Source organism: Daucus carota, chromosome 2, assembly GCF_001625215.2.
Source record: "Daucus carota subsp. sativus chromosome 2, DH1 v3.0, whole genome shotgun sequence".
In the NCBI taxonomy this organism is placed as follows: domain Eukaryota; kingdom Viridiplantae; phylum Streptophyta; class Magnoliopsida; order Apiales; family Apiaceae; genus Daucus; species Daucus carota.
In genome coordinates, this window is record NC_030382.2 from 46,736,262 (window position 1) to 46,806,609 (window position 70,348).

Sequence of the window (70,348 nt, forward strand, 5' to 3'; positions counted from 1 at the left end):
AAATAAATCAAATATTGATATAAATTGGTTGAGTACTTTTTCTAATCCTATTATTCAACAAGTTAAATTCCAATCAGATTATTCCGCCGCGATTATTTTGTAACGATTGTCTTCAACCCTCCTTCTATAATCGTTCCATGACCTAACAAACAACAAACATGTCCGATACAAAATAAATATTATAAAAGAATAACCAACAAACATATATCACTAAAATATAATTTATTGACATTTTCATTCATCAATATCATGTTAAGACTATATTCTTCTCCCGTAATTGGATTTGTCGACTCCCAAATTCGTCAAACTCTTACTCTTATCAGTCAATCATCTCCACCGCCATGGAAAGCATCTAGCATAGCGTGACTCATTCTTCTATTAGATGGGGAAGATAAATAGGCACAAAAAAATTATTTTTGTTAAATTTTATGATGTCTGAACTCAATTTATAGAGGTTGATTTGAGAAAATACCGGCTTATCAAAAATATTTCTTATTTTTATATACATTTTTCGAAAATATGGTCATAGTCTTTGATTTCGGTATCAAAATAATTGAAAAAAAATTCTAATTTTTGATTTGATATTTATTAAGGTAGGTGGTTTTTTTTTTTTGATATATTGAAAAATGTAGTTTTGAAACTTTTTTCTGATATATCCGAAACTACAAAAGGTAATTTATATTTATGATATTTTTAAAATAAAAACATAATTTGAGATTTTCCTCCGATAATTTTGATACTAAAAAAGGTAAGTAGATTTTATTTTTGATATTTTAAAAAAAGTAGTTCTAAAACTTGCTTTGAATATATCCGAAACTAAAAAAAGTAGTTTTTATTTTTGATATTTTTCATTCAAAAATTTCAAATTTTGATAATGGCAGTCTTGAAACTTGCTTTCAATATATCCGAAACTAAAAAAGGTAGTTTTTATTTTTTATATTTTTCATCCAAAAATTCTAGAAAATTAGAAAAATAGAACGGAGCTATGTGAGAGGCGCCACCTACAATCCCCTCGCTTCTCCTTTATATAAGTATATTAGGGTTGTTGCAAGCAAAGGTAGTTATAGACCGCTATATTGGAGTCGACAAATCCAAACACGGAAAAAGAATATAGTCTTGACATGATATTGATGGTTGATATCAATAAATTAACTATTAGTGTTGTATGTTTGTTGGTTATTCTTTTATACTATTTGTTATGTTAATCGGACATGTTTGTTGTTGTTAATTTTTATATGATTTACTTTGTATACAATAAAAAATTATACATGCATTATCTGTTTGCTCCGTTCAAGTAACTTTTATGTAAAGGTTATTTATACAGTATTAAAAAATAAATATTGTTACAAGCAAGGGTTGTTATAGACCGCCATCTCACAGATTTAAGTTAGATGTTTTTTGCGCACAATCAATCCAAAAAAATTGGAGGAAAATGACAATGTAAGAACATGATCACTTTTCAAAAAAAATATATTTAAGATTCGTCATGCTTTAAATTGTTAATTACGTGTATAAATTTATTTTCATTTTTCACTATGAATTATAGTCTAATTTTGCAATTTTATATATTAGTATTGGTATTACATCAAGATTTTTATAATATAAATTTATTTTATCCTACAAATATTAATTTTGAAACATTAATATATACTTTTTATAAACACCCACAAAATTATTTTATTCTACAAATATTAATATTGAATCATTAATGTAATTGTTATAGGCCGCCGCAACGCGCGATTTCTCAACTAGTTACTCTAAAATTTGGATCAAAAATTGGATAGACAATAAATCTAAATTTAAATTATTTGATCACAACTACACGAAATAACCCCACCACCATTACCCTTCACCTAAAGTTCGATATTTTATTTATTTCACACACACCTAAACTTGATTGAGTTTTAAAGAAAATGTCAAAAGTCTGTGAAAGTGAAAGGACATTGTTATATACCAAGTCCAGGGTTTGGTTGAGATTGTTATAATTAGGCTGCTTCTTGCGACTTTATAATGTTTTTCTCAATATACAAATGGGAAATTAGCATCGCCGATTATATCACATTGACACAACTCGGCCCCAATGGTTTAACAGCTTCGAAATTTATCACTATCATATTTCATCGCTGCCGCTAATTTATTTTCTTTTCCTTTTTAAGTTAAATTTCTAGATGTATATATGTAATCCCCTCCTTCTCCACAAAGTGCGGTCACACTCAGACGTACTCCCTCCTTTCCCCGGGGTTTATACATCCGAGAAGGGGCACATCACACATTTATAATACTCTTATACTCTTATGCATTATATAATTTTATAATTTGTTTTTAGAATTTATTAAAATACTAAAAAATTAAAAAACTGTGTTATAACATTAAAATATGTGTCGGGCAATTAAAAATATATATATAATTAAATGGGACATAAGGTAGGAATCATATTGTTTACTTTTTTAAAATTAAAAAGTACTTTCACTGAACAGCTGATTTTAAGAAAAGTAAGTTTTTTTATCCTTTTACAAAAAACTATTTTTCAGTTTTTCGAATAGAGTCATAAGATTTCATCACTAAATCTCATCAAAAACATTTTTTATATTATAACTCAAAACTTACAAATGTTAATAAAAAATTACTAAACAACTATCTAATTTCTAAAACATCACCTTTTGCGTCACATTTTTACTGCAATGCAATACAGTGATTTTTAACATACTCTCAAATAAATCATAGGCCATTTATTATGTTTTTACTGTAAAAGCAAGAGTAAGTAATTATTTTTTATGTACTTTGTTTGGATGTGGAAACCATAAAGTACCCACAAATTTGATATTGGTCATAATCATATAAATGGATAATAATTTTAAAATATATTTTTTCTAAAGAGTGAATGAAAGTATTTTAGGGCAAAGAAAAAACATGCAAATCATATAGTTTAGAATACATATTTAGGTGCAAGAACATCTTCTATCACAGAAGAGTTATTGACTAAAAATCGAGTTGGTATAATAAATATAAAAAATTTCATCAATTTTTTCAAAACGTTGTACTCTAATCTAACTAACATCTTCACTATAATTTTAACGAACCTCTATGACTACATTTGTGGAACCTCTGTAAACACGTAAAAACACGTAGAAAAATTACCCATCAATAATTATCATATTAAACTGATTTATTCTATTTATAACAATATAAATATTAATAATATATTATTTTTATATTATAGCCAATCAATATATACACACAATGTTTTACCAGTTAAATAATTTTACATAATATGTTACATATCCAATTTAATCAACAATTATAAATTTAATTTAGCCAACAATTATAACCAATCTTGAAAGGTGCTATCGATACCAAAACACATGGTAATTTTTATATATTTCGAAGACTTCAATAATCTTTTTTTTTTAAGACAAAGACTTCAATAATGCCTGGACAGCAATATCAAAATAAAACTTTAATTTATATAAAAAGTGACTCTTTATATAAGAAGAACACTGAAATCCCGATTAATCAGAACACCGAAGAGTGCTTCAAATGTACCCAGATGAGCAGTGAGCCCCACTGGGCACTTGCAAAAGACTCGACCGAGTAGACTCAGTCCGAGTCAGCCTCTAGAAACCGCCAATTTTCCAATCTCATGGCTCTGTTCAAATCATCCACACTCACTTGACCACAAGTATACACATTCCTATACAATTTCCTCCGATCATTCGCCGCCGCATTCCGTTTACTCCGCCACCTACAACCGCCGTCAACGACTTCGCAAACAAACACTTCTCCCACCTCACCAGGATTGTATATGTACATATAATTTCCCGCCGTACAAACTCCAATCGATGTGATCTCGAAAACTTCGCGCTTCATTTTCTCGATTAAACACGCAGGCATCTCTGCGATTAATTCGCAATTAAATGATTGTGTATTCACCTCGTATATTTTCAATCCGACGACGTTTTCCGGTTGACCTAGAAGTCCTGTCACGATAAGACGATTGTTTGAGTATCCGATTACGGAGTAGAACATCTTCGGGTCGGGTCGGATCTCGAACGGTCCGAACCAATTCGTTGTCACCGGATCGAATGCATAAGTTGTGCCGGAGTGTTTTTCGCTGACGAAGAGCTTGTGATTGTCCACAGCGACGGAGAGCCACGTCGATGCGGCGGAGTCTCTGAGCAAGGACGGCATGAAGTCGCAAGCAGTCCACGCGCCGGAATCGATGTCGTAGATTTCAACCGCGTGCAAGTCGTCCTCTAATCCGCACGCGCCGCCTGAGACTACAACGTGGCGACCGACGACTGCGACGATCGGATCGGTTCTCCAGACTGACGGCGGAGGCGCGTGCTGCCACGTTAAGTGCAGCGAGTCTACAGAAAATGCGAAGCTCCACGGAGAGAGCATGTAGAGAAGATCGGAATACGATGAACGGAGAACATTAACGTACTTAATTGACGGCATTTCGAAACGTATCCAAACGTCGGAGCGTGGATCATACGCGTGCGTGGTAGTGGCGTACGGTGGGCGTGAAGTTTGCGTGTGGTAGAGTAGCCACGGCTTTGGATGGTTGTAGTAGCGAAGCGATGACGACACGGCGCCGTTCCATGAATGGGACACGTGGGAGGCGAGAACAAGGTCAGTGAGTGGCACGTGCGATAGCACAACTTCTAATATATCTCCATGAATTGGGGCTTCTTCTTCTTTCTCAACATGTTTAATCACCATTTCTTCTATGTATGATATAGTTACTGTTTTTGAGCTTGTGTTTGGTGTATAGCGAGTACCACAGCAGCAATGGCGAAAGCTGGTTCTAGACACATTTATTTATAGTGTCTGCATAATTATTGACGTTGAATTTGGTGACCAGATTTTCCTGACTTTCGGATCTGGTTCGGGCTTTTCTGCTTAAAAAGGAAATGATTACAAAAACTCGTCTTTTTTAGCTGTAAAATTTTTTGACCAAATAATATGTAAAAGTTTTTCATTATTTTAAAAAGGTGAAAATAACATTTTAAAATAAATTGCATGTACTATACAATGATATAATTTTTAAATATTTTTTCAAGTATAAAATATATACATATAATTCAGTTAAAATTTGATCAATTTAACTGTTAAAAATTAAAACGGGACAATTTAAAAAGGACGGAGGGAGTATATATTATATAATCAGTGACTACTCACTGCCTTTGGCAAAATTAAAATAAACACTAAAGTTACACGTGAATATATAGCCTGATATAGGCAAGCTATCCCCGGACCCCCAATGTTGTTAGCCGGTGTGAATAAATTCGGAACGAATAAATTGAAATTCATATTCTATTATAAATAATTATTTATACATTTCATTTCTTTTTATGTTTCCTTCATGTCTTACTGGCGCATCTCTTGTGGGATTGTCTATCATGGTTGACTTAATTGGAATTGCAAAATACTATGTAAAATTTGTTTAAACCGTAAGATATTGTGCTTCAGTTAGCTGTATTGATTGGATATTATTTAAAAATAATAAGTTATTAATATTTTAGACGGTTAAAAGAGAATATATCAGTTCAATATGATAATAAATGATATGCAATCTTCTTATAAATTTCTTACACACCTATAGAGGTTAGAGGTCTAACAAATATAGTCATCCGTAGCACGTCCCATTCAATTGTATAATTTTCAAAATTAGTAAAGATTGTACAATATAAAGTGGGTGTTTGAGGAGCTTTTAAGCTCAGTTTTTGGAGTTATAAGTTAGAAGCACTTATTTGTACCGTTTGTGTAAAAAATCGAGAAGCACTTATAAAAAGTTAAGAATCCTAACTTTTGTTTCATGACTTCTATTTTTCTCTCAAACACTTTAATCACTTATACTCCCTCAGTCCCAGTCAATTGTATATGTTTCTTTCTCACTGCTCGACACGCTTTTTAATGCGCTTATAAAACATACTTCTATAACTTATTTTTAAGATTTTCTTTTTTTGTATAAAAGTATAAATGTTATACTTTTATACAGAAAAAGAAAATCTTAAAAATAATTTACAGAACTATACTATATTGAAGCATTAAAGTCCGTGTCGCGCCCCCGTCCCCCAATGTATACTATTGACTGGGACGGAGGGAGTAAGCCTTAACTAACTTCTAATTTTACTTTTTTATTTCAAGTAAGAAACACTTATTTGAATCTCACCCAAACAGCCCTAAAAATTTAACTACACCGACTACCTTCATCATTCTCTTTTTATTTCTCTTCACGGAATACGCTTTTTTCTTAATGTATCATAGTTCACGTGTGTATATAACTCTGTGGGACGGATGTGATACTGATTTCAGTCGATTATAATCCCACGTGCCCTTTGTTTTTTTTTCCTTTTTGATATGTCGGAAATGTTCATAACATGAGACAAATTACTAATTTATACTTTTTGTTAAATTCGTATTTATGAGCATTTTAATATGGTTAAGTCTTTTTATATTTAATACTAATACAAAATTAAAAATTTTGACGATCAAAAGTGTGTGTTAACATACGTGATAAAACACAAATATGGTTAAGTCTTTTCATATTTAATACTAATACAAAATTAAAAATTTTGACGATCAAAAGTGTGTGTTAAATACATGATAAAACACAAATATGAAAGTATTAAGAGACCGAACAAGTACTAGTTTCAGGGAACTAGTACTAGTTTACAGTCTACAGATGGACACATTTATGATCGACCTCCGTGCGGCCGAGCCTTATCCAGTATGCATTGATTAGCTGATATGGTTTGCATTTTGCGCTCTTTCGTACTCCTTCCATCCCAAATTAGTTGACCTTTTTGAGAAATTTTTTTATCCCAAAATAGTTGAACCTCTCACTATTGAATGCATATTTATCAACAATGTTTCATCCTACCCTCTCTTATTTATCATTTCCAATGTACCACTAGCTCATATACTCCCTCCGTCCCCACATGTCACTTTGACATTTTGCACGTAATTTGATGTGCAAATAAAACATACTTCTATACATTATTTTTCAAATTTATTTTTTCTGAATAAAAGTATAACATCCATATTTTTATTCAGAAAAAGAAAATTTGAAAAATAATATATAGACATATGTTTTATTTGCACCTCAAATTACATGAAAAAAGTCAAAGTGACATGTATTGTGGGACGGATGGAGTATAAAAGAAGTCAACATAATAAATATGGTAAAGATGGAAAAAGAAACAACCATTTAATACTACTTAATATGTGTGAAATGAGCAAAAGGCTCATCTAATTTGGGATGGAGGGAGTATTATAGGAACGATCTTTCTAACATGTGCCCAAAAGCACACAATAAGCACCAACTCTTATGAAAATGTTTATTGGTGAAATTAATGTGAATGTAGAGGGCCATTAACATTTATTAACCACCCACCAATCAAAAACTGAGAGTTAGTGACAATTGTGTGCACGCCATAAAAAAATCGTTATAGGAATATATCACACGTCTACGTAAATTTAAATACATGACAGAAGTATGCCTTTAAATGTAAAATAGTCAAATTTAATATAAATTTAGTATTTTCTTTATATCAATTTAAAGTTCGAGTTCTGTTTGTTTACTGTAGACTTAATGAGGAAATTATTCTGTTTAAATTCATTTTTAACAGCATAAAGTACTTATGAGAAAGTTAAAATGAAATGGAACATATGAACTATAGTATAAAATCTTCACTATAAAAACTTTAAGTTTACCATCTTCTTTATATTAAAATGAAAATCACAACAAATAAATAAAAATAATAACAATTATTATTTTAGATAATTTCGAGGATAATGCAGATTGCAGAATAAGGAATAAATGTTGAAAGGTGAGGCAAGCTAGTCCATGAAGAGAACGGAGATAAGGAGAAAAACAAATACCACATGTTTAAAATCTTGGATAACCCAAGTCGCTCTCATCTATAAATGATGAAAATATCTTTGTTTCTTCACTCTTATAATTAGCTGAATCAGCTTCCTGCCATACATCTGTCAACGGCAGTTAATTTGATTATCAAGTATCAACCACTGTGTTTATTGTTGAATAAATATTATCCACTAAATCTGTAATCTATATGCATGATGGTACGGCAAGAATCCTGTGTTTGTTACCGTCGTATTCAATGTCATGACAGTATAAACATTTCATTTTTATCAACCTGCAAATTAGGGATGAGCTGAAACCGAACCGAGAACCGAAACCGAATCGAAAACCGCAAAAACCGCATGAAACCGCACCGAATAAAACCGCACCGAATAAAAACCGAACCGAATAAAAACCGCACCGATACTTTGGTTTTGGTTTTGGTTTTGGAATTTTTTAAAACCGAATACAAACCGAACCAAACCGCAATAATATTTATATTTATTTAATTATTTATTTTATATATTTAAAATAATATATAAATTATATGTATAATTATAATATATAATTAGCTATGTGAGTTTTGGTAAACTGCCCTGTCCACTGTCCAGTGCCCAGTGATTCTATTTGGGCCAGTGTCTCCTAGTGCCTAATTAGCTATGTATAAGACACTGAGCAGAGACCAGAAAGCTAGACCAGTGTCTCCTGACTCCTCCTAATGTGCACACAATGTTTCAGCATGGAACCTGCATCCTAAGGTTTGCTTGTTGCAGTTAGTGTCACAGTAATTTGTAAATAACCATGTCATAAAATCTTCTTGTGATGCATGCTATTTTCTAACACAAACTAATATCTCTTGGCCTACAACATAAAAAGTTCATGGTTTGAGAACCGAACTGCATATATTTAAAACCGAACCGCACCAATGATACTTGGTTTGGTTTCGGTTTTAAATTTTAGAAACCGCACTTATGTGGTTCCGGTTGCGGTTTTAGGTGCAAACCGCACCAAACCGCACCACGCACATCCCTACTGCAAATTGCCAGTGGCGGAACCAGGACTGTGAGTTAGGGGGGCTGAAATACAAAGGGTAAAATGAGAGCTAACTCAACCAGCAGATAAACTAAATGATAAACAGTGTGTCTTAACCATCATGACTATAAAGATTTCATATACTTTGAAGTCCAGATTAATCTTTATCCGCTCTCACATCATAAATAAAATTGTCTAACTGATTTGACAACAATTTCAGGTTTAGTATAGAGAAATTTTTTAGATAAAATTGTGCAAAGGCAGACAAGTTTTGAGTTATTCAAACTTGAAAGTTAATTCCTAAGATCCAAAGAGCCAATACAAAGTACTAGTTCTATGTTTCCTTCTGTGAAACGGTTATGCATGTCTTCGAAAATAGGATTAGTAACCTGTTAAATAAACTCCAACAAGCTCCTAGCACCTCTTCAAAAATTTAGGAGCTCTATTTGAGGAAGCGGACTCTCCCTCTTAACTATATTTTACATTATTTTTGTTATGTACAAAGTACTCAACATGCATGATACAGTTTGTAGGTGTGCATATTTTAATAACAGATATAGATAGAGAGTATATGTAGGGAATACTGTTGTAGATATTGTGTAATTTTACCTCTTGAATAGTTAAGAGTTGATTGTTTATATTATTTTTGGAGAAAACTTAAGGAGTTTGTTGGAGTTGCTTTGAGTGTATCTGTTTGAATGTATTTGTTAATTAGACTCCCTTCGGACTAAGTGCCTTCTCTTTTCTTTTTTTACAATAAGTCCCTCTCCATGACATTTATAATTCAGCGGGGGCTAAAAAACACTATATTGAAATCACTAATTCAGCGGGGGCTCAAAAAAAAATTTACACTGTTTTCTCGAGGTTAGGGGGGCTCTAGCATCCCCTAGCCCCCCTCTCATTCCGCCACCGCAAATTGCATGTCGAATCTCCGCATCATATCTGCAACAGATTGCTCACTTGATCAAAACACAGACAATGCAATGCAAATGAAAGCAAAAGGACTGATTCTAGATATGCCACATTTAGTGGCGGACCACGATCTGCAATCCCGGGACACTTCAATATACGTGTCACAAAGTCAAACATAAATTAAAATGAGACATTGAGAGTGCTTAAAAAAAATCATGGTCCATGGATGAGGAAAAAAAAGTTAACACACAATTTGGAACTGATTTCTGCAAAGACAAGTAGCTGAAGCAATTTGAGTTCAGTGAACTGATTGCATTTTAAGAAACATTTTACTCAGACTCAGTCTGTAGTAACGCAATTCAGACATTTTTAACAGAGTCCTTATCAGTCACAAGTCAGAGTATACGCAGAATCTCCTCTTGCTGGGTTCCCCGCTACAATCTGCATGCTTTTTATGATATTCGACCTTAGTAAATGATATATTGAGAAGGCTCGCTAATTTGTTAGGCACTTTTGCGCACCAAATCTTAGAAACTTACACTATGTTAAATTTAAAACATAATTGGATAGGAATCAACTGAAACACTCTGAACTAGTAAGGAGATGCAAGAAACAGGAAATTAAAAGAGTGAATGCAAAATTTCAGACGAGAATATTGTGAAGGACATGGAGTAGCAACTTAGCGTGAAACTTCAATTTTGGATGGGGGCGATTGAGATCTAATTAAATTCTTTTATAAATGTAATGAAGGAAGAAACAAATTTATATTCACAAAACACTACAAATTTTACTCCACTCTCAGGTGATTTCATTTCTTGTAACTAGAAAGAAGCCTAAATCCAAATAGTGTCACAGATGTAAAAAGATGACCCTGCTGAGATGCATCTAGCTGTAAGAAAGTCATTTTGGTTGCTATAAAGTTCTAAACTTAAACTGACATGTACAAATTTAAAATTCACAGGATCGACTAACTATAAATATCATGTTATTTAGAGCGCAAGTCAAGCGGCAGCAACAATTTTTTTCTTTACTTATAATGTGATTAAGACAGTAATAAATCATGCATCTGAACTCAGAAATGAAAATTTACAAGAAAGACAATCATATGAATCTTTAATTTATATGAACAAGTTGTAACACTGCCTTGTTAATTCAACAAGAACCCTTAATAAAGAAGCATATATAATTCCTGTTTACAATATCAACGATATAAAGATTCATTTTTATGGATACTGTACAGAATCTTAATGTACTATTTACTAGCACTCTCTATGATAATTGCAGAAATGTTGGTGAGAACTAAGCTTGTAAATGCTCAACTCTTGCTCAGCCTACAGTACTACACAGCTTCAACAAAAGGATAATCTTGACAAACAGACGTGCTTTGTCTGAACTATTAGAAAAATGATACTGTAGCCAGGTAGCTGAACCAAACCAGTGGCTAGATACCTGCAAAGGTTTGGTTGCAGCAAAGAACAGATAATGTTCATTAGTCATGTAAAAGTCTATAAATTCATATAAGCCTTTTAAAATAGTAACATGGCAATATAACTCTTGACACTTGACAGTACACCCATAGATCCGTAATTCACAACATTGGCCACAATTTTTGTAGGCAATTTAGCACATGAAATCTACCTGGATATCAGAATAAAGTTAAATACCAACACAACTGAAATTCACGTCATACATTTGTGCCAAAAGTATCTAAGAATCAGTCTGCCAATCCAGATTTCTTTTGATTTTATAACAACTGTCAGGTGGATAAGACCGTTCTTCTAGTATTGAAATTTTCTTTGGAAATAATACAATGATATGGACAACATTTGGCAAACAATTCAATAAAAAACTTATACACATAATACATACCATATGGGAGCATATGGAGATGACAAGTCTAGATATTGATATGGCCACCTGTGAAAATTTACACATTAGGCATTATTTGTTCTCAGAAAATATCATATGCTCGTGGCAAAGGAAGCGAAAAAGTAAGAAGTAAAAACTAACATACTTCATGGAAACACAGGCATGGATGGTCCATTGGAATATGACATATATACAAGTGAACTGGACAAAATATGCAATACGGAAGAAAGGAAACCTCTGTAAAGGAATAACAATTAGTTAGTTATTCAGATACAGGCAGGAGATCTCCACTCTCATAAAACATAATACTCCTAGTCCTCATTGACTACCTAAACTTACCAAGCGATTCAAAATGATGTCAGCAATCAGGAATACAAAATTGAGTGAGTGCATGCTCACCTCAAGCTGTAGTGAATAAAAAAGGGTAAATATTATGTACATTTATAAAAGGATGGTATCTCCTACAGTAGAATGTTCAACAAAATGAATGTAAGAGGACTAAAGAACAAATATGGAGCAAAAATTGCTCAAGTGTCTCTCCTTAAGACACTCTTTTGTATTGCAAGCAGAAATCCAATACAGATGCAGGGATATGTTACACAAACAGGTCAACAGAGCATCACCAAGTTTTTTTAAAGATAAGCATACCTCAGCAATATCATATATGTATGAAATATCGACATTCACTAATTTTACAGTCAGAATTCAACACTTCAAGTTTAAATACTTCTGAAAGGGATGGCAGTTAAGATAAAGATTATATTTTGAATATACTAGCATAAGCAAGAAAACAGCCAAGAAAATATAAGCTAAACAATTAAAAAAATATAAACCGACATTATATTTATTTCAATATCTATAAACGCCCAACAACAAGCCTACAACAAAAGAAATATCACAATCAGAAGCCAAAACTGGAAGGACACTGTTTTTTCTTGTGCTACAAAATTTTCATAACAACACTTGGAGCGAATAATTTTCTGCTAGAAGGTACAGTATAACCAACTTTTAATGCGGATTACCTATATACTACCCTCAGCAGCAAAAGAATGTATTTATGCAACATCACATCCTAAATTTATCCACAAAATATGTCTGTAACAAGGACAATAATTTCCCCTTTCTAGTTGAGTAATATCTATTATCCGAAACCTCCTAAAAATGAAAACAACTCTTCAGTGTGCTCAATGAAAAAATTACATAACATCAGATCAAAGATCAAAGTTGTGTGTATAATGGATTTAACTAGTCAAGTCATTGGTTTTAAATCAAGCAGATCACTATGGACTGAACAGCACAAAGTGACAAATATATACGCATGCCCATAAGATTATGGTGACATATTTCTACATATCTATGCAGGAATTTAAGATTAAATACTAATGCTTCTGGCACAATTGACTATCATGTATGAAAAGAAGCACAAACAAGTCAAAGGATTGGATTCTTGAAACTTACGAAATTTAATTCATGATCTTTGGGAGTAAAAAATGGATAAAGGACAAACCAATAGATGATGTCAGTAAGCATCACAGCTCCTGCACAAATCTATTCATGGAAGAAAGAAAAATATCAGTGGAAAATAAACTTAATGATTGCAACATGATACTATGGTAGGCAGAAATTTTAATGACATTCAGGAAAATTAAACATGTAGGCAGAACAATCTGCAGCTACCAAAATCCATTGACAAATACATTTATTCATTTAAAGCATTAAAATAAGTTTGTAAGGAATAAATTAACAAATATACTACGTCAGGTCCGCGTCACTTAGTCGGGAGACATCAAAAGATACCACAATGTTAAAGCTATTTATATACTAATTTAATGATGAAAGGTTAAAGGATTTAGATTACATGATCTTTTTCCCCTGCTGTAAGTAGATGCCTAGAGGCTTCTGTTTACCATTCTATTTGTCTGTGCTCTTCTTCTATTTTTCTACTAATTAGTTTTTGCATTCCAACAGTTAGGCAGAGGGAAAAAAAAAAAAGCAAAGCGGCTTTGTAATTGCTGCTTCATGTCTTTGTTTCAAGTTAAATTTTACTTTTATCAGCTTCAAGTAATCTCCACTAAACAAGATTTTAAATCACTGTAAAGGAGAGCTGAAATGTATTACATTTGAACAATTGAAAGGTTATGAACCCTAGTGATTTACAAAGTTTAGGTACAAGTAACCCTGGCTGCAAATTTTCATTTGATGATATTCACCACAAGTCAAACAATAAGATATAAAAAATAAATGAAAAAAAAGACTACCTTCGAGTTGGCAAAAGGGAAAGAGGAAAACTTGCCTGAAAGGTTACTTGAAAGATAAAGCCCCATATATCTGCACTTTTACCGACAGACAGTTCATCCCTGTTCACCAAGTTTTTGGTAATATCAGAGAGATCTGCATTTTCCGCAAATGTGGGAGTCATGTAAGTGCTTCGCTCCATGTCTGAATTTGCAATATCAACCCTATCACTATCAACTTCATTGCAACAGTAGAAGCATCCATAAATGGAGAACAACGACCCAATCTAGAATGCCATTTTGACATGAACAAATATTAAATGCCAACTATCTTGAGCTTATGAAGATACATATCATGTTTTTATGTGTGTACATGTATTTGAACATATCTAGTTATGAGGATCAAGAAAAATATTAACAATTTAGATACCCCAAAATAGAGTGTGACCAATGCAAATGTCCACCTGTCCAGCAGCAAGAAACATAACAAATGATTAGTAGTGTGTGCTAAATCAAATAACAAATGTTACGACTTACGAGAAAGAGACACCATTTCATGCACTACATTTATTAAGGAATAAACAGATGTGCAAAACCAAAAGCACTATATCAAAACAGAATTCCAAAATGCTTCATTTAACAAGCAAAGCGACAATAAACTAATTTTCCTGTCACTGCAAGTTAAAAGTTAGAGGTGCTGATATTGAACCCAATGAACTTACGAAGTGTAATAAAAGAATATTCCGCCCCCATCAATGAATATATCAAACGACAACAATGTGAGGAGCACGATAAAGGCAACCATCCGGATAGCAAGAAGCCAAGCAGGATCAATTGACTTTGAACATGTTCTCCAAGCTTCATCCCTATACAGATGCCCAACAGTTTGCTGTTCATTGCCTTGTCTATGGGTTTTACTAGTAGCAGAACTTTCGTATTTCCAAATAACCATTGTCGCTGCTACCATAGATGTGAAAACCCCCAATGCACAAAGGAAGAATCTCCAGTTTAACCAGTAGCTTAAGGTATTTGTATCAACCCTCATGACTGGTTGGCAGGTGTAAGTCGAAAAGCCTGTTTAGAAATTCAAGGTCACATTTTTACTACCACAACACACCCATATGTTCTAAATCTAACTTGAATAACTTGTTCAAGAGTTAATATATCTAAAGATTCACAGTCAACAACTATTCCTGGAACTAACATTGTTAATATCACATTCACAATAACAAGCACAAAAGGTTATAACACGACAGTTCAATGTCGAACACCTTGTAGTACATGAAAATTTAAAGATAACCAATCCAAAACAAATTAAACAATACAAGAAAATAGTCACTCTCCTCTCAAAAGAGAACTAAGCAATTGGCATTAAACTCATCTAAATAGGGTTTTCTCAAGCAAATTGTGTCGAGTGAAAAGTTTAAGTCAACTGCATTTATCCAGTGATATGCAACTCTGAAAAGGTACTTAAAACTAAATCAAAACAGATACATAAATGATAGTAGATACATCCTGATAAAGCAAGGCACATGATCTAAAAGGGCAAGTATAAATGTAAAATGACTCATCTTGCATATAAGTACAAAAGTTAAGAATCATAAAGTGAACAAGTACAAGCTAACTACAGACAAAGAAGCAAAGACATTGGATAGATACATTGAACTACACTACTAGTTCTAAAGCACAAGATGTGATTCAAAATTTTAACGATGATGAAGAAAAATGGAGATGCTTCAGAATTTTACCAGGAAAAGATGAGAGGGAGGGAGAGGTGTACCAAGTCAGCAGATGTGTCACTTTGATAAACTGCCGGTATTTATGACAACCATCTACCATGGCACATGTTTTTGTCACTTAAGAAAAAGAATTGATAGTAGTAGATGATTTTGGTGATACAGTTAATGCACAAGTGCAGTTGTAATGTATATTGGAAATCAGAAATAACTTTTAAATTGGGAATAAAATAACTGGTTGATTTATTTATTCAAAATTTGCTGGAGATTTATTTAATAAATTAGAATTTATTCTAATAAATCAAAATTTTTTTATTCAAATAACAATATAATCGATAATTATTCTAATAAGTCCTCGATTAATTCTAAAAAATATATTAATAATTTTTCGATCACACTCCGATTTTTACTAAAAATACCTGATTTATCAAAGAAATCTCATATAAATCCTGAACCGACAAATTAAATAATTAATTTTATGATCATAAATCATTCTGATTAGTCCTAACCAGAATCATTAAATAAATAAATAATTAATTTTAAATAATTAATTTCACGATCATAAATTATAATTATAACATTTTTTTTTGTCATATAATAATTATAACCTTGTTAAAATCGCAGGAAACTCCGAGAAAACTCACAGACCCAAAGCAATATCTGTGCCCAACAAAATTCAGAGGATGAAAAGTCCAAACTTAAAATCCACATCAACTTTCACAAAACAATACCCACGGGCCTAAACAGTTGAATCCCGTCCAAAGCCCAACAAAAAGCCCAACCCTAATCCTCACGATATAAAACCTCGCATGACCCCTAATTCTCATCTTCTACAGCCGCACCCAAAATGCAGATCTTCGTGAAAACCCTAACCGGCAAGACCATCACTCTCGAGGTCGAGTCTTCGGACACCATCGACAATGTCAAGGCCAAGATCCAGGACAAAGAAGGCATCCCTCCGGACCAGCAGCGCCTCATCTTCGCCGGAAAGCAGCTGGAGGACGGCAGAACCCTAGCCGACTACAACATCCAGAAGGAGTCCACTCTCCACCTCGTCCTCCGTCTCCGCGGCGGCGGCAAGAAGAGGAAGAAGAAGACCTACACCAAGCCCAAGAAGATCAAGCACAAGCATAAGAAGGTCAAGCTCGCCGTGCTGCAGTTCTACAAGGTGGATGAGAGTGGGAAGGTGCAGAGGCTGAGGAAGGAGTGTCCGAATGCGGAGTGTGGGGCCGGGACTTTCATGGCGAATCATTTTGATAGGCATTATTGTGGCAAGTGTGGGCTCACCTATGTTTACCAGAAGGCTGGAGGCGACTGATTAGGTTTTTCTTATATCGTGTTTTGATGTTGCGGTGTTTTGTTTTTGTTTCGAAATGGATGTTTAATTTCGATATGAATTGTTGAATTTGGATTTGGATTATTGATATTTAGTATTTATGCTTATTGTTTTTTCTGTTATGTCGTGATGTTATATCTGTGTTTAGGTCGTTAATTTACTTTTGGCATAATGGTTTTTTATGCGGTGGAATGATTTGTTGTGTTGATTTAGTATTTGCTTAGCTGATGGGATTCAAATGTTGGATTTGAGTGCTTTGGTCATTTCTTCAAGAGTAGTTGTTCATGCCTGCTTTTTTACTTGTTCCCTGTAATATTTCAGTTTAGAGTCTGATTTGTGTCTTGTTGGTAGAAACAAAAATATGAGATGTAGGTCATGTGTGATTTTATTTAATTTCCTTGCCTAGTTCATGCTGCTTCTTAGGATGTAAACATAGGTAACTAGGTGTTGTGGACTCTGCTGTTTTAGGCATAATTCTGAGTGTTTATGTTGCTCTAGAACTTGATATCATGTTGAAACTGTTATGTTCTTATAATTTTGATCGGCTAAGAATGAATTTGATATTTGACAAGCGTGAATTATTTGGTTTGAGCTTGTTAACTTGTCAGTTTCTTGTGACCGTGGTTGTCATGTTGGTCGACTAGTCGGCGACGAGTCGATTAAGTGATGAAGGGATGTCGACTATCTGAATGTCGATATTTCAGTCGCCTGGTTGACTAGTCGAGCTGCAGATTGAGCATTCTGACTCTTTTTTTAGGTAGCTCTGACTTATTTTTTTAACTTGCCTGCAGAATATGTTAACTGATATGTTAACTGTTTCTGGTTATGTGTTTATTGCATTCTGCTGTTTTAATTTTTGCACTCTGCAGTTGTAATTTCTGTGATTTTTTGTTTTGCACTTCTGCAGATTTCTGCTCTATTTTCTGCTGATTATTGCCTCTGCTTTGTTTATCTGGAATCTGTATTGTGCATAAATAATTCTGCTTAATTCTGTATATATCATTTCTGTTTAATTGTGTTGTTGCACTGCACTACCAGCACCATACTTAATTACAAATTAGATCAAATCACAGTATCACACAATTGTATATTTCGCTGTCACTATACCAAGTCGAAATCATGATTGTCACCATACCAAGGTGACAATCGTGCTTGTGACTTGTATATTCTTTTATGACTTATGAGAACTCATTAGCCAGCTTGTAATTTTTATTTAGCCTACTCTTATGTTGTGTTTGGTTGGGGAGAATGGAACGGAATGGAATGGAATGAGTAAAAAATACTTGAAACTAATAAAGATAGGAAGAAAGTTTTGAAAAAATTTGAAAGAGTGCAAAATTGCTATGATGAGATTTGAGAAGAAATTGAGAATGGGAGAGAATGAGCATTCCATCTCAAATGGAAGGGGTGATATCTAGCATATGATGTAGGGAATGGAATGGAGGAAGGAATTAAATTTCTTAAAAACCATCCATAAGATAGTTCATTTTTCATTCCATTCCTTCCGGAATCATTCACCCCAACCAAACACAACATTATGTCTTCACTATTGTTGTGTTTGGTTGGGGTGAATGATTCCGGAAGGAATGGAATGAAAAATGAACTATCTTATGGATGGTTTTTAAGAAATTTAATTCCTTCCTCCATTCCATTCCCTACATCATATGCTAGATATCACCCCTTCCATTTGAGATGGAATGCTCATTCTCTCCCATTCTCAATTTCTTCTCAAATCTCATCATAGCAATTTTGCACTCTTTCAAATTTTTTCAAAACTTTCTTCCTATCTTTATTAGTTTCAAGTATTTTTTACTCATTCCATTCCGTTCCATTCTCCCCAACCAAACACAACATATGTGTTCTCCAGAGCTATGTTGCAAAAGCATTTTTTAGCATTACTTTAGATGTGGGTCTCTCTCTGATAAAATATGCCAGTGAGACCAAATTATTATACTTAATAAGATTGGTGAAGTAATTTATTCTTGTTCACCTGGTGAACATGGTTGGTTCTTGAATGAGTTTTTTTTTTTTTTTTTAAATTTGTGTCATCTATGTTAGCATTGGAATTTATTCATGCTTATTTGCTTTTTTTTTTTTTTCTGTTACCGTGTTTTTCGTAAAGACTTGTAATGTTTGTGCTTTAGTTTGGTTTTATCAGATTGGCTGCCTTGTGCTTTGTAATTTGAGCACATCTGGTGAACAATCATGTTTTTACAACTAATCGTTAGCCACTTGTGCCTGAATATTAGAACTGTTTAAAATGATATGGTGAATGGACAATGGCCAGCGCCTGTAGAAATTTGGTTATTTAAACAGGGTTGTTGACAAATTTTCTGCAGTGGTAGATGTAGAGCATTTGGTTATCGAATATGGGTTATTCTGTTTTGGGTAGCCAAATGTCGGGTATGGGCTTGATGACTTGTGCTGTGTAATCCTTCAATGCCATGATAAAATAATGTTTAACTTTTACCTTTCAGAATATACAGATTGTTAGTGGGAGCAAATGCTTTATGATGTTCGACTAGGATTTGTTATGTAAATTCACCCAGGAATAATAGTTTTGCACAACTTAGGGGGATATTTTTGTAATTGCACCCTTTTGGTACAAAAAGGGAAGAAAAAGAAGAAGAATAATGGTAGCTAAGCATGCCAAGATGGTGAAAATCGATTACCCTAGTACTTAACAATATCAGTGAAAACCGAGGATCTTGTACCTAATGATTGTTCAAACTGTTTGGAAGCGATCCTTGTCACCTATTAGCTTCTTTACTAAAATCTGCCTACATCTCCACTTTTAAGTGAGTATGGCCCTTTCCAGCCATTGAATGCCTGCTAAAGCGGAAGGTTTCATTGAGGGTCTTCCTGCTGTTCAATGGCTCCTTGTAAAGCGTAAGGTTTCGTTGAGCGATCTATCGGCCATGGAGGGAATCATTTTTCCTCAGGTTCTCAGATCTATCGGCCATGGGAGGGAATCGTTATTTCTCAGCTGCTCAGTGGTAGGCTATTAACTGACTGGTTGAATAATTGCAGTATAGAGTAAAAAACATAGTAATAAATCTCGTGCAGAATTGTGGAGGGCCTAAATGTTTTAACATATTTGAACATTGAAGCAGCACTCTTCTTCGGTAAACACAAAACGTAATGAAAGAAGATGCATCATATAAAACTGTGATAGCAAATCTAAAACGCAAACAAAGGTTTTACACCTTTCAATTACTACTATTTTTTATTTGGTATTTTGTTCTCCCAGTTATCGTTGTTTGGTGTATATATTTGTACCCTCACTGCAATCCCTGTTAGTAGCAAGAAGAGCTTTGTTTCCCAGTCCCTTTTTTGGAAAAATTAATTTTGTTTCAACTCCCCTCGGTTTAAAATCTCAAGAGGCATCATAAAGGTAAGAGCCCTAGAAAACAAAAGAAAATTCAGCACTGTCAAATTGCTTTACATTAACATCATTCCCATAAATTGTGATGGATAAGCATGACAGAATTAGAATGCAGAACATCTTTTGAAATTGAATTTTCTTTCTGTTTTGGAAGAAGGACAAATACTTAGATTCCTATTTACCATGTATGTACACCATTGAAGCAACTTCTCTTCCTCTTATTAATTATGGGAGAGCCTAAAGCACTGTACCTTCACTTTCAGCTCTAGCTGGTGTCAATGAAAATTATACATAGAAAGTCATTCAGAAAAGAACACAGTTGCAAACAAGAAATAATAAATGAAACAACATATACTGCTGCCATAATAGAAATTTGATCCTTTACCTGAACAAACGATGATCAATGTCTTGTATTTGTAGCAGAATCAGTGCTCATGTGCCAATGAATTACTCTCCCTTTATTTCACCAGACAAGGCCTGCCACTGGTTTTCACTTGGCTTAAGCATGTCAGTCTAGACTTATAGCGAAAAAATGTTCTACTACTCATCTGCTACTCATTGCTGAGCATCGAATCAGTATATAACCTCATCATTGGTGTCCTTCAGAACCAAGATTCTGATCATTGTATCCAAATAATAAACTCCAAGCCTTGTCATCTCCTTCATTCTGTAACTTTCACTCTCTTTACTCCACGGAAACATGTCAACTGTAAATCAGGGTTTTGACCTTCAAGATCAAATTTGCTATGTACATTGTGGCTATTGCACCACCATTCTACTGGTATATGTATAATTGAATGCACTCTGTCGCCACATAAGAGTAAAAATTCTAAGGATTGTGTATCATGTATAAATTTGTATGTTGATAAATCGTTGCCATTATGATGATTGTAGGTGAGTGTTCCACATAGTAGCTTATCAATGGTGGTTACAGTCAAATGTGGTCATTGCACAAGCCTCCTTTCAGTCAATATGCTCAGAGCCTCCTTTGCTCCTCTTCATCTCTCCCCTTCTCTTTCCCATTCTGATCATCATCCTGAGCAAGAGGTAATCTATTTAACAGGTTCTTTACTGTTTGTTAAAAATTTAATGCATTATATGTGAAGTACTAATTTCCTGTGTGTCTGATCTTTTATCAGATGGAGAAAGAAATTTTTCCAGAAATAACCAAGGATTCTCAGAAAGAAATGAACAATTCATCCCCTGTCATCTCATCGGATGAAGAAGGAGACTATGTTTTTTCATCCAATCTGGTCATAAATAGACGTAAATCTGCTATCAATATGTGTTTAGTTTAACATGCCATGAGCAGGGCTTTCTCACACTTGTTACATGTAATCCTTTTAAAAGATGTTATAATTTGTTTTTTGCATTATCTTATACAGCTCCAGAGAAAAGACCACGAGCTCCATCTGCCTATAATCGCTTCATTAAGTAAGAAATAGATAGATAGCTTGATATTAGATGTCGAATGACTACAGACTACTATATTTACAATGACTGATGACATTCATACTTGTGCCAATTTTTTTTCTGTTGTTAAGTGTACTTATGTGACTGTTAATGAACATATATGTATGTTATGAACAGAGACGAAATCCGAAGGTTAAAGGCTAAGAATCCCAACATGGCACACAAGCAAGCCTTCAGCACAGCAGCCAAAAATGTATGCTTCTTTAGTCTATGCATATCATCCGGAACCATTTTGTTAGTTGTAAGCTTAAAAACCATGCTTCCAGTCAGATATAAATCTGAATTTACGAGTTGCTAATTTTAAATTCTTGATGAATGTTACATATCCAGTGGGCTCACTTTCCCCCAAGCCTGAACAAATTAGGAGACGAGGATGCTGCAGCCGGAAACAAAACACATTTTCATGCTAGGTAAGTAGCTGATGATCAAAGAAAGTATATCCTCATAATTGATGTTTCATGCTTGCTGGAATCAGATTGTCGGCTTTTCTATTTATGAAACCTGATTCCAACAATGCTTGTTGCTTTAGTACTCAGGAATTAGTCTCAACTCTCATGCTTGTTGCTTAAGTACTCAAGATTTAGTCTCAACTCTCATCCTCAGTACTCAGGATCTAATCTCAACCTTTGAATCTACTTCTATAATAATTCGTACATGGCCCGAATTCATAAAGATGTCAGTAATTGTTACATGGTTCCCCCAATCTGACGATACCAATCAATTTGCAAATCCGATTAGATCCAAAGATAAAACGACAACTGTCGAATTAATTGCTGAGCTAGCCATCACTGAATAATCATTTTTGACTTTAGTATGATTGTGGAAATGCATGACACTACATGTCTGTTTGGTGCAACTTGTTCACAGGTCTATGTAGAAGGCAATGGTGTTAGCATGAAGGAAAGGCCAGTAAATAGTTGTGTTAATTAATTCAGTACCAAAAACAGGATTATCTTCCTCTACAATTAATTCCCTTATAAAGCACAGTTAGTGGTTGCAATCATTTGCTTTTTCAAGGCAGATGCTTTCAGCCTCTCACTGCTTATTGATTGTAGAAGTTTTACTTGATGCTTAGGGCTCCCTTGTGATTCATTCTTGATGTATCATCTGCTAAATTGTGTGTTTGTGGACTGGAAATGTAGACTGGGAATCTTCTAGATGTTTGTTATGTATGCATGTTTTCACATAAACGCCTACCATCAAGACTAGTCTATGCAGGGGAGCATGCAATTTTAATTTCGAATCAGTTGAGATTAAAAATTATCACACCATTATGAAATTCTAAATATTAATGGAGATGAGAATATAAATTTTATTAAATTTTAACTGAAACTGGTATCTTGAGTGTTGATAAGGTTTATTTCTTGTCGTTCCAGGTTCTGAATTCGATTCTCGCTCATCCCGAGATTTGTTAGTATATAAGACATATAAATCTCATTATTCAAAAAATTAAAACCGTGTGCTTAAAATAATTCTTTGTTAATTTTTAGAGTTAATCGGAACTATGATTCAAATTTTTTTTTTTTTTTTCAGTTTGTTCGGTGGATATATAAGAATTGTTGTTGAGAGGATGATGACTTGGTATTTCAAAGTTTGTGGCCAACACATTTAGCAATATCAACCATTATTTTCTTTCAATTAAATAGATGGCTGGACCAAACACATCAAACAACAAATATGATTAATTATATTTAGTTGGTAATACTAAGATTTCAACAAATGTGTACAAGAAAATCTGCTAATAATGTAAAACACGCATCTGGTGGCTGCTAAACCCCTACATTTGCTTCATCATAAGTACGTAATACAAGTAGTCGATGCCAGTTTTTCACCTGTCAAATTTATAATTCTATTTTCAAGTACGTCGGCGTAAACTTGGTCAAGAAACGAAGAAAATGAGATTTATTGTAAGATATTCTTCTATTTGTCAAAACAAATTTCTCAAAAAAATAAAAATAGGAAATTTCCAAAATCATTTCTAAATATTTTTCCTCAGATTTTAGTTGTATAATTTCACTCTTATTAGCAATAATAAATCTTCTCTATACACATAAATCATCAAATTAAAATCAACGTTATCACATCATTCATGAAATAAAAATTGGAACATGATCCTAGACTCTACTGGGGTGCAACAATTTCTCATTAGTACAATTACCGAAATAATACCAAACGCCATAAGCAAGATTAACATGTTTAGATGAGTGAACGAATGATTAGCTAAACCACCATATTAACCAAGGTGTTTAACCTTTTTTATATCAGTCATGCTATATGTAATACGCATTATTGATAGGATGGGGTGGAGTGATTAATGAGACAACCAAGAAGCAACCTAATATATTGATTAAGGAGGGGTCATCTATCAACTTTATACGGCAAACATAATTAGTTATGTTAGCATCCATCTGTATTAGCTGAGCGGGTTAGAGTTGGTTTCCTCACCAATAATTTAGTCTTCTACTACTAGTTGATCTTTCTTTCTTAGCAACAAAAACGAGAATATATGAATATGTATATATGACAAATAGGTGCGAGGCGGATGGGGAGTGATATGAACGAAGTGATGCAATGAACTGGATGAGGATGATTCCATGCTTGCAGTACGCTAGCAATTAATTATGTGCAGGTTCTCTTGACAAGTTTAAGATAGCGAGGCCGTTTGGTAATACTAAAAATTATGACTAATGGCAGTGATTTGGGGCCGTTTAGATTTATTTAAAAGTAATTTTAGCAAATGAGAAATTAGTTATAGATGAGAAGCATTTTTTAATTTATGTATTTGAATAATTTTTTTGGTGTTTACAATTTATCGATTATCGTGTATAAAAATAATTAAATTAATAACAAATTGTTATAGTCTATCTTTTAAAGTGGTCATTTACATTTTCGTAAAATCAAATTTTAAAAATAAAAAAATCACAAAAAAAATTAGGATTTTCAATTTCTAGATTCTGGTTTCTGGCTTATAAGTTGGATACTGACTTATATTTTTTTTTCCACACAAATGGTACGAATAAGCTGCTGCTGACTTATAAACCCAAAAATCGGGCTTAAAAGCCCCGCTAAACAACATTTTAACTGATAAATACTCGATTTTAATGTAATTTCATATTATAAATGACTTATGAATTATTAAAATAATAATAATAGTCACATTAATAATAATTTGATAAATTATTAATTTTAGTATTGAAATTAGTTTTATTAAAAATTCATCATAACAAAATAAGTTGGTAACTAAAATACATAAATAAAACCTTTTTCTCTGCAAATGATGAAATATGGCATATGAACATTATGATTTTAAGTTAATCAAAAAACACTTGCACCAAGTTTTTTCTGAAAATACTTACTTTCAGCTTTTTGTGAAAATCTATGGTAGAAAATCATGTAACAAAATCATGGGTGAATGTAAGTCTCGTGTGAAGAAGACCATGAGCTAAGAGCATCTCCAATAGCCTCTTTATAGTGGCTCTTAAATTGATATTTGAGGAGGAGTGTAGTTTTGCTTGCTCCAATAGACTCCTGATCACTCTTAAATTCCCTAAAATTCTTTTCTCTCTCCTCAATTGTAAGAGCTACTAGCCACTCCTAACTAATATTTTATAATAAATTTGGAAGCACAAATTCTCTCTCCATCCACTTGCTTTTGTACTTATATGCACATGACTTGCTTTTAATAATATAAAACAAAATAAGGAGTGAATATAAGAGGTGTTGTTGGAGTTGAACCAACATTAAATCACTAAGAGTCAATATTTTATATTATATTTAGGAGTGAGTTAAGAGACTATTGGAGATGCTCTAAGAGCATCTCCAATAGTCTCCTAGTTTGCTCCTAAATATAATATAAAATATTGAGCTCCTAGCAAGTTAGTACATTATTAAGAGTTTGAGCTCCAACAATGCTCTTTATATCAACTCCTAACATTATATTTTATTCTTATTTGAACTCCATTATGACAAAAGTTCAAATTCCAATGGGTGAGAGAGAATATTGTATTATAAAATACAACTTAAGAGCTATGTAGTGGCTCTTAAAAGAGAGGAGAGAGAATAGACTCTTAGTGTTTTAAGAGCCACTAAGAGTCTATTGGAGCTCTATATTTTCTCATGCTCCTTATTTTTAGTCTTAAGAGCCTATTTAAGAGACTATTGGAGATGCTCTAAGGTATTATGTTTATATTGTATCACACGTTATTTTTTTTATTGTGCACTAAACGTCTAAACCGGGTGTTTTCACGGAAACAGTCTCTCTACTTTAAGGGTAGGGGCAGGGCTGCGTACATTTTACCCTCCTCAGATCCTACTCTAAGCGGGAATACTGAGTACGTGTGGTATAGTATTGTAGATTTATCAATCAAATCTCATCAAAAATATTACTTTTACATTTTAACTCCAAATATGCAAATATTAAAAAACTATCAAACAATTATTTCTGCAACACAACATTTTGAACAAGACTTTCAAACTGACTCTTGCAGGGTGTATTCAATTGAGATTTTAATGAATTGTTTTTAGTCCGTGAATTTTAATGGATTGTATGTGATTTTGATTTTATGCAGATTCTTGATAAAATGTAGCACCAATTCAGCAGCTTTTTGTTCGATTTTCCGTGGAGTAACATTCTCATCAGTACGAGTGAAGGATAGAGTCTTTTGGATTTAAGAATTATACTTCAAAATCTCATGAATTTTGGTGGGATCTCAAAAAATTTAAAATACACCGAATAATGCAACAAAATCCATCATTTTATGAAATTTAAAAAAATTCATTAGTATTTGAATACGGTCAGATTTTAATGGATCTTAAACAATCACAATTGAATATTATTGGATTTCATAAATGAAAAAATATTTTAAAATCCCAATCGAATATACTCCTTAGATAAAAAATTCAATAATTAATAAATTGCTACTTTTATTTTTAGCAAAATTTACGAGCAAAGGCGTATATTATGGTCATCTAAAATTGACATACATGCTGCCAAACAAAGTGGTTGACTTGTCACGATAACGAGGGCATAGTTATTTATCTCGGGGTTCCCATTGTATTGTCCACTCCGGCAGAGCGCAGACGGTTCCAATCGTATACTCCCTCTGTCCCATTTTAACTGATGTTTGACTTTCTGACACGTATATTGAGGTGTGAAAAAATAATATTTATACTCAATAAAAAAATTTAATTCTTATATCAAATAAAAGTTTAGATTCTAAACTTTTATTTGATATAACTTTTATAAAGAATAATTATGTCTAGATGTGATTTTTTTAACATCTTAAAATACATGTAAAAAAGTCAAAAGCAGTTAAAATGCGACGGAGGGAGTAAATGTATACGAATATTGTACGCGCACAATTAAGATACACTCGTCCGTTCCATCTTTTATTTCGAGGAGTCGACCACAGCTCGTCGTTTGCTCACCCGCCAAATTTTACCTTCCACCAACTACAAGTCCCCAACCAAGTCCAAACTCCCCGCTTTTCGATTATATATTTTCTGCAACACTCGCACCAACAAATTTCCAACAAAATTGCTCTGCTCCACGATTATAATTATGATTTTTTTAATGCACATGAATAATTTTTAATCGAACACAAGAATTCTTTTCATAAAATATGTGACACTATTGTTGTCCAAATTTGAATTGTTTTAACCGAACCGAGCTTAGACAGCATTTCATTTTTCTTTTAATCCAACTCAAATGATTCTGTGAAACAAAAGGATTTTGGTTAGATTAAAACTAAGGAATTGTATATGTAAATAAACAAGAAGTACAACATATTCTCCTCGAACAAAAAATAAAAACAGCAACAATGACACAGTGAGATGCTTGTGGAATAATGTAATGAAGGAATGGAGGCAAGTTTGTTGACAGGGGAAAAGTTGAGTAATGGGTGGGAAGAATAGTGTGATGAGATGACAATGCATCATTTTTGATATATACTACTCCCTCTATGTCATCCAATTCTTATCATTTGAAATGGACTGCTCGGCACGCATTTTAAAACTCATAAAAAATATAGTTTCATAATTTATTTTTAAAATTTCCTTTTCTGAATAAAATTTTAAACATTAAACTTTTATTCAGAAAAAGAAAATTTTAAAAATAAGTTATAGAACCATATTTTTCATGAGTCTTAAAATGCGTGTCGAACACTCCCCTCCAAATGATAAGAATTGCAGGGGACGGAAGGGAGTACTTGTTGTACATATCATTTCATGTGGGATCCAGTCAGATAATCAGCACATTTCTTCCTTCATCTTTCATTTTTATAGATAATAATCTCAATCGTATCAACACAAGAGATTGTATCTCATGTATAATCCACCTTTTTTAAAAATAATAAAATCAAATATGAATTTTAAATATTTTCTTTTGGTAAATGAATTTAGAATATTTGATTAGTATATATTATACGGATTATTGCTCGCAGTTTATCATGCAAATTTTCTAATGTGTGTCATACACACACACTAATAATCGCATTTTAATTACATAACGGATTTTTGTTTGTTTGTTTTTTTTTTTTTTTGAAATAACATAACGGATTTTTGTTGATCCAAATTTTATCAAATGATGATAACTGTATGCACTCAAAATTTTTGCAAGTTAAATTTCCTACCTAATTGAAGAATAATTATAATACCGACGATCTTTCTTTTTATGAGTAATAAATTTTTGTTTCAATTTTTTCCTTCTAAATACCATGGGAAACAAATAAATGATTTAATTAACTAATTTATATGTATAAAATTTTCATAATTATTAATATGAATACAAACAATCAAATAATTAAAAAAACTGACAAAAAAATTTAAAAATATTTTCTGCTACTTCTGCATAACATTTTGCATTTTATATACGTTCTGGTTGTCCACTGTCTCCACTTCAAGGTTTGCGTAACCACCACCGCACCGATACGATAAACCCATTCATTCATTTTCTTCAATAATTTCGCACCTTTCAACGCCTTCTTTTCTTTTACGATTCCCCATAACCATCACCCCTTACCTTCTCCATTATCTTCCCATCTCATTTATTCTCTCCCATTTCTCCTTCAGATCTCTCTCAACTTTTTTTTTCAACTGTCCTTTTTCTTGATCGCCCATTTTTCAAGGTACGTTCATTTTCCTCTTTTTTAGATTTTGATTATAGTTTTGGTGACCCTTTTGAATCTTTTTATCGGGGCAAGTCATTGTTTTGGCAATGAGTTGTTATTTCTTGAGAAAGATTTGATTTTGTTTTGGGTTCTTGAGATGAATTGATTATATGTTGGAGTTAAAAATCTTGTTGCGTTACTTTTGGTTATTCATGATTCTTGATGTATTGATACACTATTTGTTTTGGTTTTTGAATGTTAGTACTATGTTTGGTGCATATTTTACAGTTGTGCTTTTGATATACAGCTGGTTTTTGAAGAAGTATATACATATATTCTAGCTGATATGATAGAACATATGTGTTGTTTTGGTAATTAGAGGTAGAATCTAGTACATGTATCCAAGTGATTTGCAATAGGACTGAAGGCATTTGTTCTTGAATAGTTGACAAGATTTTATTCATATTCTTAGAAGTAGACGGCAGATGAAATTGGCAGAATCTTGAGTTGCCTAATATTAAAGCAGTCTAGCACTTTGTTTGGTGAAAAATGTTTATGTTGTTAGTATTGGAACAGCTGACAATTCCTTTACCTTGGTGGAAGGTTAAGTGTACATGGATCTAGTTGGACTTTTGGACAGGTTAGTTTTGATAGGTCTTTATGAAGGGTGAATATGTTCCATCTAGTTTTAATGGGGAGTGGGATATATCTACCACTCAGTTGTCCTCTGGATTCTGGCCTCTAATTTGCTAACGTGAGTGCTTCATAAATGACTTGATATGATAAATTGTTCGTTGGCAAGGATATCGGCACCGTTAGAGTTAATTGTTGCGCAAGTCCATAAAAAAGGGGGTGGGGGGGCTAACGGAACCTTAAATTGCTTGAAGCCAAGTCGATGCATGCCGTAAACTGCATAAGAATCTAAATGAGCTCTCTTCAGTCACAGACAAGAACTGATGAAGAGATTTTTTTAAGAGTTTTTTTTATAAAAAACAAGGTAAGTTTGAGTGGTGTCGGATGAATAGGGAAGTGTCAGTAATGGCCCTAATGGCTTTTAAGTTTCAAATTTAATATTGATGATGTTTTGCTAATAGGCATTTGGTCTGACTCGCTCTTTTTTTTTTTTTTTTCCTGTAGGTGAATCTTTCTAGTGTTTATTTCTGTGAAGGAAATTGTACTCCTAACCAGTACAAATAAAATTTTGCTGTGAATATGTTTGGAGGAAAAAATGGCAATGCAACAATTCCTGTATTTATTGATGAAAACAAAGCGCGGTATCCTACGAATGCATCTAATCAGCTGCAGCTATTTGGAAACAGTAAGTAACTATTTTCTCCATAGAGTATATTGGTTTTCAAATCATATATTTAATGAACTTACCTTTATTGTATGATGCTGGTTATAGATGTATGGCACGAGTTTTATTTTAAGTGATATCTTTTAAATTGACGTCACTTTGAATTGACTGCTTCTTTTCGGTTCAGTCCCCTTTTAAGAATGATGAATACTGAATAAATATATCACTTAAAACATTTTAACTTAGGCTAGTCTTTAGCTAGACAAGAATGCATAATTGTAGAAAAATAAAGTAGCTAACCGACAAATCTTGGAATCTACGTTAGCATTGTTAGAGAAGCAAATGCTGGAGTACATCAGTGGTAAGGAGGTGTCTCTGACTGATGATATAAGGCCATCTCTCTGGGTTGTATCATGTATGCCTCTACTCGTCATGATGACTGCTAGAATTGTCAATATGTCGTTGAACATGATACAATGAGGAAGTATATGAATGTCTTACACAATAACACCTCTTGTATTTTTTATTTGTAATTTATGACTGAGAAACCATAAATGTAATTTATTTATTTTTTACCTTTGAAGTAGAGGACTGAATAATTTAATAGCTTTTTCAATTTGTGCTATAGTATCAGCTGGTGGCACAACTGATCCATTAAATGTTTTTGGGAGAGAGCATAATAATGCAATGTTTCGACCTAATAAACGGGGGAGGGAAGCAGAAACTATTTCCAGGCAGCAAAGGCTTCAGTTTTCCCTGAATCAGAACACCTGCAATGATGAAGCTGACCAAGTTGCATGTATCCCAATTCAAAATCCTGTATCTACTGGTCTAAGACTGTCATATGATGACGATGAGCGGAACTCCTCAATTACTTCTGGTAGTGGAAGCATGGCGGCTTCACCACCTATCATCTTGTCTCTTGGTGACAACCTTAGGAATGAACTGGAGCGACAGGAAGAAGAATTTAATAACTATTTCAAAATTCAGGTATGTGTTGGCTGATGATTTTACTTTTGTCTTGTCACTTGTGGGTCAATTTGAAAGGCTGCCCTTACATTATACTTTTGAGTATAGGATTTTAAGTTGTTTGTATTTTGAGTATAGGATTTTAAGTTGTTTGTATTGATCCGAATGATTAAAATACCTTTTTACTGTTCAAAAAATTATAATTTTGTGTAGATACAATTGATATACTTATAAGAAAAGTTCTAGTTAACTTCCCTGGACCTTTTTCCTGCCCCTCACCTGATTGTTAATTAGGTTGAGAAGCCCCTGGTTCTTTTTGACCTGCACGTGAAGTCGGCCTCTGCTTTTGTGCTCATTATTCATGATTTAATGCATTAATGGGTTTACATTTACCTTGCAGTTCGTACTAGTTATTCTTTATAACTTTGATTTAATATAAATGCTCTGTAAACAGGAGGAAAACTTAGTAAAGGGTGTGAAGGACTTAAAGCAGCGGCAGATGGTATCTTTTATGACAGCTATTGAGAAAAGTGTTGGTAAGAAGTTGCATGAGAAAGACTTCGAGATAGAAAACATAAATCGCAAAAACAGGGAACTGATGGAGAGAATAAAGCAGGTAGCTGCTGATGCGCAGAATTGGCACTACAAGGCCAAGTACAATGAGTCGCTTGTTAATATACTGAAAACAAATCTCCAACAAACATTATCACAGGGTGCTGCACAAATGAAGGAAGGATTTGGGGACAGTGATCTTGACGATACTGCCTCCTACATTAACCCAGCTAACTTTCTTGGTGTACCCAGTGTCCCAGGAAGGACGACTTCAGTGAAGAACGGTAATATGCTTTGTAAAGTTTGCAACGTCAAAGAAGTTTCTTTCTTATTGATGCCCTGTAGACACTTGTGTTTGTGTAATAATTGTGAAGGAAGGGTTGTCGCTTGTCCTGTATGCCAGTCGATAAAAACTGCGGGTGTCCAGGTTTACTTATCTTAGATACCAAACCATATAAAACTCGGGAAACGAAAGGTCATATATGAAAGTTGAACGTCTTTTGCTGTAACTATGAAATGTATGCATGTCCATGACATGTTTCTTCAAGATGGATTACACCATCTTGTTATGACTGTGTCTTGAAATGCTCTTTGATATGGATATGTTGCTGACTTGCTTATGCTTGCTTGGAACATTGCAATACAGTGATATCCTCCCTCTTCTCTTAGTATTAAGCACCTATACAGTACACTTTTGAACATGAGAGTTTGAATAGTCTAATTACTAGAGCAACTAAATCTTAAGCAAGCTTATTTAAACGGGACCATTTCCGCTGCATCAATAAGAACCATGAGGTTGGGTTTGCCTAATCTTGTTGGCCGTAACAAATCTGGTGTATTGGGCTTCCTGAAGGATAAAATGAAGAATCGTGTTCTTTCATGGAAGGAGGGTTGGGTTTCACAGGCTGGGAGAGAGGTCTTGATAAAAAACGTGGCACAAGCCATGCCAACTTATGCTATGAGTTTGTTTCTTTTGCCGTTGGAAATCTCGAAAGACTTCGAGAGAACTTTATCGAGGTACTGGTGGGGAGAAAAGGGGAATGCCAAGCCAGGGATTCATTGGATGTGCTGGGAGAGAATGAGTAAACATAAGCTGGAGGGGGGGTTGAGTTTCAGAGATTTCCAGAGTTTTAATATCGCTTTGTTAGGTAAACAAGGATGGAGATTAGTTTCTAGACCCGAAAGACTATCGAGCAAAATCTATAAAGCAAGATATTTTCCGAACGATCATTTTTTCGATGCAGAGCTTGGTAGCAGTCCTAGTTTTATTTGGCGAAGTATCTGGGAAGCGAAGCAGGTGGTTAAGGCAGGAGCTCGGTGGAAAGTGGGGGATGGTAGCCGTATTAAAATCCTGAATCAGCCATGGTTATCTGATAATATGGATCCGTACATAACAAGTGAGCTACAAGGATTGAGTGAAGCAACTGTGTCGTCTTTGAGAACTGAAGATGGTCAGCAATGGGATGTTGAAGTAGTTAAGGACCTCTTCAACCGTAGAGACCAGCAATGTATTTTAAATACTCCAGTAGGTGGCAACGGGGTAACAGATGAATTGTTTTGGAACGAAGACCTCAAGGGCGAGTATACTGTTAGGAGTGCATATAAATTGCTTCAAAAGCAAAAAGGTCCTCATTTAGTTGGAGGAAGCAGTGACTTATGGAGGAAGTTCTGGAGAATAAAAGCTCCTCCTAAAGTGTTGAATATGGTGTGGAGAGCAATAAATCACTGCCTTCCAACGAGGGTTAATCTGATCTGCAAAAAAGTTCCAGTGAGCGAGGTTTGTCCGTTCTGTAATGGTGGTGCTGAGACAGTTATTCATGCTTTAGTCACTTGCCCGTTTGCTAGTCAATGTTGGATGCATAGGGGTGGTTTTAATCCAAGCGCAGATGGGTATACCTTTGATGAATGGCTTCAGCAAATACTAGATCGTACAGCAAAGGAAGCTCATGGAGAGATAGTAACTATGTGCTGGAGTATATGGCAGGCAAGGAACCAGCTGGTGTGGGAGAACAAAAGGAGTGAAGCAAATCAAGTAGTGTTTTCGACAAAGCAGTATCTTGCAGAGTGGAACAAGGCCCAAGGGAGTTCGACAAAGGCTCTGTATCGGGATGTAATTCCAGGGGACGGAGCAAGTTCTTGGGTCAGGCCAAAACAGAATACAGTCAAGGTAACGGTCGATGCTGCATTATTTGCTGAAACTTCGAAATATGGTGTTGGTGTAATAGCAAGGGATGATGAAGGCCAGGTTGTGCAAGGGAGGACAGAAGTGTTCGAGGGAGTGGTTAGACCGGAGTTTGCAGAAGCTGTAGCAGTAAAAGAAGCATTAAGTTGGATTAAATCTTACGGATGGAGGGAGGTGGTTCTGGAATCAGACTGCTTGGCAGTGGTGCAAGCTATCCGCAGTAAGCTTACTCTACGGTCTCCTTTTGGTCGTATCATTATGGAGTGTCGTAGAATGCTAGTAGAGTTAAACATTGAATTGTTTTTTATTACACGATCTGCCAACATGGCCGCTCACTGGTTAGCGAGAGAGTCATTGTTATGTCCAGGTCGTAGCTTTGACAGGAGGTCTGTTCCTGTCGGTTTGGAGTCTCACTTGTTAGCAGATTTATTTGAGTAATACAATCTTTTTCCGTCAAAAAATAAGAACCATGAGGTTTATACATAGTTATCATGTGTTAACTTGTTGAAGAATTCGAAATTTATCTTAAAACAATAAGTCAATAATGATAGATCGCCATAATCTTCTTAAGAAAAGTAGTAACTTTCTGAAAAAATAAATTCCTGTTTATAGCTGTGGAAAATATATTCCAAAAAATGAACACTTTCTCGATCTTCATATTTAAATATTTTTATATATTGAGATGACTGAATATATTTTTCAAAAATCATTCTGGAAAATATTTCTTGACAATATTTTTGCAAAATCAAGTTATTTTTTGAAATTAACTGAACATTCCCGTGAATACCTGGTTGAAAACTCAAATACTATTTGTTTTCTTTAAAGATTGGATATTTGGAAGGGTTTGTGGATACAATTTTTTTCCTTTTTGAAATTTTTAGATGAGAGTCAGCCTCTTGATAACTCGAGAAAAATAAGAACTGATGATACTTGACTTCATCTAAAATGCAAGGAGATATATAGACTCATCGATTTTTTAACTTGCTGTTACCAATATTCGGTCTAGGACATCTCTAAAATCAACTAACTGCGGCAAACGACAAAAGTCAGAAACCTATGTGGAGATGCATTCATCCTCTGAGAGTAGTTTTTGATCATGCTACAGAAGAAATTCATCAAAAGTCAGTGCATTTGATGTTCATCTTCAGAGAACATGTTACATCGTAACATTATGTCGAATATTGCCCGGCATATAAATTCAGATACGATCCAGAATTCAAGCATAAGCTCTATACACAGTTATTTTCTTGACAAGATCCAGAATTCGAAAATAGTCGAAAAATAAAGAAGATTGATCACCATATAATCCATCTCTGGTATAACGGTTTCTTCCGGCAAGGTTGTTGCACGGGCTCCCACCAATTACAAGATCAAAGCCTTCAGTCATGTCCATCAACTCCTTCAGCTTACCAAGTGTTACATCTCTCACATCGAAGATATGAATCAGCTTGCCCTTCTGGTTACTTTGTTCCCACCAGCTCTGCAGAATGTTTCGACAAGTCTCTGAACTTTCAACAGATACAACAAACTTCAATGGAATACCAAGCTTATGTAGAGCAACTTCAGCTCCGCCAATGCCAGAGAATAAGGAAAGAACTTTGATTCCATTGGGGAACAATTTCTTCAAGACAGAAAGATGGTAGGCAACAGTGTCAACCTAAATTAATGTACGTAAAAGTCAGCACAAATTCTTCACAGGATTAAATGGAATAACTGACTTTAAATTAGTGCATACCTGAAATGAATTGCCAAGGCATTGGTATCGAGCAGTAGTGCTGATCCCGCCACCTCTTGTGTGGTACTTCGAATATCCCATTATTACTTCTATCTCGTCAGGGTCAAGAGGAGCAACCTTATTCTTCCCAACCCAAACAAAATTATACCTTCTACACTGTTCAAGCACATATTTCCTGACATGTTCAGGAGGATCAGGTCCTGATTTATCAAGTTCTTCCTTTATCTTCTTGGTATCTTCTGCACTTCCATGACGAATAAGAATGCAATTTAACTTTGTTCTTTGATCCCATTTTGGCCACCATTTATTTGTTAATGGAAGGGCTTCTTGTATGGTAAATGGAGGGATGGGAAGAAGCGGGAACCTTCCATCAATTGGAAGGTTATGAATGTAACCTCTTTTTCTTGCAGCTGCAGAAAAATGCATGGAGTCCACGAATTCTGGCTCAATCTCATAGAGAAATCTGCTCATGTTCTCCCACACACCTTTGGGTGTATAAGCCACATTCTCATAATAAAAATATGGCGGCCCTTTCCCTGCGGCTGGGATTTCTCTATCAACAGTTTTCATCCCAGAATTAGGAACTCCAAATCCTATCATAAGTTGCATGTTTTTTACACTGTATGTCCACCTTTCGTCTCTGTCAAGTTTCTGCTTCTTTCCATATCTTAGCTGTTCAATATCATTTAACCCTACTTGCAAGTATGCATACAAAAACAACACATCAGACAGGTCCTATAGCTCATAAATGCACTGAACATGTAAATTTCATTCTATTGTTCCACTTTACAAAGTTGTACCTTGAAGATCATCTGCCTTAGCCATGTTAGCTGCATCAATAAATTCCACCAATTCATCTATCGGAGTCTCACAACCTAAAGATATTGAAGAGATGAAGTATGAATTTAGAAGTATAAAAAGCTATAACGCAAGTGCATAGTGTCTAGCAGAAGATACTAACCACATCTATTTATAGCTGCGAACGCTTCATCATATGAAAAGCCCATATCCTCTAAAAGGTTCATTGTCTCAAAATATTTATTTTGTCCCTGCAAAAATGTGGAGATTTAGAAGTTGCATTACTTGCGACACACAGCTTCATCTTTCCCTTGTTAACAAGTCATTCTGCAGTATACTCATCCAGATTAATAAAAGTTGTCATATATGAACTACAACTGAAATTCATGATGCCATTTTTCAGACATAATATTTACTTTGTACAATATGAAACAGTTGATGACTGGCCTGAACTTTAGCATTTATTGGTTGTCCTAGAACTTTTGGCAAACATGTATGTATATACTAGTGGACTTTACATTAACTTCCTGCAGACTATTAAAATTACAGTGGTGAAACTTAGTTGTAATGTTACTTGCCTGTCAGTATAAACTGAAAACAAAAGTAAAGACTACCTGAGATTCCAGGATACTATTCATATCTGAAAGGTCCTCAATATAAGTGCTTGCAGAGTCAGAGAGATGCGGATCACTTGTTACATGATTGTCCTCACCAGGAAGAGTCTCAAGGGCCTGAAAACAATTGTTGTGTACAAACTCGAACATAAAATTTCTCTGAAAAGATAATAGGACTCAAATCTTAATTTATAGAAATGGTAATGTAATGATGAAGAATCTCGATAATATGATACAATGTAATATGCCTTGTGAAGATGAATATTGAATGCATGGAGTTTTTATGCATTTCCTATGATGTGCGATAAAAGACTACTCATACTGGTATTAATTTTCTAAGAACACTGTTGTATCTTCAAAATCTATTAATGTGCTTCCTAACTTCTGTCATTTACGGGGAGGCATCTGATTTCAAAGATGTAACAAACTAAAGCGGCCACTAAAAGCTAAAGCAGATGGCAGTTGAAATCATTCAGACTGATGATAGAAATATTGTAAAAATCACTTGTCTCCTAAAGCAGCTACTGCTTATTATGGAGACATTCTTACATACTACTACTTGGAGTTAAGATTACACAAAGCACAAAGAGGCAAGTTGAAGCTGCAGGATCATACATGTGACAAAAACAGAGTATATAGATAAATATTACTAGTAGTATATGTTTAGAAAATTATGTTCAAGTATGGGAAATTGAGATGTACAAAGCAACTGACCAAATATGTGAGAATAGCATTCAATATGGCTTCTTCATCATTTTCTCCTACACATGAGAAGAAACTGAGCTTAGTACCAATTTCTCAAGGAACAACCACTCCGATCCAATCAAAAACTATAAGAATAACTTTACCGTGTTCCTCTATTGCTCTGAACACAACTTTCAATGGATATCCCATTTCCAAAAATCGGTCACTGATCTTGCTGCCCGAACTACTTAACTGAACAAGAAAAAAATTAAACTACTTGACTGAACAAGAAAAAAAATTAAAATATATAGACATCAATATAGTATCACATACAAATATACAGTGTCAGGGTACAAGAAAATATACATCTATAACATTATTTTCACACCTCATTTCAACTTATGAAACATCATAAACAATTTTAAAGTATCAATTAATTCATTCAATGAAGTAATCAAGTATGATTTACATAGACAGGATCACAATTCACATGAATTGATACAACAACCTAATAATTCAGGTAGATACACATGCATTGATACAACAAACCTAATAAAATTCAGGTATATTCAGAGCTTCATCTTCAAAATTGAGAAAAAATCAGAGCATAATTTGACCTCACAAGTCGGTGGAGTGATTACTGGAACATGATAAGCTACCGGGGAAACTAGACTACACATCTCGTCCTCATCGCTCCAATCAACATCTTCACTATCTCCGCTTGATATCTGTTTCCACAAATTCAAATCCATATAACTCACACGGGGAGAGAGAGAGAGAGAGAGGGAGGGAGGGAGGGGGAGAGAGAGAGAGAGAGGGAGAGAGAGAGGGGGGGGGGGGAGAGAGGGAGAGAGAGAGAGAAGAGAGGAGAGGGAGAGAGAGAGAGAAGAGAGATTACAGATACAATTAAAACACGAACCAGATATCCAATGAATTGATACAACAAAAACTACATGCAAAGATAAATGCATGTAAATATATATAACATAGTAACCTGAAAATCAAAATGTACCATCTCGAAGGTAGGAAGTTTTTGTTCGAGGTTTCAATTAATCGCCTCCGCTAGTTGAATTTAACTGCTTCTTCTGTCAGTGAAATTGTTGTTGTAGTTGTATGCAGATATGTATGTATACATGTCTGTTATGTTATGTAATAAAAAGTGGTGATGTTCCTACAGCCTACATGTATTACTCTGACACGCGTAATCATCATGTTGATATATATAGCCGCACTCTTCACGCTTCTGCCATTTGTTTCTCTAAATACTCCGCCATTTGTTTTTGGCTAGTTTCACCCCGAAAATATAGACTTAAAAATATATGAAATTAATTATCCGCATAATTGAGATATATTTATAATATAGAATTTTTCTAAATTTGTTATAACAGTTAAGATTAAAATATATTGATATATCAAATTTATAAACCAAATCAAGAAATCATGGATTTTTACGGCCGCTTGTCTTAGGAAACATCATTCACAATAATTTTATTAATATATTTGATATTTGTTAGACTAGCAAAGTGTAATTATTGATTTATTATAAAAGGAATTTAGTCCAATTTATAAATTTGAATTAGCTGACTATTGAGGACCACAATTAATAATAATTTATAATTTTTTTCTTAAAAATCATTTTAAGACAAATATTTATGAACAAACTATTTTTATGAAATTATATTTTATTAATTTTAAAATTAGGATAAATAATAAAATTGGATAAAAAATTTCTTGATGTGTTCGGATCGAGGATGAGGTCGTGAATTATCGAAATCTTTAATCATGTTTTTCATTTCACTATCGATTTCGCTTGTAAAATAATTATTGAAATGGTTAATGCTATACTCCCTCCGATGTTTACGTTTGCTGTTTCAATGCATTTTGAGAATTTTATAAAGTATAGTTTAATAACATTTTTTTAATTTATTTTTTTTTTCTAAATAAAAGTTTAAACGTCAATTTTTTTCCAGGATTTTTTAAAAAAAGTCATTATGAAACTATACTTTACCCGAGTCTCAAAATGTGTGCCAAAAAGTAACGTAAAAAATCTGGTGGCACGGAGGAAGTATCTTATATTAAAAAAAAGAGTGATTGACATTTTGCACCCCTTATGTTTAGACCTTTTTTCGATTTGGTCTCAAACAATTTTTTTTAGCAGTATGCACCCTAAAATTTGAAAAGCGTTTCGCTTCGCACCCTTTTGACCACTCTCCATTTAATTGACCGTAAAAGTTAACAGATGTACCCTTTTCAATTTGCACCCCCCAATTTTAATTTTTTTTTCCACGAGTATCTTGAGTATTTTTTTTTTCACTTTTCCTTCTCCACTTTCTGCTGCTGCTTGTTGTAGAAATTAACCTAATACTCCTATGAGAAAAGAAGAACTAACATTTGAATGCTAACAATGTAAAAGACAGTTGAGTTATTTGTGTATAAAAGGAGAGCAGACGGAATAAACTAATATGCTGCATTAAGGGTGCGTGTTTCTCATACTGGAAGAGAAAACTAAACTCTTCTCATCTTATTAGAAAAAACAAGACTACATGCTTAAATAATAAAAAACGAGTTAATTATCAAACTCATCACTCAAGTGGATAAATGATATCAAACTCATCACTGATCTCCACGGGGTCTCAAGTGGCTCACTAAACTCGTTTAATGGTATCAAACTCATCACTGCCGTTAAAAAGTAACGGAAGTTCAGACGAAATAACACATGACATGTGGCATGCCACATAAGTTTACATGAAAATAAAGTATGCAAATTTTTTGTTAAATTACTTTTCGGATATAATTATCTAAATAAATGCATGAAACTAAATTTTAATATATAATTAACTAAACAATTAAGATTAACTTTTATGTTTTTTATTAGATTATAATTATTTTTGAAAAAAATTGAAATGTTTTCTCTTTTAATAAATTTTAATTAATTAAGCTTAAACAATGTTTGTTTTTGGATCAAGGTTATTTGAATCAGGGCATCCATATGTGAAGGTATAATATATATCAGGGCACATAATAGCAGACCTACTTCTCATGTTAAAAGCTATTAAGTTCCTGCTATATCTTATGGTTAATTTATTTAAACTGCAATATCAGGTAAAAATTCGTGGCCGGAACTGGTGGGGGAAGATGGACAAGTGTTGGAATTTAATCTTAAATTTGTTATTTGAATGTTTTATTTATTAATTTAGTATTGAATAAATGAGGTGTAGCGTTTTATTTATCGTAGGACTTGGTTGTATGCACTACCAGGTTATTAGATAATGTAGGTTGGTAAAATGAGTTATCAAATTTGAAGTTTGAAGTTGTTTAGGATATAGTTAGCACTTAGTTTGTTGGTGCCACGTTTGGTGGGTTTTTTATTGGGTTAATTATCAAACTCATCACTATCAAACTCATCATTGATCTCCACGGGATCTTAAGTGGCTCACTAAACTCGTTTAATGGTATCAAACTCATCACTGCCGTTAAAAAAGGTAACGGAAGTTTAGACGGAATGACACGTTGCCTGTAAGTTTGACATGTGGCATGCCAAATAAGTTTACATGGAAATAAAATATGCAATCTTTTTATTAAATTATTTTTAGGATATAATTATCTAAATAAATGCATGGAACTAAATTTTAATATAATTATTTTTATATTATAATTATTTTTGAATAATATTGAAATGTTTTCTCTTTTAATAAATTTTAATTAATTAAGCAATCTTTTTATTAAATTAATCCATATGTGAAGGTATAATATATATCAGGGCACATAATAGCAGACCTACTTCTCATGTTAAAAGCTATTAAGTTCCTGCTATATCTTATGGTTAATTTATTTAAACTGCAATATCAGGTAAAAATTCGTGGCCGGAACTGGTGGGGGAAGATGGACAAGTGTTGGAATTTAATCTTAAATTTGTTATTTGAATGTTTTATTTATTAATTTAGTATTGAATAAATGAGGTGTAGCGTTTTATTTATCGTAGGACTTGGTTGTATGCACTACCAGGTTATTAGATAATGTAGGTTGGTAAAATGAGTTATCAAATTTGAAGTTTGAAGTTGTTTAGGATATAGTTAGCACTTAGTTTGTTGGTGCCACGTTTGGTGGGTTTTTTATTGGGTTAATTATCAAACTCATCACTATCAAACTCATCATTGATCTCCACGGGATCTTAAGTGGCTCACTAAACTCGTTTAATGGTATCAAACTCATCACTGCCGTTAAAAAAGGTAACGGAAGTTTAGACGGAATGACATCAATGAATTTTTTGTGCAAGGCAAGCTTTCAAAAATCAAGGTTACCTACTTTTCAATTTAATATCTTCATGTGCAAGGCAAGCTTTCAAAAATCAAGGTTATTTGAACTATATATCATCTTGCTAACACTTTGATATCTGGATTTTTTGTCATGTTGAAAATTTGATTCTTGTTCCTCGAAACCTTTAGATAAATACTATCCCAGACAAGTTCATTTTCGCTAAAGCAAGTTAGACATGCAGCTATCGAGTTGCCACAGAGACATCCGTAACAAACTCAGGCAGGTGTTCTTCTTTAGATGCGGCATTAAAAGTTGACACAGGAATAATAGCAGTTAGAGGTAAAGCATGAGCAGATCTTGTTTTGATTGCATGTTCTAGCCAACCTATGATTACCGAGCTTCTGAAGACCGGACAAGAGGCAAGCATTCATCGATATATTAAGCCGAATCACCACCACCACCAGCAGAAATACTCAAAATACTCATGAAAAAAATTAAATTGTGGGGTGCAAAGTGAAAAGGGTACATCTGTTAACTTTAACGGTCAATTAAACGGAGAGTGGTCAAAGAGGTGCAAAACAAAGCGCTTTTCAAACCTTAGGGTGCATACTGCCAAAAAAAATTGTTTAAGACCAAATCGAAAAAGCGCCTAAACATAAAAGGTGCAAAGTGTCAATCACTTTTAAAAAAAATATGTGAAAAAATATAACTCATAGTAGCTAGCTCTACGTGTGAAACTTTTAACAGTAGATATGACAATACATGATCCTTTTTTATTTTCATTTTAGAATGCATGGTCTTGATAGGGGGTATATCTTTATGTTACTGCATACATTTCAACAGAAAATAAATACGTTAGAAAGAGTTATATATAATCAAAAGATGTATTATGTCGCATGAGATGACCAATATTTATTAAAATTCTCAATACAAACTATGCATGTAAATTCCAGTGGTGAATGGTATATTACACCAAATTTAATTAGGGGTTCTATTCAGGCTATTCCACCCGACAAGCTCAAGAATACGCTGACAATCCTCTGAAATTTCGACAGATACAACAAGCTTCAACAGAATATTAAGCCTGTGTAGAGCAATTTTAGCTCCGTCGATCCCGGAGAACAAGGATAGAACCTTGATGCTACCCGGAAACAAAAATTGTAATACTTAAAGATGGTAGGACCTGGTATTGACTTAAAATAATTCATGTAAATTAGAATAAATTCATCATAAGAAAAAAAATGAAATTCTTGATATCAATATTTTGATACGATGAATACCTGAAATGCGTGTCGGAGGCATTTATATCGTTTTGTAGTACTACTGAGTTCACTAGTGTGGCGGTCAGGTGGATAAGTATAACTCATTATATACTCTATTTTATGAGGCACTAGACGAGTAACTTTATTCTTTTCGACCCAAATGTAGTTATATCTTTCATAATATGTTTGGGTGGATCAAGTAGTGAATTATTAAGAACTGTAGCTATGTCTTTGAGATGGTTTGGCCAACCATTATTAATAACGATATAGTTGAACTTGGTTCTTTTATCCCATTTCGGCCAACAATTTTTGGTCCAAGGAAGGACCTCTTGTATGGTGGACGGGGGGGCTGGGAGAATTTCGAACCTTCCGTTAATTAGAAAGTTATGAAGGTATCTTCTTTTTCTCGCCGCTGCTGTAAAATGTATGGAGTCCACAAACTCGGGCATAATCTCGTATAAATAGCTGCTTATGATTTCCAACGTCCCTTTGGGTACCCGCATCACATTCTCAAAATAAAAATATGGAGGCCCCTAGCTCGTGGGGGAATATCTCGTTGATACATTAACGAGATCCTAGCACTAAGAACTCTGAGAAGTCCGAATCCTATCCCTGGCGGCTTCCTGCAGGTTGTATTCGTTTTCGACTTTATTGGTCTGGCAACTTTTCTCTTCTTTTGTTGTCTCTCTACTCCAGCATCATCCAATCCTATTTTCATACAAAAACAATATGTTGCACAGACCATTTCATGAAAACACTGTACCTCAATATGACATTCTCATATTGTTATACGACATTTGACATTATTTACATTGAATAAAGTCCAGCATATCTTCTATGGGAGTTTTTAAACTTGGAGAGTGGAGAGTAAAGAGATTAGGAGTCCAATATATAGGAAGCTATTAAACAAGTATCGAATCTAGCAGAGGATACTAACCACATCTTTCTGTAGTGCTGAATGCTTCATCATATTGGAAGCCCATATGTTGTGAAAAATTCATGACCTGCGATAATGTGGACTCATAATGAGATGAAAGTTGAATAGATTGTTACACACCACTATAATTCTTTCAATACCAATTAATCTACAATTATTGGGACTGACTTGTTATAATATATATAAAATTGTTATATACGAACTATAAAAGAATATCTTGTTTCATTTCACTTTCCCAGCTGCATGGTACAATTTGTGAGGAACAAAAAATTCATTGATGAATGAGTGCAAAATTTATATCAGTTTCCCTTTCTATATCAGTTTCATATAACTTTTGGAAAACCTAAATGCAAGATTATCTTTTTGCATCCCTAAATGTAAATGACTAATCTTGTGTACAGCTGAAACTAAATAGTATGCTTTTTTATGTTTATGGTCTTCACTCTTCACCTCTACATATTAAAAGAGATATTAAAAGAGAAACTAGCCCAATACTAATTTTTCTTAAAAAGACCCTTGCAATTGGTCCACAACAGATAAAAATATAGTAGTAAATTGGAAGTTGTGCATCTCAACTTTGAGCTTAATTCGTGCACTCCCCGTACTTGGAATTTTATACTCTGATCTATTTTTTCTTATTTGACTTTGATTTTTTCACATATTTTTAAGTGTTTTGATTGGTTAATTAAAAATATTATTTTTGATTGATTTTTTTTCTAATTAAAATTTTGATTATATATTTTTATTCAGAATTATTTTTTAAAAGATAATATTTTTAACTATCCGGTAAAAAAATTAAAAATGTGTACTAAAAGTTACAACGTCAAATAATAAAAAAAAAAGAGAATATATATTTTGCAAAATGCTTGCCGAAGAATTTAAATCTAAGCAAAATGCATTTAACACCGTAAACTAGCATTGGCCTGTGCCTTTATTACTTGGTATTAGTGTATACATGCTCATATTATATTGTAATTTACAGATTAGTTAGTTATTACTTATTTCTCTCTCTTTCACACGTATATATAACTAGGATATAATATACTCAAACTTGACAACATAAAATATTTTTGGTGAATAATTACACTTAATATTTTTTTATATATCTACTCATAATTATTTGGTTTCCAAATTTTAGCGTTAATTTAAATTATTTTTAGATTATTTGGAAAAAATAAAGGTTTATTAGGTATTCACGACTTGTTATAAAATTTGTTGATATCTTAGCTAATAATTTCACTTAAACTAGTTGCATTGTTCATTTGCTCCTAAGACTCAAAATAATTAATATTCATCCAAATGAAAATTTAAATGATGAAATGCTACTATAAAACATTTGTAAAGAAAAATGTCCGGAAATAAGCTGCTCTTCCAAAATTTTTAAAATTTTAATCAAGTTTATGCTTTAAATGATTAATGCTATATCTTATATTAATAAAAATATGTCAAAAATAACTCATAGTAACTAGCTTTTTATGTGAAATTTTTAACACTGGATATGAAAAATACATGATTCTTTTTGGTTTTCGTTTTAGAATGCATGGTTTTGATAAGGGGTATATTTCTAACACAGAGTGTATATATTATTGCATACATTTGAACCGAAAATAATACATCAGAGAGAGTTAGATATATAATTAAAGATGTATTATGTCACATCACATGACTAATATATTTATTATAAATTTCAATACAATCTATGCATGTAAATTCCAATGGTGAATGGTACAGGTATACTACACCCAAATTTAATTAGGGGTTCAGACTTATCCACCTGACAAGCTCAAGAATTCGACAATAATCAAAAAAACAAGAAGAGTGTTCACCATCCAGCCCGTCTCTGGTAGTCCGGTTATTCCCCGATAAGTTGTTGCAGGGACTTCCACCGATCACTAGATCAAAGCCGCCACACTTCTGCATTAACTTCTTCAGCTCAGAATATGTTAAATGTTTCACATCCGAGATGTGAATCAGCTGGCCCTGCTGCTTGCTTTTTTCCCACCAGCTCTGCAGAATACGCTGACAATTCTCTGAAATTTCGACAGATACTACAAGCTTCATCGGAATATTAAGCCTGTGTAGCGCAACTTCAGCTCCACCGATTCCGGAGAACAAGGATAGAACCTTAATGCCACCCGGAAACAAATTCTTGAGTACTGAAAGATGGTAAGCCACCGTATTGACCTAAAATAATTCATGTAAATTAGAATAAATTCATCATAAGAAAAAAAATGAAATTGTTGAAATTAATATTTTCTGTGGTGCAATGGATACCTGAAATGCATTTGCGAGGCATTCATATCGCTTTGCATCATTGCGGAGTAAACTAGTGTGGTCATTTGGATATCCCATTATGTACTCTATTTCACGAGGCTTTAGATTAGTAACTTTATTCTTTTGGACCCAAACGTAGTTATATCTTTTGCAACGTCGAAGCACATCTTTCCTAATGTGTTCGGGTGGATTAGGTCCTGAATTATTAAGATCTCTAGCTATACCGTCCATATCATTTGGCCAACCATTATTCATAACGATACAATTGAATTTGGTTCTTTTATCCCATTCCGGCCACCAATATTTGGTCCAAGGAAGGGCCTCCTGTATGGTGGACGGAGGGACGGGGAGAATTTCAAACCTTCCATTAATTGGAAGGTTATGAAGGTATCCTCGTTTTCTTGCAGCTGCTGTAAAATGTATGGAGTCCACAAACTCGGGCTGAATCTTGTATAAACAGCTGCTTATAGTTTCCCACGTCCCTTTGGGTGCCCGCATCACATTCTCGAAATAAAAATATGGAGGCCCCCTAGCTCTTGGTGGAATATCTCGTTGAACCGTTAACGAGATCCCAGCACTGGAAACTCGAGGAAGTCCAAATCCTATCACTGGCGGCTTCCTGCGGGTTGTCTTCGTTTTCGACCTTATTGGTCCGGCAACTTTTCTCTTCTTTTGTTGCCTCTCTACTCCAGCTTCATCCAGTCCTGTTTTCATACAAAAACAATATGTTGTACATATCAGTTCATGAAAAAACACTGCATTTCTAAATGACATTCTAATATTGTTACATTTGACATCATTCACCTTGAATAGAGTCCACCATATCTTCTATGGGAGTTTTTAAATTACCTGGAGAAATTAAAGAGATAATTAGGAGTCCAATATATAGGAAGCTATTAAACAAGTACCGAATCTAGACAATACTAACAGCATCTTTCTTTAGTGTTGAATGCTTCATCATATTGAAAGCCCATATGATGTGAAAAATTCACGGCCTGCGATAATGTGGACACATTATGAGATGAAAGTTGAATAGATTGTTAAACACCACTATGAAATCTTTCAGTACCAATTAATCTACAATTATTGCAACCGGCTTGTGATATATATAGAAGTTGTTATAACTTATATATGAGCTATAAAAAAATATCTTGTTTCATTTCACTTTCCCAGCATGGTACAATTTGTGAGGCAACAAAAAATTCATTGATGCATGAGTACAAAATTTAGATCAAATTTTCCTTCTATATCAGTTTCATATAACTTTTGGAAAACCTAAATGCAAGATTATCTTTCTGCTTAATGGCTGATACCTAAATGTAGATGAATAATCTTGTGTACAGCAAAACATTACCTCATATTTCGGGGCGCTATTCACATTGAAGAGGTCTACATGATTAGCTCTTGCAGACTCAGAAGCGTGTGGAACATAGGATGTTTGATTAAAATCACCGGGCAGTTTCTGAAGGGCCTGAGTACAATTCACATATATTAATTCAAGCGTAAAGATAATCCAAATTTATATTGGTTGTAATGTACTGATACTGAACTTCAAACTTAACATAATGTTACGATGAACCATGCTCTCTGAAGATTAACATTCAATGCATGTAGTTCTTAGTGCATTCCTTTTACTGCAACTTAAAGACTACTGTCTAAACATGAAAGTCTAGTTTATGGATTTTTATGCATTTATTTTGCTGCACTCTATAAAGACGACTAATAGAATTTCTATATATACTATAAATTTTAACATAATAAACGAACAGAAAGGAACATGAAGCCGCAGAATCAATATTATACATATATGTGATGAGAGAGTGAATTGGGATGTACAAGACAACTCACCATGTATGTGAGAATACTATTGAATACCGGATCTTCATGTTTACGATCTTCACCTAGGTACGGTACTGCATATTGAAAAAGAAAAAGAGCTCATTACCAATTTGGCCTAAAAAGACTATTCCAATCAACTAGAATAGATAAGAATAGAGTGAATTTGCAGGTTGTTTATCACAACTTTCAGCTTCCTGCACTTTGTGTACTCAAAATTCTATATCTCCAGAAATGCATGCCGAAGAATTGAAAGCTAAGAAAAATGCATACTTCCCTTATTTTCACTTAACAACGTCTAACTAGTAACAGGCTGCGTAGCTTTCTTTTTCATCTTCCTCACCTGCTGTTAAAGTACATATGCTATGCATATTCTAGTTGATAAAACAAACAAAGACTTGCTTTATTTGTGTTATTCTTAATGTATTAGTTAGTTGTTTATATATTATATTATATTAGTATAATTATGTAATAATATATTTATTTAATTAAAATATATAATATACTTGAATTTAGATAAATTATTAATTATTAATTATTAATTTAATATATATTATTAATTTCATGAGATATTAATCAAACATACATTACATTTATTTAGTCGCATTAGCAAATTATTACAAATATCAAAATATTATTATCAAACACAATTTAGCCAATTAATTTTGAAATTACATTAAAATCCATATCTGCATAAATAATTTTTAATATTATTATTTAAATAAAAAGATTTAAATCAATTATTATAATAAAAATACACACTAGCTAAGTCATATTATATGAGTTTAAATATTAAAATTTTGATGGGCTTAATTAGTTGGTAGTTGACTATGTTGTCATTTTATTAAAATATATCACAAAGAGATTATTTTATTGATGGGCCCATTATTATAACAATTAATTTTGAGACTCCAAATTAAAATTTTAATTACTGATAAAAATGACTCATGTACCATGTTGGGCCTGGAATGCCATGCTTGACGGGAATCCCATTTTCAGATATTGGTTGCTCAGCTTAGTCCATGAAGAACTTGACTGTGGCAAAATCAACAGATAATATTAATAATCACATTATAAACAAGACAAACTAATAAAATGACCAACAACAAAACCAACGTGTTTAAATAAACAAAAATCCAAAAAAAAACGTCTTCATTTCCAACTGTTTCCTATTTTCACCTTACAAAACAACAAAAACAAAAGACTCAACAACCAATAAAACTTATTAGGAGTATTTGGTTCGACACACACGTCAATCAATACCACAAATCTAAGCAAGTTCAGAGCTTTAGAATTTAGACGAAACAAAATATAACACATATATATTTACCTCACAAATGGGTGTAGTGAATTTTGGTACATGACCAGAAAACGGGGCAATTGAATTACTAAAGATCTCAATCTCGTCATCACTGCTCCAATCAAGACTTGTCTCACTTTCATCATCACTTGAGATGATCTCCACAACCTTAATTCAAAAACAAAACAAGTAAAATCGATTGATGAATGGATGGATCGATAGACAGAGAGACAGACAGATTATAAATGGTTGGTGCAATATATAAATCTGAGATTATATTTATATAAATAATAAATAACTAAATGCACATCTAATCATTTATGAAAATCAAATTGCACCGTTTTGGAAGGTAGGGACTTGTTGTTGGTGTTTGTCATTTTAGACGCTGCTTCAGGAGCTTCAAGTTTGCTAAGAGCGGCTGTTTACTGCTAGAGTCGATATATTTCAGACACGAAGACGAAGATGAGTATGAGTATACCTGGCTAGGGATACGTTTTTATAGATTTATGTAACAGAAACCGCAATGTGCATTCAGCCGTTATGTTGTCACGTGCAAATCACTGAGGTGAAATACACGCGCTCACTCTAAATACAGTTGTTCTGCACTCACTGCAGAGTGTGTGTGTTTAACGTGCATGCTGTTGTCTTGGTTTTAAAATGATATTTCTTTTTGATTATAAATATGATATCCTTGGGATTGTGTTCGGAAACATTTAATTCATTTTAAATTTTGGATTAAATGATATCTGAAGTGTTAATTTCAAAATGATATCTGAAGTATTGTTCCAAATCTTCAATTTTATATAAGTATTTAAATGTCTTGGATTTTAAATAAACTCGAATCCAACTTTTTTTGTGTATCCAAAGATATTATTTGATTACATTCAAGATTTCTAATGATATCGAAATTCAAATTTCAAAATAAACCATTTGTTTTTCGTAAAAGTACTACACGGTAATAACTTTAATTCAATCGTATCTATTTGGGGTGTTACAAAAGATGATTTTTAATAGTTTTCTTTGTAAAACCCCCATGCATTAAATCTTCGAAGAATAAGAATTGAAAATTAATTATAATACTAAGGCATCTTTTTATTTTCTTTAAATTATAAAAATTTAAGTATTAGATTTGGATCTTAAGTGATTCAATAAGATTAGATAATAAATTAATTAGTTTTTTTAAAAAAAAATTCTAACTATTATTATAGGGTCGCTCTATGTAGTTTAGTGTGTGAACATTGAGAACATTTATTTGTTCCCGCAACCAAACTATTTGAATGATTGTCTAATTATATATATATAATTATAAAGTAATATACTTATTTAGTTAAGATAATTATATTGAATTTAACAACATAAAATACTATTAATTAATAGACACATAGTCACATTTATACATCGACTGATAAATATATTTTTACCAAATTTTGACAATTTGAAAATATTGTTGGGGTTATTTGAAAAATTAATGTGAAAAATAGCTCCTGTTAGCTCTGTATGTGAAACTCATGTATAATTGCACTAATGAAAATGAGAAATGCATGATCATTTCTTGTTTCATTTAGTTTTCTATTTAGATTGCATTGTCTCTACAGGGGTATATATAACTTTATAACCACTACATATCATATATCAAAGTATCCAAATTTGATTATTGTTATATAATTTTTATATTTATTAATAAAATTATTATTCTCTGAAATTTTGGTTACATAACTAAAATATATAAATATTGACATCCATACGGTTGGATCAATAAAAAATATTTTTAAAAAAATTCGAAACACCAATTGAGTACTAAATACTAGCTAGTCAGTGATACTAATACTTGACTCATAAAATAACAAATCAAATAAAATTTATTTTTTCCCGAAATTTTGGTTATATCACCGAAATATATATATAAATGTTGACATTCATATAGCTAGATCGATGAAAAATATTTTTAGACAAAATCAAAACATCAATTCAAGACTAAAGTACTAGTCAAACATCAACGGATAAAATAGAAAACCAAATGAAAGTATTTTTTGAACTTTTGGTTACGTCATTAAAATTTATGGATGTATAAAATTTTGGTTCAATAACATGTACATATTATAAAAATATTATGAAAATATTGCATTTTTCAAGTTTTAACGAGTCAAACGAGTTCGAGCCGAACTCGAGCCGAACACAATAAAAACTCTGCTCGAACTCGTTTTCTTAATGAACATGTGTTCGAGCTCGAGTAATTCTGAACGAACCTAGCTTTAATCGAGACGAGCTCACATTGATATTTTCTGTGGTGCAGTGCATACCTGAAATGCATTTGTGAGGCATTGAATCGAGTTGTAGTGCTGACTACACTATTGTGGTCAGGTGGATATCCCATTATATACTCCATTTCTTTCCTAATGTGTTGACCGTTGTGTGTTGCAAAAAATATCTAGTTATATTTTTTGCAATGTCGAAGCACATCTTTCCTAATGTGTTCTGGCGGATAAGATCCTGAATTATCAAGTTTGTGAGATATCTTCTTGATTTCACGTGTATAGTTTAATAGTGATGCAGCTGAACTTGGTTCTTTTATCCCATTCCACCCACCAATTTTTTATCGAAGGAAGGGCTCCGTATATGGTGGATGGACCGGAAGGATTTCAAACCTTCTAAGATTATGAAGGTACCCTCTTTTTCTGGCTGCTGCACTAAAATGTATGTAGTCCACCAATATAGGCTTAATCTCATATGAATAGCTGCGCGCTTATGATTCCCAGGTCCTTTTTGGGTGCCCACGGCATGTTCTCAAAACAAATATAGGGAGGCCCCTTAGCTAGCTCTTGTTGGAATATCTCTACAAAAGGTTAATGTGATCCCAGCACTGGAAACTCGGGGAAGTCCAAATCCATTCACTGGCTTCCCCCAGGTTCTATTTGTTTTCGACCATTTCTGTCTGGAAACTTTTCTCTTCTTGAGTTGCTTGTGTACTCCAGCCTCGTCCAATCCTGTTTTCATACAAAAACAATGTGTTATACAGCTCAGTTCATGAAAACACTATTGTACTTTTAAATGACATTCTAATATTGTTACATTTGACATTATTCACCTTGAATAAAGTCCAGCTAGCCGATCGATCTCGCTTGTACAAGCTATTAAACAAGTAATGAATCTAGCAAAAGATGCTAACCACATCTTTCTGCAGCGCTGAAAATGCTTCATCGTATTGAAAACCCCATATGTTTGTGAAGATTTTATAGCCTTAATAAGTTGACACAAAATGAGATGAGATTTGCATTGATTGTTAAACACCGCTATAAAATCTCTTTCAAAACAAATTAATCTATAATTATTAATGCGGCCGGCTTCTGATATAAAGAATTGTCACATATGAACTATATGAGAATATTTGTTTCATTTCACTTTCCCAGCATGCATGGTACAATTTGTGAGGTAACAAAAAATTCATTGATGAGTATAAATTTTATTTTTGTTTTCAGTTCTATATCAGTTTCATATAACCTTTGGAAACCTAAACTTAATCAGTAATTCAATATACATTAAATTTTATTATGGGAGACTAATTTGTATTTTAAAAAATCACGACTAGGATGAAAAAACATTCAAATATATATATGAACCTCATGTGAATTCATTACATATAATATAAAATAAATCTTACAAAAACATTCTTCTAAATAATTTTTTTGTGTGGGGGAGGGGCTAAAAAATTTTTGTAATAATATTTTTTATGTATAAAAATTAAGTTTTTTATTTTAAGTTCATGGCCCCCTCCCCCTTAATAGTTCTTTCCATGCTTCGCTAACTTTCTGCTAATCTTGTGTACCGAAAACAAGAGCAGACATTACCTCAGATTCTTGGGCGCTATTCACATTCAAAAGGTCTACATGATTAGCTCTTGCCGACTGATCAGAGGAGTGTGGAACATTAGGTGCATGATTAAAATCATTGGGAAGTTTCTCAAGGGTCTGAGAAGAGTACTAGTTGACGTATATTAATTCAAACATCAAAATTATTTAGAAACTCAGCTAGACACTAATCCAAATTTATATGCCTGCAGGTAATGTCCTGACAGAGTGTAGTTCAAACTTAAGGTAATTTACTACGAACCATGATTTCGCATGAAGTTCTTAATGCATTCCTTTTACCGTAACAATTAAAGAACTTGATTTATAGTATATCAGCCGATCAACTTATTGCCTATCTGCCAAAACCGAACAACTAAAATTAGAGCACCGCTAGAAACACAGTTTATTGAACTGATATTGCGTTTCTCTGCTACCTAGACCTCAAATCGTGGTAGCATCTTCATCATTAAGCAAAGCAAGAGTCTCGGTGTAAGGAAACACACACTCAAGTCTATGACTATATGCGGGAACAAATTGATCCATTCGGTTACTCTCCAAATTCCAAGAGACTATTTCACGATTAGTCCCCAAATAATTCTGAAGTAGAATCTCACCATTATTTCTAACCCCTATAGGCACCCAACCATCAATCATATTCCTCGTATGTTGGAAATCTATTGTGTAGAATTTGTTTGAACTCTGATCATATATCATAGTGAACCACCAGCGCCACCGAAGATGCACATTATTATATGGATGATAATAACAAATAATAAGGTAACGATCATTAATTGGCATCAGATAGGGAGTCCAATTCCTCGATGGCTTTTTCCATGTCATAACCTTGCCAAACATCCAGTTTCCCGTATCCAAAGAAATCAAGGTGTTAATGTCATCTCCGTATTTTATCCAGTACCATATTCCGTTTAAACAAGTACATTCACTTATGGAACCAGATTTAACTGAAGTGTCTTTACTAATTAGTGTCCAAGAGTTGGTCTTCAAACTATAGAACTCAATTACAGTTGCCTTGTTTATGTAGATGCTCATTCTCAAAATCCTGTAGTCATTTGCCTTGGAATCAAACCACAACTTAAATGGACGAAAATAGGGTTTATGGGGATGATAATACTGGCCGTGAGGAGAAGCTGGAACAACTTTAAATTTTCTAATGGCGGGATTCCAAAGACAAAGACGTTCTGAATCTGCAGCTTTGGTAAAACAAATTAGTCCATTGCAGCCATGTAGAAAGCTGAATTTACCAGGATCTAACATGCTATACTCATCCAACGCTTCTTTATCATAGTTCAACGAATAATAATCAAGGCCATGATAACCGCGAGGTCGTCTCTTACCATGATGCTTACAAAGAAGATACTTTTTATTACTTGGACGAGAGAGGTGTATGTTTATGAAGTAGTGAGATTTTATCAAAGCATACCAGGATTTGCAAACGGACATCCATCTCCCAATAGATTTGACGCATGCCACTCTAAGGATAACTTGCTCTATAATCTCTTCGGGGAGAAAGGGTAAACAAATACGTCGTCGTCTAGCAACCCTTGTTTTCTTAGTAACCATTGTTTTATAAGCAATGCAGGGGAGGTAATTCAGAGACCTAAAGAAACAAACGAAAGTAACGTTAACTCATACTCAAACAGATCATCTTAATATTGAATTTCTTCAATGAAACAGAAAGCTGATAGTAAAGGAAAAAGCTGAAAATAGATACTATATATTTGCTAGGCAAGTCATCTGCTGGGTATTTATAGATGTTGTTCTAGCGAGTCCTTGTTGGATGGCAATCACAATTCTTCATACACTAATTAATTATACCCTATACTTCAGTGTCCTGATTTAGCAGGAGTAACTAGTAAGTAAAAATATAATCCAGTTCCCAGATTAGTCATCTTAATAGGAGTAAATATATAACTGGTACATGTCGCTCCGTTTCAATTAAATTAGCTAGTATATTAGTGGATTATATAAAATGAATAAAAATTCTTGATTTATTAAGTTGGTAAGTGGTATATGTCTTTTCTGTGAAGCCTATACTTAATATTTAAATATAGTACAAAGTAAAAACAAATACATGTATATTAACTAAAATCAATATTTGAAAATCGGTAATTAGGAACAATTGATGAGGTAATCAGGAATTAATTAAAATGACTTAGTTGCGAATGATAGGCATTTAGGGTATTTTTTTTGATGATTTATTGAAGTACTAATAATTGGACATATTTAAAAATATTATAAGTTTGATAAATTAAGTTGGAGTTTTAAAATCAAATAATTAATTAGAAAACGCTTAATCAATAAAATCTATAACTTTTAAAAATCAAATGAATAAAAAATACTTAATTTATAAAATCAGTAGATTTTTAAACCTAGGTTGAAGCACATTTATCATCCTAGTATATAGAGTCCACATCCTAGTAAAAATATATTTAATCAATTTTTATACACAAAAAATTCATTATAAATTTATGTAGTTATCGATATCTTGTCCTTCATCCTCAATTGTCACTAGACGTCATTAATATAAATTAAAATATAATTTATTATTCTTATTGATTCATTCTAAATGCTTATTGCACAGTCATGATGATATAAATTTTCATCCTTATCAATTTATATACGTTATGATGATATATGTCATGTTAACCAACTCAAGAACTATTATATGTCCTCTGTCAAAAAAGAAGAAGAAAAAAACCATATATCCATGTTCTTATAAATTGATATCATTATTAGACTTACAAATATAAAAATTTATTAATTTTCAAAAAACTATATATTTAAAATATTAAATATATTAATATTAATGAAATGTTTGTTTTAGGATATTGATCGGTGTCCTACCGACCATACAAAACTTATAGTCTTACCAGACTTATCTTACTTATAACCAGTGTTCTAAAAATCCCCGATTTAACCGATTAAGGTCGGCCACTAATCCGATTTTTGAAATTCGATTAATCCTTATATATATTTCTTAATTGAAATATATATGATAAATTATTAGAATTAAAATACTATATTACTTTAAATATGAGTAATTATAAAGTTTATGAATATAGTAAATATATTAGTTACTAAATAGCTAATATAATAATAATTAAATATTAAAATAAATCCGATTTTCACACCGATTAATCCTTCTGATTAATCTCCGATTTCCGATTAATCCCTGAATCGGTAACTCAATCGATTAGGACCGATTCCCGATTTCTGTAACACTGCTTATAACACCAATACATCAAAAGAAAAAAGAAATAAATGTATATTTAAACTAAACCTATATTTTACATACAGGAGTTATATTATCTAGTTTTTCTAATATTCCTCTAAATCATTATATTCAAAGTTGTAAATAAAACACGAGTTTAGAATTCAATGGAAACTTATGTATGTGAGACTTGAGAAGACCTCTCAGGGAGGTAAGAAAGCGTGATATATATATATAGTATTATATACCATCAACTTTGTTATCTTTTTCTTGAAAAAAAAATTAACTTGAAAACTTGGAGAATGACCAGCTATAAGCCGCCATGTGCGTCATGGTGGACTGAAGAAAGAGTAGTAATTATTTGATTATCTAATCAATATCCAAAACAAAATGAGTTGGAGAAACGTGTGGATTTATCTTTAATGGAGTGCAAACCCCCCTCCCCCCCCATGGGCCGTAAAGTTGGGTCATACGATGAGTTTATGAAATTTACTAAATTCATGTTTTATTTGCTTGATTTTTTGAATTCTCATATTCTGTACTCAAATTTGTGAGATATCAAATTTAGAAATCTAAAAATTGATTATGATTTTTTAAAACACATGTATGATTATCATATATAATATTATTTTATATTATCCTAAAAAATATTTATAAGAAATTTAAAAGTTATATATAAATAAATGTTATTGTTAATAAAAATATTTATAATTATTTATATAATAAAATACTTTAATCCGACACTCCATGAACTATACGTGATCAATAATTATATTGAATTATTTTATACTCGTCTTTGTCCTCCTGTCTCCAAATTAATTCAATTATAAGTAATAAACATGTACTTTTTATGATTAAATTAAACTTAGATGTTATTATTGAGAACCAGAAGAAATAAATTGTTATGAATTGTTTGAACAAATTTGTATATATATTTAGAGTAAAGTTCTATGGAGACCACTTTTATTGGAGACCATGGAGACCACTTATGTTCTGCAATCAAAACACTATAAAATACATAATTTTGTGAAGTATGTTCAACAAATATCATGTATTCATTCAAATTGTTGAAGAGCATATATGTTTCATATGTATATAATGTATGTTCTGCAAGTTGAACAATGTCCTGCAAACTAAATATATTTCGTAGAATATAACATTTTGTAATGTTCTACATGCGAAACTTATATGATATTCAAGATTTTAAAGTGAAATAATGATTTTGTACAACATGATGTGCAAAACTATACGTTTTGCAATGTTTTTATGCAATATTTCACTTGCAGAACATAAGTGGTCTCCACGGTTTCCAATAAAAGTGGTCTCCATAGAACTTTACTCTATATATTTATATATATATTATCAAATATGATTATAAAACTAATCTTTAAAAAATTCAAAACCACAAATGAATAAATAAAATCAAAATTTTCTAACTTTCAGAGTCCAGTCATGCAACAATTATATTAAAAGGCCACTCTTCATGTGAAATTTTAATATTTGCCGACATGTATTGAGGGAGGGTAATGTGCTCAACATTATAATTATATTATTATTTTGATAAAGTAAGTCATTTTATGCACATGACAAATGGAGGCCAAACATTTCAGGAAAAAAAAGGGAAATCAACAACACATTGCCATTAAATCTCATACTATTATCTTATTCGGTTGCAGAGAGTTACTAGTATATACGTAACTATTAAAAAATAAATAAATATTTAATGAGGTTAAAATAAAAATAATTTAATAACAATATTAAGCTCCATACAGATTGCAGTTTGCAAGGGGGTTTATTATAATGCGCCCGGCCTTACAAGTCCCCATTATAATATTAAATATTACTGTGTATTATTATGCCAAACAAAAGCACCAGCAGAAAAGCACATATTAATACAGCCTTGTTAACTCATTCTCTCTCCCTGTCTCTCTCTTAGAACAAGCAGACACTAATCCACAGAGAGGAACAACAGTTTGAGGTAATTGAGTCTTTTCTCCAACATATTTCATCATTTGATTCCATGTCTTGTCTAACTGCTTTCTTGAAACATGTTCAATACCATGAAATATGTGTTTGTTGATTGTTTTGCTGTTCTTGGGCTGGGCTTGTATCTTTGCATAGCTCAATTTTGATTTATGACTTGACCAATTTGTGTTCATGTACCAAGATAATAACTTTTTTGTTTCTTTATGTTTATCACTAACTTGGATCATTTGGGTGAGAGTGGAAATATAAGAATACTAATTGTGAGGATCAAGTCCCCAACTGTATACCAATTATTTGTTTCAGATGTCGGGATTTTCGGAGGAAAAGTAAGTTTCGGATGTTGCTTGAGGAATTTGTACCTGGGTGACTTTGTTTTGTGCAAATTGAGAAAGTTATGATTTTTTTAAAACTAGTACAATGTTTAGTTAATTGAGGAAGATTTTTGGTAAGATGGTATGTTAGCTATTGTTTTACACTATTATAACCTTTATGCTTGGGTATCGAAAGAGTTGATTCTTTTATGTTTTTGATGGTGATTCAGATGATTGATATAATATTGCATCAGTGTTTTATTCAATCAAGTGTGTTATAGGCTAGTGAATATTAGCTTTGTGGAGTTTGACAATTGTGACTGTGATTATGTGATTGTTTTAGCTTTTGCAACTAAAAATGGGATCTGAAGCGCCAAAGAAGGTGACAATCCATGTGACTGGATTCAAGAAATTTCAAGGGGTTGCCCAGAATCCTACTGAGACTATTGTCACTAACCTGAAGAATTATGTTGAGAAGAGGGGTTTGGCGCCAAGTGTTACTTTAGGGAGCTGTGAAGTTCTTGAGACCGCTGGAGATGGTGCACTGCCTATGCTTTACAAGGTCATGGAATCAGGTCTATCGGGAGAATATGGCTCCAACAATGAACAAGTTGTATGGGTATGTACTTCTCACCCTTTGTTTGATTGATGTTGTTAGCTTCATGCTCAGTACATACTAGCTATCTGTTCCTTATTTATGTTTTTCCTTTTGTGCGAATTTTTGATTCTAGGTGTTAGATTTTGGTTTAGCAGAAATGTGAAGTGCACGAATCATTCAAATATTTTTTTTCCCCATTGGTATTTTCTTACTGTTTACGTTGCTGTTTTTGCTAATAATCTTGCACTTTTACCCTTTTCCAAAGCTTCACTTGGGGGTGAATAGTGGATCAGTTAAATTTGCTATTGAGCAGCAGGCTGTGAATGAAGCCACCTTCCGTTGTCCTGATGAGCTGGGATGGCAGCCTCAGGTAGATATGCGCTGTTTCAGTACTTCTCTTATTTTCTATATTATTTAACTGTCCTTGTTTTAAGTGTTATATTTGTCTGCAGCAATTGCCTATAGTCGTTGCTGATGGAGGAATCACTCAAACAAGACAGGTAATGTTCTCTTCGCCTCTTTTGGCAAAGATCTTAAATATTAATTTAACTCTCTGACCTGTTTTTACTTTCTAGTATGTAGAAGAAAGTCAAAAAGACCAAGCTAAGTCAAACTATATGAAAGCCGTTATTTGTTCTATCACATCCATAGTAAAGAGATACTAAATCAGGCCTCTACACCTTTTAGTGAAAGTTTAAATTAGAATATCAGATCATTAAAAGTGAAGATTGCACCCTTCTCTATTCTTTAGTTTTGGAACTAAGCTAAGACCAAAACCTACTACCCTGAAAAAGGAACAGATAGGTAAATGGTCCTTATGCTTTCTGTTCATATCCAATTGCCAAATCCGATGTAAGCCAAGTAGCTGGGTCAATCTTTCCGTCAGATGATGTCAGCAAGGTTTCGTTAACTCTAGATATGCGAAGAACTGACAATGATATGCTGTTTTGAGACATAACCTTAAATTCATTGTCATGTCACAGCCATACATCTTTCATACTCCGAAAATGATATAATTGGAGATCTGATACTCGTGGCAACAATATTTCTCATGGTTACTAGTTTGAACATATAATGCACATATGTGGACTACATTTAATAGACCCCTTTGACAATGAAGGAAACTTAATCACTATCTTTACTGGCTGGATCAATGTCAGATGGACTCGTGGTCTTTAGGGGAACAAGTAGACATCTTTCATAGAGCTAATAGTTCTGGTATATCATCATTATTTGTTTGAAGATATATAGGGTTGTTAAAGACACAACAGTGCTGACCAGTATTGACACACAAGGGTTAGGTGGTGGGTTGCATAAAAATGCAATTCTATTGTTGAAGTAGATTATCATATAAAGGCTTTTGATTTACCGAAGACTTGCATTTAATGTTTGTTCTTTGATTAGATGAGATCTATCGGTAGGAGATAGCCAACGAAAAATCCCACCTTTGTTTTACAGGAGACAACTTGTACAATAATTTATCTGATGCTTAGACAAATATTAATTAAGTATTTGTATTCCTGCCTATGGATAAGCTTTTCTGGCAATGTTATCTGCTCATGGCTAGCTGTGCAACAACTTGTTTATATATTCCACAACAGCTTATGTTTTTTTTTATTATTTGAAAGAGAGTTTTGAAGAATAATAAACATATCTTCTTTTGTCTATTTATTTTACTTGTTTCCATTCTAGGGTCCGCAATTGTTTCGCTCCTATGGGAGCCTATACCTGACATTTAATTATTCAGGTATAGAGTAAGAGACCTTGTCAGTCCACATCAAATTACTATACCATGTGGCCTCAGAAGCTAGTAATCTGGTGACTCTTTGGCTGTCAGCAGGCGTGAATAACTGTAACCTTTCTAAAAACTTAAGATGATAATTGAGAAGGTTTGATATTGTTTCGAACCTGTTGCATTAGCAACTCGCTTAAAAGTCATTGTAATGTCAAGCTTCAGTTGACTTTTTGTGTTTGTCTTACATTTTGCATAAACTAAGATTTTTTCTAGTCTTAACACATTCTTTTTGTTGTTGAAGACATGTTGCTCTGCTGAGGCAATCCTCCAGTTCTTAAAGAAGGACGGCCACGCTGTTACACTTTCAGATGATGCCGGTCGTTATGTTTGCAATTACGTATACTATCACTCCCTCCGGTTTGCAGAACAAAAAGGTCACAAATCCCTTTTTGTCCATGTTCCGCTCTTTTCCAAGATCAAGGAAGAAGCTCAGATGGAGTTTGTGGCAGCTCTTCTGGAGGCTATTGCATCAACATGCTGATACCATATATACTGAATCTGAAAGTAAATTATGTTCCTGTTGTCATTGACTTTCTCCTGTAAATCAACATGTTCCTTCCACCATGACTTTTTTTTTATTGGTCAGATCCTTTGTTATAAATTAAATAAAAAAAAATATTCCATGTTCTCTTTGGTTGCTTTCCGAGATTTATGTTGCTGACATGTAACCTCAAGTTCTTAAACCAACATGTTCATGTTGTATGATCATACAGGAAACTTGTTTGCACCGGGGTACCTACCTCTACTTTGCAAGGTAATCACGCTTTCCACAGCTGTAACTGTCCTCTTCTGGCATAAACATAATATTTCGTACTAATAATTTCTCCCATGTGGCTATGTTATCTATGTTATCTATATATTATCTCCACATGTAGAATACTTTTGTCTCCGTACCACGTTTTCAGTCCGCGAGTCTCCCAGCTTGCTCTTGAAAATAATATAAACGAGTAATCTCCTACTAAATTATTATATTGTTTTATGTGCCAATTTCAATGATACTCCCATTGTAAGTGTGGAGAGGACGGAGAGGAATTAGTAGAAGACGATGTACTATTTTGCTTAAAATTGTGATTTCCTTCCGTTTTATTAGAGGATGAGGCACTATTTCGCAGTTCACGTGTAACTATTTAATATCCAGGTGGAGTCTCTTCTTTATTTTCGTCGTGTCTAAAGAATGGTGCTGTTGTCTACTTCATAGTAGCGCATTTAGTAAGAAACATTATAGAAGAATGATCAAGCACAATAACTGTAGTCCGAAGAGACATTAGCAGTAGTTGTTATGATGTTGGGGAAATTTTACACAGCGGCTTTCGAGTGTTTGGATGGTGGTGTTGATGCTGTTGCCGGAGAAATGGATGGTCGACTCTGAGGTCGACTCTGAGACTCTCATTTCTGGTGCTATTTTTTGGGTGCCGCAAATGGCTTAGTTTGTCCGTTATTAATTATTATAATCACCTACTAATCCATGTTCCATAGCTCGCCGAATTGATTAAATTTCCGATTAATCACTGATCAACCCGATTAATCTCCGATTAATCCTTATTCCGTGACTTCACCGATTAATTCCGATTTTCGCGACTTCACCGATTAATTCCGATTTTCATTTTTTATAATACTGAGCTTTATATATCTGATCCACATACCAGGAGGAGAAAGATACTCAGGGCGATAGCTGATTTCCCGTGTTCTCATGATTTCTCCGAGACTCTGCAAGGTACGAATTCCTGGTAAGGATTCAAAAGGCTACTAGGAACACGAGTCGGTAGGAGATGGAGGCAACGCAAATGGAGCTCTTCATTGGTTTGCAGTTAAAGAACAATATATACACTGCGTTAAGGAAATTTTGGAACTAAAGGAAAATGTTTGGTGCATATAATTGTGCATAAAATTTTGTTATTTACATCAACAATTCCGATTAAAATCCATCAAATTAATTGCCACATCATTATATACATACAAATTTTCTGTACACAATTTTGTGCACCTAACACTACTATGTTCTCTGTTCTGTATATTTATGAAACGAAAAGTTCGGGCTTCCGGATTATCATACAAAAGTTTCAAATTATGATTACATGGAAAGGAAAGCCATGGCTTATTATATTACGAAGAGTGTATCGAAGGCTCTCCAAGTAGAAAATTCTTGAAAAGCAAAATTACACAATTGATGAATAAACTCATGGAGAGATATGGTAAAACAGATTCAAATGTTAAGAACTTTCCTTAAAAAACCTAGCCCGGCCTGCCCTGAAAGAAATTCTGGCCTGATAATGGTCCAGATAAAAGCCTGACATCGAGTATAAGCAAAAGCCCGATTAGCCTGAACCTGGAAAATAAAATCGAAATGTCATAACCAGATCAAGATGAAATCAGTAGACTAATGTAACTAACACCTCGTTCTGGGGGTGAGAAAGAAAAATCGAAAAACCGAAACCGAGCCTAAAAACCGAAAAATCAAATCAAAAAAATTGAAGAAAATTGTAATTGAACCGAACCGATATAACGGTTTGGTAACGATTATGATTTTACCTCTAAAACCGAACCGAAAAACCGACCTGTTTATATAATATAGAATAAAAATATAACATTTATTATATATAACATATTATATACTCCCTCCGTCCCCCGTGATTGTTTACGTTCACTTTTTGCACGCATTTTGAGACTCTTATAATATATAGTTTCATATTTTTTTTTCAAAATTTTCTTTTTAAATAAAAGTTTAAACATCAAATTTTTATTCAGAGAAATAAAATTTAAAAAATATATTAAGGAATTATACTTTAAATGAGTGTGGAAAAACGTGTCAAAAAGGAACGTAAAGAAATGAGGGGGACAGAGGGAGTATAACATATCATACATATGTGCTACAATCAGTGTTCTAAAAATCCTCGATTTAACCGATAAATCCCCGATTAATCCCCTGCAAGGTCGGCCACCGATCCGATTTTTGAAATCCGATTAATCCTTATATATATTTCATAATCGAAGTATATATGTGATAAATTATTAAAATTAAAATACTATATTACTTTAAATATGAATAATTATAGAGTTTATGAATATAGTAAATATATTAGTTACTAAATAGCTAATATAATAATAACTAAATATTAAATAATATTTTAATATTAAAATAAACCCGATTTTAACTCCGATTAATCCTTCCGATTAATCCCCGATTTCCGATTAATCCTTGAATCGGTAGCTCAACCGATTAGGTCCGATTCCCGATTTCTGTAACACTGGCTACAATATATTAATTTTATAGTTTAGTAAGAGAAATTGATATTATAAGTATATAAATATTTTTCTAAAATTAAGAATAATATTAAATTTGTATACTAGTTTCTAATCATATAAAAACCGGAAAAAACCGAAACCGACGGTTAACCGAACCGAAAAAACCCGGCCGAAACAGTTCGGTTACGTTTTCTACCTAAAAACCGAACCGAACCGAAATACATGGTTCGGTAACAGTTTTAGATAAAAACCGAGACAAACTGACCCGTGCACACCCCTACCCCGTTCCAACCCCTAAGAGCCGAAGCTTTAGTTCGGCTTATAAATATAAAAATTATTATTAATCGTACCAACAAATCATGATATTTAGGAATATTTGAAGGGCTTATGAATTATTCAAGTTATTGTATTTGAGCCACTCTATTTCGGCTTATTTCCAGATTCGGAGTTCAGAATTTGACCCCATTTTCAAAAAAATTCGGTATTCGACCCGATTGTCACATATGATATTCAAAACCAATTCTTTAAAATTTGATTAGGCAAGTTGCCGGTGGCGAGGACACCAACATTGAGTTTGTTATTATCCAAATTTTTGTATTTGAACCAATATATTTTGATCTATTTGAACTAATACGTTTTAATTTAAATACTAATACTTGTATCAACGAGAGACAAACTAATTAATATATGTTTCTAAGATAAGTAATTATTCAAATACTCTATATTTAATATCTATATGGATTCAAATTATTTGGCTCTAATTGTGATATCATGGATATTATATCATATAATTTGTATTAATATCGATTCAATATTTTAAGATATTTTAAAGATATTATTATTTTTTGTTATAAATTAGGGACAACAATAGTATATATCAACACAAGATTCTCCACAGATTTCTAAAAATCTTGCAATTATTACAAAGATATAGTTATCTACAAGATTTTTTTAAGATACGAATATCAATAAATATCATAATATCTTGAGTTTTATATATGTGTGTGTAGTAGCCTCTAATATGCACTAATCAACTACACAAAACTATTTTCATATATCACATTTCTGCAATGCAATTTTTCTTTTCCGGTCATCCAATATTAGTCTCCCTTCTATCATGAGCAATGAAAATTCAAAAACCCACATGTAAGTTTTTATCGTTACACTCAAAATGCATATAAATCTTTTTTTAAGGAAAAAATATGCAAATCATGAATTGATTTAACTTTTTGAATATATAATTATAAGGTTTTTTCATGAAATATGATAATTACCTTATTTTTATCGTTTGAAGAAATAATATGTACCATCCTTCCAGTGGTACTGATCAAGACGAGTTTGATGTAGATGGAATTATAATGGAGGAATATATGCATGCACAAAATCCAGTGGGAGATCAGCCTTCCAACATGGAGGTAGGGATGGAGCCAAGCCAAAATGAAACTAATATGGTGAGTATCTTCTTCATATGCATCAATTTTGTATATGTTATAATACAAGTGAATATATTGTATACTTATCTAAGATACATTTCCTATTAATGATATAAATATTTACTTATTAGTCTCGAAATAAATTACTACGCAGGTTGCTATAAGTGGTAGAAGACGTCCACCACTAGGAAGGATACTGCAACAATCATCCCAAAACAATCTAGTGGTATTTTATATTTTTAAATATAAAATTATTTTATTTTTATTCACTCCGATGACATATCATTAATTAATCAAATTCGTATTGCAGATACGTCCAACTACGATGAAAGGATATGTGTCTATTTTAAAAACGCTCGTACCGTCAGCAGTAACAAAGGTTTGACAATAATAAAAAACTAGTGTCCTCTTCTTTCATTATTATGATATATATATATATATATATATATATATATATATATTAGATTATATCTAAAATATATAACCCAATAGTTTCAGCATCTAATGTTGTAAATTGTCATGCAAAAAATTTATCACTTATCTTTACATTTTTGCCTTTATTTTAATATTTAAACTTGTGCAGACGAACACCAACGCAATTTTTAGTGATACAATTGATTACACCAGGTCCCTACAAAAGGAAGAGGAGGTATAGATAAATGATCACCCATCACACACAGACACAGACAAATATTTTTATATTCTGAAATGAAAAAGTAATCAAATATAAGTAGACATATGTCAAAAATTGTATGTCAAAATCCACACTTTTCATATTGTACGTGTTAGCTTATTTTATTACATTATTTATGCCCAGGTTTTAATGGCTGAACTTAAGTACTCATCAGGCTTTATGAGTAATTTTAATTCAGTGGATCACGAAGAAGTGGAGGTACGAATTATTTCATGATGGACTAAACTTAACTAACTTTGTGGTTTTCATTAGTTTGTGTTTTTTGCATTCAATAACTTTTACTTGGATAATCCTCGGTTTTTAATTTTAGGATTATATATATACAGGGTTCTGTGATGATGGAGAAGAGAGGAAGCTCGGAGATGGCTTCTAAACAAATTGTTAAACAAAAACAAATCGGTATTAACGACTCAAATATATTTCTTGTTGGTAATCAATTCGAATTGCAAAATTCGAGTGAGATATATGAACGTTTGAATAGCTTAATGATCACTTTAACCAGTGATTCACCTATTAAAATTGTACGAGATGCCGAGGTGTTTGCGCATAGTACGAATAGTACTGGAACTCTCTTATACATCACTCGTGATGATTTAAGCGAATTCTTGAGAATGGGCCGAATAAATTTGGTCATTCCACACATCTTTATCAAGTAAGGCTGCATCATTATATTTTTTTTAATCTCTAACACACTATATATATGTACCTACAAATTAATCACATATCTTTACATGACATTCAAGGTTTCTCCATAAGTTATGCAAGTTATTGAGCATAAATGAGTCCTTTGGATTCATGTGCCCCGAAGAATTACAATTCGCATGTGCTTATAAGAAGAAATCAAGTGAATACATGTCAAATGCTTTGATAAATTCGAAATCAAAGAAATTTATAATGGCACCATACTTTCACAAGTAAGGGCATATATAATTTATTGGTATATTTAATTATTTCATATTAGTATATTGCAATTATATCATCTAATTTTTTTGTCTAATTGCAGTGATCATTGGATGTTACTTCTTATTTGCTGTCGTGAACATGTTTGTCTACTTATTCGATCCTCTAAAGAAAAAAAGAAACTTATATCTCAAGACACTTTTGCAGGAGTGAGTTTTAAAATTTTGAATTAGCTACACTAAAACTAATCCTTGTGTCTATTAGTTTATATTTTTATGTAATACCTCATTTTAATTTTTAGTTGTCTTATTCTTATAATAATTTATCCTTTTTTTTTCTTAGAGCATTCGAAGTATATTTATCAAATGGAGGGAAGTCAAGATCTGGTTGTGCTAAGTTAGACTGGTTTGAGGATCAAAATATTGAGGTATATAACACCTACGTGTACATACTCATCGTCACCTATCTTTTAAATTGAATAATGTGTATTATTCGATTTTCAGTGTCCGCAACAGAGTGGAGGCACAGAGTGTGGCTATTATGTTATGAGATATATGTTTGATATAATCATGTTATATTCTATAAATTCACAGACTAACTGGACAAAGGTATGAATATATAAAATGCTCATTGTATATTTATTATATATCTTTTAAGCATGATAACATTAATTAATAGAAAACTGATATAAAATATATGATACACAGGATCTTGGAAGAGTAGCATCTTATACCCAAGAACAGATTGGACGTGTTAGAGATATTTGGACAAAATATTTTTTGGACAAATTTGGTAATCTTCATTGATTTTGATACTACGATTGTATTGTACTTTATCTAATGTAGTAAGTTTTATAATAAGAAAATGATTTGTGCATGGATTAAGTATGCACATAAAATAAGAAAAACATATGAAGGACATAATAGTAATCTCTCATTGAAGTTAAAAATTACTACATTTAGCAATCATGCAATTATTTACATACTTATCTAAGGCCGTATGTTTAGTCTGTTCATCTACAGGGATTTTCTCCTCTCTCTGAGCCTTTTTTTACTCGTTAATTATGAAATGAATGACTTTTTTATTCGAATATATTAAATAGGTCATGGATAAATTTTTGGGTTGCATCACTTATTTTAAATAAAATTACATTTTATTAATTTTAAAATTCACTTCAAGAAAAAATCTCATTATGAAAAAAAATTGACTATTGAAATCTTTTTAAATACGCATGTATCCATCTTTTTGAGTACTTCAATTTTTCCAACTAAACATGTACACATATTCCCTTTTCAATTAAATTCAACCCCTATTATTTAATCTAATATTTGATTTTTAATTATTCTATCATCACTTTATCTTATATACAAATTCACGTCAAGTATCAAGTTCATATTATATAATTTAACAAAATATATTTACTTTAAACTAAGTTCGCAAATATTTATTAAGATGAAAATTAATTTGAAATGAGTGTTGTTGCAAATGAAATTAAAAAAAAAAATTATTGATGGTCCTGAAACAAACAAGTGGCCTAATTAATGATTAACCCCTATTTACATGTCACCCCTGTGAAATTTGTTGCATGTTTTAAAGTAATAAGGTGAAATTTGTTTCCTATCAAGTGATAATACGAGGATGATTTGTTTATTTCAGCACTTTACTAGATCTGACATTTTGGTATCATTTTGTAGCTCAGTTGAATATATATAATGGATTTGCATTCGCAACTAGTTAGCCGTCTATAGAACTATACTAGTAAAAATAGGAAGCCTTACAGGCATTGATCTTTACATTTTTATTCAAAAAATCTACTTGATCCATTTTTTTTATTCAAAAAATCTACTTGATCCATTTTTTTTCAAAAAAAAAATGCCCTTTTCCCTATTCTCACAAAATTTTTGGTGGTTTTGATCCCTGCATAGTAAAGAACATATAGTTGATGTGAAAATATTTTATTTATTTATTGGAGTACGTATTTAAATCTACAAGAAGCTAGCGTTTCTTTGCTAAGTTTGTATCCATGTTATTTGAAGTTTATAACATGTGTCTCAACTATTTTAGACTCAAAGCAGAACTCGTCTGTTTTGAATAAAAAAGTTGAAATTTCGAGAAATCAGAATTTCAGAATTTGCAGACGATACTGTATCTTCTTATATTTATAGTGTATACTGTTCGCAAAAATCTACACGCAAGCGCACGTGATCACAAGTAATATATTTGTTCGTTCCCACAGAGACTGGTGAATTAAGAATACGCACCTATGCAACAATGTATGAGTAATTTTCACTGCTAAGACAATTAACAAGGATGTGTTCTTTTATACTAATAACTAAATTTACTAATCAAAATCAGAATAGGAAAACACATGGGATTCTAACTTCATTATCGAATTCATCTAGAATTGAAATTACTGATTAACATGCGACTGTTGATCCTAATCAGACAACACGAAAATAATACATGCCAACTCTCGTTGCACACATATCATACCAATCAAAATCCACAATTAAGACAGAGATCTCATGGACACCAACAAAGCTCAGACCCTATATCTCTATAGCGGTAGTGTAAGCAGAGAGGTTTAATAGCAAGTCGTCTATCTTGATTACACAGGGTGATAAAAATAGTTCAAGTCTACCACAAATTATGTTTCATTCA

General features: G+C 32.9%; 9 protein-coding genes across 17 annotated transcripts; 4 read left to right on the forward strand and 5 right to left on the reverse strand.

Annotated features, from left to right (window-relative positions):
• Positions 1 to 3,349: 3,349 nt before the first annotated feature.
• Positions 3,350 to 4,870, reverse strand: LOC108206140 (F-box/kelch-repeat protein At1g23390). The gene has a single exon (XM_017376340.2). The coding sequence runs from the start codon at positions 4,720 to 4,722 to the stop codon at positions 3,598 to 3,600; it is 1,125 nt and encodes a 374-aa protein (XP_017231829.1). The 5' UTR covers positions 4,723 to 4,870; the 3' UTR covers positions 3,350 to 3,597.
• A 4,823-nt stretch (positions 4,871 to 9,693) lies between these two features.
• Positions 9,694 to 15,823, reverse strand: LOC108206536 (uncharacterized). 4 transcript variants are annotated; one of them, XM_017376866.2, is made up of 9 exons: positions 15,666 to 15,823; positions 14,640 to 14,991; positions 14,348 to 14,381; positions 13,977 to 14,204; positions 13,142 to 13,231; positions 12,023 to 12,088; positions 11,829 to 11,920; positions 11,684 to 11,731; positions 9,694 to 9,844 (listed from the first exon to the last, which is right to left on the reverse strand). In XM_017376866.2, coding segments are annotated over exons 1-9 (1,002 nt in total). In that variant the 5' UTR covers positions 15,757 to 15,823; the 3' UTR covers positions 9,694 to 9,843. The 4 variants fall into 4 exon arrangements, with proteins under 4 accessions (XP_017232355.1, XP_017232356.1, XP_017232354.1 ...); XM_017376867.2 differs by lacking the exon at positions 9,694 to 9,844 and adding an exon at positions 10,900 to 11,263 and having other exon boundaries at positions 15,698 to 15,823; XM_017376865.2 differs by lacking the exon at positions 9,694 to 9,844 and adding an exon at positions 10,900 to 11,263 and having other exon boundaries at positions 15,666 to 15,822.
• A 636-nt stretch (positions 15,824 to 16,459) lies between these two features.
• LOC108206118 (ubiquitin-ribosomal protein eS31 fusion protein-like) lies at positions 16,460 to 17,111 on the forward strand. Its single transcript, XM_017376310.2, has one exon. The coding sequence runs from the start codon at positions 16,501 to 16,503 to the stop codon at positions 16,969 to 16,971; it is 471 nt and encodes a 156-aa protein (XP_017231799.1). The 5' UTR covers positions 16,460 to 16,500; the 3' UTR covers positions 16,972 to 17,111.
• Positions 17,112 to 18,524: 1,413 nt separating this feature from the next.
• On the forward strand, positions 18,525 to 23,019 carry LOC108208192 (axial regulator YABBY 4). Of its 2 annotated transcripts, none has more exons than XM_017378694.2 (7): positions 18,525 to 19,985; positions 21,269 to 21,421; positions 21,514 to 21,640; positions 21,760 to 21,808; positions 21,965 to 22,040; positions 22,178 to 22,257; positions 22,715 to 23,019. In XM_017378694.2, exons 1-7 carry the CDS (start codon positions 19,815 to 19,817, stop codon positions 22,722 to 22,724), a joined length of 666 nt encoding a protein of 221 aa, XP_017234183.1. In that variant the 5' UTR covers positions 18,525 to 19,814; the 3' UTR covers positions 22,725 to 23,019. The 2 variants fall into 2 exon arrangements, with proteins under 2 accessions (XP_017234183.1, XP_017234184.1); XM_017378695.2 differs by having other exon boundaries at positions 19,844 to 21,155.
• Positions 23,020 to 28,699: 5,680 nt separating this feature from the next.
• LOC108210156 (E3 ubiquitin-protein ligase BOI) lies at positions 28,700 to 32,391 on the forward strand. 3 transcript variants are annotated; one of them, XM_017381434.2, is made up of 4 exons: positions 28,700 to 28,971; positions 30,091 to 30,271; positions 30,879 to 31,240; positions 31,674 to 32,391. In XM_017381434.2, the coding sequence occupies exons 2-4, from the start codon at positions 30,166 to 30,168 to the stop codon at positions 32,211 to 32,213; spliced, it is 1,008 nt and encodes a 335-aa protein (XP_017236923.1). In that variant the 5' UTR covers positions 28,700 to 28,971; positions 30,091 to 30,165; the 3' UTR covers positions 32,214 to 32,391. The 3 variants fall into 3 exon arrangements, with proteins under 3 accessions (XP_017236923.1, XP_063943912.1, XP_063943913.1); XM_064087842.1 differs by having other exon boundaries at positions 28,734 to 28,971; positions 30,858 to 31,240; XM_064087843.1 differs by lacking the exon at positions 28,700 to 28,971 and adding an exon at positions 29,026 to 29,950 and having other exon boundaries at positions 30,858 to 31,240.
• A 2,486-nt stretch (positions 32,392 to 34,877) lies between these two features.
• On the reverse strand, positions 34,878 to 38,946 carry LOC108208059 (DNA (cytosine-5)-methyltransferase DRM2). Of its 2 annotated transcripts, none has more exons than XM_017378535.2 (9): positions 38,797 to 38,946; positions 38,402 to 38,512; positions 37,949 to 38,036; positions 37,815 to 37,861; positions 37,101 to 37,217; positions 36,650 to 36,737; positions 36,489 to 36,563; positions 35,689 to 36,380; positions 34,878 to 35,610 (listed from the first exon to the last, which is right to left on the reverse strand). In XM_017378535.2, exons 1-9 carry the CDS (start codon positions 38,797 to 38,799, stop codon positions 35,170 to 35,172), a joined length of 1,662 nt encoding a protein of 553 aa, XP_017234024.1. In that variant the 5' UTR covers positions 38,800 to 38,946; the 3' UTR covers positions 34,878 to 35,169. The 2 variants fall into 2 exon arrangements, with proteins under 2 accessions (XP_017234024.1, XP_017234023.1); XM_017378534.2 differs by having other exon boundaries at positions 38,779 to 38,946.
• A 4,741-nt stretch (positions 38,947 to 43,687) lies between these two features.
• LOC108207663 (DNA (cytosine-5)-methyltransferase DRM2) lies at positions 43,688 to 52,848 on the reverse strand. The gene is made up of 11 exons (XM_017378097.2): positions 52,736 to 52,848; positions 52,574 to 52,634; positions 49,681 to 49,818; positions 49,304 to 49,385; positions 48,363 to 48,427; positions 47,869 to 47,985; positions 47,443 to 47,509; positions 47,319 to 47,363; positions 46,515 to 47,218; positions 46,015 to 46,424; positions 43,688 to 43,790 (listed from the first exon to the last, which is right to left on the reverse strand). Exons 1-11 carry the CDS (start codon positions 52,846 to 52,848, stop codon positions 43,688 to 43,690), a joined length of 1,905 nt encoding a protein of 634 aa, XP_017233586.2.
• A 1,088-nt stretch (positions 52,849 to 53,936) lies between these two features.
• Positions 53,937 to 55,076, reverse strand: LOC108207664 (putative F-box/LRR-repeat/kelch-repeat protein At1g11620). The gene has a single exon (XM_017378098.1). The coding sequence runs from the start codon at positions 55,074 to 55,076 to the stop codon at positions 53,937 to 53,939; it is 1,140 nt and encodes a 379-aa protein (XP_017233587.1).
• A 3,475-nt stretch (positions 55,077 to 58,551) lies between these two features.
• LOC108205971 (uncharacterized) lies at positions 58,552 to 62,045 on the forward strand. Of its 2 annotated transcripts, XM_064087844.1 has the most exons (6): positions 58,586 to 58,705; positions 59,017 to 59,039; positions 59,368 to 59,643; positions 59,888 to 59,992; positions 60,075 to 60,122; positions 61,659 to 62,045. In XM_064087844.1, the coding sequence occupies exons 3-6, from the start codon at positions 59,383 to 59,385 to the stop codon at positions 61,896 to 61,898; spliced, it is 654 nt and encodes a 217-aa protein (XP_063943914.1). In that variant the 5' UTR covers positions 58,586 to 58,705; positions 59,017 to 59,039; positions 59,368 to 59,382; the 3' UTR covers positions 61,899 to 62,045. The 2 variants fall into 2 exon arrangements, with proteins under 2 accessions (XP_017231597.1, XP_063943914.1); XM_017376108.2 differs by lacking the exon at positions 59,017 to 59,039 and having other exon boundaries at positions 58,552 to 58,705.
• Positions 62,046 to 70,348: the final 8,303 nt, after the last annotated feature.

What these genes read in the sequence shown, in the direction of transcription:
- LOC108207664 (XM_017378098.1), bottom strand. Translation starts at nt 55,076, where the DNA reads ATGGTTACTAAGAAAACAAGGGTTGCTAGACGACGACGTATTTGTTTA.
- LOC108206118 (XM_017376310.2), top strand. Translation starts at nt 16,501, where the DNA reads ATGCAGATCTTCGTGAAAACCCTAACCGGCAAGACCATCACTCTCGAG.
- LOC108208059 (XM_017378534.2), bottom strand. Translation starts at nt 38,799, where the DNA reads ATGGTACATTTTGATTTTCAG. An exon ending in ATGCTATTCTCACATATTTG is followed by an intron (nt 37,218 to 37,814) that starts GTCAGTTGCTTT and finishes AATTGTTTTCAG; the next exon opens with GCCCTTGAGACTCTTCCTGG. An exon ending in ATAGTATCCTGGAATCTCAG is followed by an intron (nt 36,738 to 37,100) that starts GTAGTCTTTACT and finishes ACATTTTTGCAG; the next exon opens with GGACAAAATAAATATTTTGA.
- LOC108205971 (XM_017376108.2), top strand. Translation starts at nt 59,383, where the DNA reads ATGGGATCTGAAGCGCCAAAGAAGGTGACAATCCATGTGACTGGATTC. An exon ending in ACAATGAACAAGTTGTATGG is followed by an intron (nt 59,644 to 59,887) that starts GTATGTACTTCT and finishes CCTTTTCCAAAG; the next exon opens with CTTCACTTGGGGGTGAATAG. An exon ending in AGCTGGGATGGCAGCCTCAG is followed by an intron (nt 59,993 to 60,074) that starts GTAGATATGCGC and finishes ATTTGTCTGCAG; the next exon opens with CAATTGCCTATAGTCGTTGC.
- LOC108207663 (XM_017378097.2), bottom strand. Translation starts at nt 52,848, where the DNA reads ATGAAGCATTTTCAGCGCTGCAGAAAGATGTGGTTAGCATCTTTTGCT. An exon ending in AAAGTTTCCAGACAGAAATG is followed by an intron (nt 49,819 to 52,573) that starts GTCGAAAACAAA and finishes TTTTGAATTAAG; the next exon opens with GTTGTGGAGATCATCTCAAG. An exon ending in ATAGCGCCCCGAAATATGAG is followed by an intron (nt 47,510 to 47,868) that starts GTAATGTTTTGC and finishes ACATTATCGCAG; the next exon opens with GCCGTGAATTTTTCACATCA.
- LOC108206140 (XM_017376340.2), bottom strand. Translation starts at nt 4,722, where the DNA reads ATGGTGATTAAACATGTTGAGAAAGAAGAAGAAGCCCCAATTCATGGA.
- LOC108208192 (XM_017378694.2), top strand. Translation starts at nt 19,815, where the DNA reads ATGCCTGCTAAAGCGGAAGGTTTCATTGAGGGTCTTCCTGCTGTTCAA. An exon ending in TATTTCTCAGCTGCTCAGTG is followed by an intron (nt 19,986 to 21,268) that starts GTAGGCTATTAA and finishes TGATGATTGTAG; the next exon opens with GTGAGTGTTCCACATAGTAG. An exon ending in TCAGCACAGCAGCCAAAAAT is followed by an intron (nt 22,041 to 22,177) that starts GTATGCTTCTTT and finishes TTACATATCCAG; the next exon opens with TGGGCTCACTTTCCCCCAAG.
- LOC108210156 (XM_064087842.1), top strand. Translation starts at nt 30,166, where the DNA reads ATGTTTGGAGGAAAAAATGGCAATGCAACAATTCCTGTATTTATTGAT. An exon ending in GCTGCAGCTATTTGGAAACA is followed by an intron (nt 30,272 to 30,857) that starts GTAAGTAACTAT and finishes ATAATTTAATAG; the next exon opens with CTTTTTCAATTTGTGCTATA. An exon ending in ATAACTATTTCAAAATTCAG is followed by an intron (nt 31,241 to 31,673) that starts GTATGTGTTGGC and finishes CTCTGTAAACAG; the next exon opens with GAGGAAAACTTAGTAAAGGG.
- LOC108206536 (XM_017376865.2), bottom strand. Translation starts at nt 15,756, where the DNA reads ATGGTAGATGGTTGTCATAAATACCGGCAGTTTATCAAAGTGACACAT. An exon ending in ATATTCTTTTATTACACTTC is followed by an intron (nt 14,382 to 14,639) that starts GTAAGTTCATTG and finishes GCTGCTGGACAG; the next exon opens with GTGGACATTTGCATTGGTCA. An exon ending in ACATCATTTTGAATCGCTTG is followed by an intron (nt 11,921 to 12,022) that starts GTAAGTTTAGGT and finishes ATTCCTTTACAG; the next exon opens with AGGTTTCCTTTCTTCCGTAT.